The sequence below is a fragment of the Lytechinus variegatus genome, chromosome 18 (genome assembly GCF_018143015.1).
Source record: "Lytechinus variegatus isolate NC3 chromosome 18, Lvar_3.0, whole genome shotgun sequence".
Classification (NCBI taxonomy): Eukaryota; Metazoa; Echinodermata; class Echinoidea; order Temnopleuroida; family Toxopneustidae; genus Lytechinus; species Lytechinus variegatus.
In genome coordinates this window covers 4,042,941-4,115,029 of record NC_054757.1, presented here as the reverse complement: position 1 = coordinate 4,115,029, position 72,089 = coordinate 4,042,941, and the positions used below count along the sequence as shown (strand labels likewise).

The window sequence follows — 72,089 nt, the reverse complement described above, 5'->3', positions numbered from 1 at the left end:
TTATTCATTCATTCATTCATTCATTCATTTATTCATTCATTCATATTGTTTGTTAAAGTTGTCCAGAGTTAACTGAACGCTTGCCAGAGGTTTCCAAACATAGCATCGGCTTGTAGACACCAATTCAATCAAAGTAGACGCAGATAGGGGCAGGGGATGGTGCCCCTTTTGGCCCCAATTATTTTGATCGCCATATTTGTTTTTGTTTTTTTAAGGAAATTTAGATTAAATCCCTATTCATTATCATTGATTTGCCTCAAATTTTTCCTCTGTCATGTAAAAATTCAGTTTGAATATTCAAATGATCACAATATGACGGTCAGCCATGCGTTTGGCATTAAGTTCAAGTATACTGTCAGCAAGTTTATCGATATCATGGTCATCAATCTAGGGGGACAGGGGACCTGTCTCTTCACATTATCCATGGGGCAAGTCAGGCATACCCCCCAAAAAAAATCTTCTGTTCAAGTTGTAGAATGAAAATTGACTTTTCAAAATAAATCACAATAATCAAAGCTTATTATTTTGTTCTCGCTCGATTATATTATGCTCACTCGTAAAGTGTAAATCCAGGATATTGCTTCATTTATCATGGTTACCATGGTTACTCTCCAGCTACTTACTTGATGTCGAATATCACAATTTTATAGCAAGATGTTGTTTATTTATAATTGCATCTAAAATACGAGTGATGAAACAAAATTTTGTCATCCGGTTGTTCGGTTGTAGAAAAATATTCTTTGGACATGTCGGATGGTGATATGACGAAGTGCGAGAGCAAAGTAATATTGGGAAGATTTATATTATTTATTACCATGTATCTTTGGATTAAGTATATTTTAATAATGAAATATCATTTCTATCACAGAATAATTTATTTCAGTATATTTGAAGGGTGGAAGAGCCGTGGTGTAGTGGTTCTGATTCTCGCCTTGTAAATAGCGGTTCGTGTGTTCAAATCCCACCGCGGTCTATAGCGTTCTTTGGCAAGGCGTTAATCCACACTTTGCCACTCTCGACCCAGGTGCTAATACCCGGAAGGATGCTTGATTGAAATGAATCCAATGACCGGGGTAATAATATGCTGTAGAGCGCTTGAGCCATTCTGGGAAAAGCGCTGTATAAAAATCGGCTATTATTATTATTATCATTACTTTTTTTTTATTTGACCATGTACATCTCCAGATTAGATTAGGCTGCCGCCCACATTGGAAAAATACGAAGAAAGGTGCTTAGGGAGATGGTTTAAAATGATGCTGCAAAGTCCCGAGACTCGTTGCACCACTAGGTATAGTGTTTGTTTTTGTTTTGTTTTTCTTTAGTGTTGAAAAAATCCCTTAGTCACAAGGTTTCCAATTCAGGGGATTTTTGTCATCGCTCTATGCATTATGATATAGGAGGGCCTTGAGCACTTAAAGGATAAGTCCACCCCAACAAAAACTTGATTTGAATAAAAAATAGAAAAATTCAAAGAGCATAACACTGAAAATTTCATCAAAATCGGATGTAAAAATAAGAAAGTTATGGCATTTTTAAGTTTCGCTTCATTTCACAAAACAGTTATATGCACATCTCGGTCGGTATGCAAATGAGGAACTGATGACATCACTCACTCATTATTTCTTTTGTATTATAAGAAATATGAAATATTTTTATTTTCTCGTCATTGTCATGTGAAATGAAGTTTCATTCCTCCCTGAACACAAGGAATTCCAATATTTTAACATTTTGTGCTTCAGGCAAGGAGGTCCTAATGGTCAAATTCGTAAAAATTGAAATATTGTATAATTCGAACAATAAAAAACAAAAGAAATAGTGAGTGAGCGACATCATCGACTCTCTCATTTGGATGTAACTGGCTCGTTCACATAACTATTTTGTTAAAAATAAGCGAAGCTTTGAAATGTCATAACCTTCTTATTTTACATCCGATTTTGATGAAATTTTCGGCAGTGTACTTGTCTATTTTCTATATTGATTCAAATCAACATTTTTCTGAGGTGGACTTGACCTTTAACAAGGTGGATACGTGCGCTATGCCAATCCTACTTGTCACCTAATTGTTCGTTTAAGTTCCGTTTATAATTATGCTCCAAAAGCGGCAAGTAAGCAATTAAGAATATTTATGGGGTTAGACAGGACAGTGCATGGGCCCAAGTTATGATATCATCTCACACCTGATAGGAAACAGGGACCTCGGGGCAGGGGCGTAGATAGCGGGGGGGATGGGGGGATGCATCCCCCCAGAATTTTAGGTGGGGGGGATGGTGTGTACAATCATCCCCCCAGGTTTCTGTGGGGGAAGAAGCAAAACTATACAGTAATAAAGCAATGAATGCTAGTTAAAATCAATCAATAATAATAGCAGTAATAATCATAATGTACAGCAATGACAAACATGATCAAAATTGGACTTTTATTCAGAGTCAATCATCTTATATGCATTTACAACTTGCAAGTTTTAAGAAATAACAACTGTCTTGCGTCGTCATATACATTTAAGGATCGTTATTCAGAGTTTCACCAAGTACATTTCCTTATAATAATTATGTATTTGCAAAGGAGATAAGTTCAAAATATTTCATTACAGATTTAAGAATGTGTCGCTTAATCACTCCCTTTCAGAGCAATTGCTTTCATAACACATTAACACTGTTCAAACGAATTAATAAGAAATTACCTATACACATACACTGACCCTTTTCCCTGCTGGCCATGTCCTCAACCCCTACTTTGCAAAGGAAAGGTGAAAATTTTCAGTCTCTAAGGAGCGAATTAGTAAATGAATGATTTTGGAATGAAAGTGCAAATTTTGGATGGCCTCAGTGATATCCGAGGGTTTTTTTCACTCAATATTCACTCTTTCATATATTCACTCCTTAAAGAGTGAACTATTTCACTAATTTTTTCAGAGTACTTTGCGCTTTTCAAAGAAGGTAGAATCATCCAATATATAGACATGCCTTAATTCACGAAGGCAGATTGAATCAATCCATGGATAAGATTAATTTATGGTCTAAGTTAGCGTTACATGTACTGATTATTGAATCGTTCAAGAGAATAGGAACTTAGCAAGTATGTTCCTTTCGAGCGTGTTACCTGATACTGCCATATGAAGCATTAGTATGCCTGTTTTTCCTTCATGTTGGGCATTATAATCCTTTACTGTTAAGGACTGTTTTGCATAACTATATTGGGTGAAAATAAACGTCTTCCAGTTTCAAGAAGAAGTAAGTCGAGGCGCAATGTATTTTGGAATTACTTATACCAGTGATTTCTGTACGTGCGCAGTCTTCTAGGTTTGAAGGTTATAAACTGTTACATTTCCTTACCTATGTTTTTATCATAATCATCATAATAATAATAAGAAATGAATCGAAATTATAACAAGTTACTATCTATACAGTTTACTTCCGACAACCCAGTGAGGTTTATTTCATTTCCATACTTAATTCAATCAAGCCTTTGTAATCATGGTAATTTTAAACAGAGTGTGCTTATCATTTTAGTGTCCGCATATCTGCACGTGGATAAGAAATATAATGTTGAGCTTTTTTTATTTTACCCCTATTACTATAATTGTAATTGATATTTTTTTGTTATTTGGCTGTTTATTTGTTTATTCCTTTAGTTGTTGATTCATTCGTTTGATCATTAACAATATCGCTACTTTTAAAAGAGTAAAATAAGGAATACTAGTTATTCTAGATCATGTTTAGCAGGACTGTCATGACCAAAATGATAACTAGACATCCGACAAATGACATTTCTCTTATGATCATCTTTACTCATTGTCATTAATCAAACAAAAGATTACTGCCATGAAAAATGTGCAAGGAAGTTTGTTTATTACTGGATGCCCTGTTTATTGCTGAAAGCAAAGTGATTAAAAGACACACGAGATAATCCATGAGGCAGATCGTGTTATTTTGTTATCTTTAACTCGTCTGCTTTGGCCCATGATATTTTGTTTTTATCGAGTACGTTATCTCCTTCATTCTTTATATATATATATATATATATATATATATATATATATATATATATATATATATATATACATATATATATATAAATAAATATATAAATACATATATGTATATATAAATATATATATATATAAATATATAAAGATAAAGTTTCACACATAATATATATATATATATATATATATATATATATATATATATATATATATATATATATATATATAAAGTATGACCCAGCTAGGGATCATCCCCCCCAGGTCTAAGGACCTGTCTACGCCACTGCCTCGGGGAAGAACAGATGGGCTATAGCCCTTCTGCAACGAGTCATCCCTACGATATGTTTAAGTCTTATATGTTGTATTATGGTCATTATTTATGTTATGATTCTGTTATTATAATCTGATCTTACAATGTACGTTTTGTTTATATTTATATATTTTTATCGTGAATAAACCAAACCAAAACCAAACCAAACAGTGTATTCCTACACAGGTAAAGCAATAGCCACCCCCAGCATCTCCATTTTCACGGTTTTATTGACGCCATGATCGCACGCAGGGGAGGGGGGGGGTGGTCTCCCGAAATTTTGAAACTTTCATTTTTTACTGGAATTATTCACAAACTTCACCAAAAGTGTGCACGAATTCCTTTAATTTCACTTTAGAAAATGCAAAAGCGCGCAGGTCTATGACTAGCTCCGACACTTTTCTTTCGAGCTCGTTCTCGAGTTTCTTCGAATAGTTTTGTGCGTCTAGCCCGTAGGAATACTACTAATAATATAAATTAACAAAAGATAAAAACTACTGCAGCAGCAGCTGCATTAAAAGCAACAATAGAAGCAGCAGTAACAACAACAATAATGAATATAATAATGAGGTTGATTATAATAACAACGATAATAGAAATAATGAAAATGATAATAAAATATCTTAGATTCGCACGCCAGTTTTATATATTTGTATCAGGTGTTTGGGCTCTCAAGGGCGTCTACATCCGGGATATCAATCAGGTGATCTTATGACAGAGAAGTAGACTGAACATGCATGTGACCCCCAAAATTTTGAAAATTAATTTGTACCGAAATGTTTACAAACTTCACCAAATGTGTACACGAAAAGATTCAATTTCGCTTTAGAAAATGCAAAAGCGCACTTGTGGCTAGCTCCGTCACTATTCTTCTTAGCTCACCCTCGAGTTTTTTCAAAAGCTTGCGTCTAGCCCCAGGAAAAATAAAAATTATTATAAAATAGCAATAAATAACGACAATTAATAATGATATAGCAGCAGCAACAGCATCTGTAGTAGTAGTAGTAGTATACTACTACTACTACTACTACTACTACTACTACTACTACTACTACTACTACTACTACTACTACTACTACTACTACTACTACTACTACTACTACTACTACTACTACTACTACTACTACTACTACTACTACTAATACTACAACTACTACTACTACTACTACTACTACTACTACTACTACTACTACTGCTACTACTACTACTACACTACTACTACTACTACTACTACTACTACTACTACTACTACTACTAATGATAATAATAATAATAATAAATAATGATAATAATAATTGTAATAATAATAATAATAATAAATATTGATAATAATAATAATAATAAAATAATAATAATGATAACAATAATAGTGAAAATGATAATAAAATGTCTTTGATTCGCACGCCAGTGTTTTAGATTTGAATCAGGTGTTTAGGTTCTCAAGGGCGTCTACATCCGGGATATCGATCAGGTGATCATGTGACAGAGAAGCAGACTGAACATGTGACCCTGGAAATCATAATGGAAATCGAGGTATCATCAGATAGCACCTGACAAAAATTATTATTATTATTATTATTGTCATTGTTATTATTATTATCATTATTATGATCATTATCATCATTATCATTATTATTAACATTATCAGTATTATCATTATTATTATTATCATTTTCTTATCTTATATTTAATCAGGATATATAGAATCTGAAGAAAGGAAAAAAACCACATACCTATTTTTTTTCATCTTGAACCTAAAAAAAAACGGTGTAAAATAAAGGAGTTGTCAGAATCAGCAAAGCCCACATAATTAAGTAATATACAATAATTGTTACATCGATAAGCATTATTAGATTACAATAAAAAAAGATGAACAGCGAATTCAATCATTCAAATCAAAATAGGGGAAAGATAAAATAATGTGTTAAAAGCTGGAGCAGGAGAAAAAATATCAACAAACACATGGTTGGACGCAGCAAGATGAGGAATGACCGAGGGGGGGGGGGGCAGGGAAGGGTCGGTCGACCCTGCCCCCCCCAAAAAAAAAAAAAAATCATATATAACTCAGAATATATGAAGTAATATTCAAATGTATTTTTTTTTCATAAAGTCGGTAATAAAGATGATGAAACTTAATGAAACAGCAAAACGAAAAATCCTTGTTACAAAAAAAAAAAATAAAAAATGAATGGAATCCCCGTTGAGTACCCCTTTTCAAGAATTTATTATCTTCGCAGCAATTGCAGAATGGTAATTTTGAAGGAAAATGAAAAACCTGGTAATTCGCATTTTCTGTAACCACAATGACGTGCACTTCCTACAGAGGAAGACAGCTACCGTAGTTTTATCAGGCTGAGTTTGAAGTTCATATTTTGCAGTCATGTTAAAATAGAACGATTATGGGCGATTTATTTTTATGACATTATGACACAAAGGAAAACTCAATTGGTTCTCTAACTTTGAGAAGGAAGGAAAGATGTTTAAAAAAAATGAATATCATTAGCAACGATACGCAATAAAAGTTTAAAGAAATCTGACTCTTCCTCTGCGAAAGTGATCCCCCTAAAGTATTCAATTTGGTCAAATGCATGAATCCATCTTAATGCATGAATCAATATAATTACCCCTCGTTCGAGGTACTTTACATAAGCCATTATTAATGTTTACAAAATAATTTGCACACGGTACACTCTTAAAATGTCGAGCAACATATACACACAATAATTGACTTTTTTAAAATCAAACTCTTTCCACCCAATACTGTGTGGTTTTCACCCAAAGCACATTACCCATAATTGGATAAAGTTTAACCAATCGTGGACAGTATGTCGCCCAACATTTTTAAGAGTGCAGTTTATCAAAAAATAAAAGATAGAGAGAGAGAGAGAGAATTGGAAGAATTATTGTGAGAAAAGTGTACACGAGAATGATTGTAGTCATGGGCGGAAATCCCAGGGGGGACGTGTCCCCCCTACTCAAAATAGTAGGGGGGGGACACAATATCAAATGTCCCCCCTACTATTTTGGGTCTTTGGTGATGCTAAGAAAAATTATATAACTGAAAATGGGAATAAAACGTGCGTTTTGGGATGAGATGACCTTTTTTTTTCTTGTCAAATATCGAAATTACCTTAAAGTTTAGGTAATAGCCTCAAATTTCCCAGACCCTTGTCCCACCCTACCTTTTGGGAAAGATTTCCGCCCCTAATTGTAGTAAGAGAAACTTGAAAGAGAGAGGGGCGGGGGTGGAAGGATTGGAAGGTGGTGGATTTGAATTATTCTTTACGTTCTATTGGAAATAAATCTGAATCTGAAAATCAATCGGCTGTTTTCTAGTTCTAGCCTTGAAATAGAAAGTGGACAATCTTCACACACCTCTTAAGCTACAATAATTCAGTTATTTAGACAAAACAGTGCCTGTTTTTTGTATTTGTTTTTTAAACAAGTGCACACCAAGTTACCAATAATGCATATAGCATTTTACTATTCATTTGAAAGCAGGATAAAAGAGCATTGTACATTAAATGCCTTGCTCAAGGGCATAGGTGCCGCGGCGGGGATCGAACCCCGGGCTTTCTATGTATAGCCAGGCGCCTGAGACCACTCGGCCACGGCACCTTTACATGGTAATTGATATGGATCCCCATCAAGCGATTGGCTGGAGTCTATCACGTAATCAATTTTATTTCAGCTATTTAGATATTTTGCTAATGACTGGTAATGATGACTAGGGGCCCGTTTCATAAAGGACTTGAAACTGCTGTAACTTTGCCATTATGGCAACTACCATGGCAACAGGGCTCAGCAGCCAATCAAAATCAAGGTTACCATGGTAGTGGCCATAAGTAGTCGTAACTCTTTAAAGGACAAGTCCACCCCAACAAAAACTTGATTTGAATAAAAAGAGAAAAATTCAACAAGCATAACACTGAAAATTTCATCAAAATCGGATGTAAAATAAGAAAGTTATGGCATTTTAAAGTTTCGCTTATTTTCAAAAAAATAGTTATATGAACGAGCCAGTTACATCCAAATGAGAGAGTTGATGACATCACCACTCACTATTTCTTTTGTATTTTATTATATGAAATATGAAATATTTTTATTTTCTCGTCATTGTCATGTGAAATGAAGTTTTATTCTTCCCTGAACACGTGGAATTCCATTATTTTAACATTTTGTGCTTCAGGCAAGGAGGTCCTAATCGTCAAATTCGTAAAAAATGAAATATTGTATAATTCAAACAATAAAAAACAAAAGAAATAGTGAGTGGGTGACATCATCGACTCTCTCATTTGGATGTAACTGGCTCGTTCATATAACTGTTTTGTTGAAAATAAGCGAAACTTTGAAATGTCATAACTTTCTTATTTTACATCCAATTTTGATGAAATTTTCAGCATTGTGCTTATCTGATTTTTCTCTATTAAATTAATTCAACATTTTTCTGAGGTGGACTTGACCTTTAATGAAACGGGCCCCAGATCTATTGACCAATCTTGATTGTGAGATGTGGATGGTTTATCAAAGAAGGATCCACATGGATTATGTAGACATCATTTTGCTTGGTCATTAGACTGTTATGATGATGGAAATCTTACAAATTGTAAAATTTCGCAATGCTTATGGCAATTCGATAACAAAAACAAGTAATATTCCGCATTTCTCCCCTTTATACTTTCACAAAACAAAAACTTTCCACATTATCATTCTCTGCACGCTGATCACATATTGCGCTCGCGTGGAGTCGACCAATCAGCGTCAACCATACAATATCCTGTTTTAGCAATGTCAGAATCTTCATTTTGATTGGCTGCTTGAAGTCACGTGTTGTACCTGACGAGTCATGTGTTGCACCTGACAAGCCATGTGACGGGATAAATGAAGTATACAATATAAATATGTATAGGCCTAAACGGAGAAAGTGCATGGTGATCTAGATAAACATTTAACGTCACGTTCATAATAAATAAGCAATATATATATATTGGTAAATAGAGCATTTTAACGAGCTAGCCAATCATTTTGGCATACCATCTGATCAACAGCTTGCTGCCCCTGTTTTGACTTCAAATCGGGATTTCAAATCAATAGGAAATTATCACTCTTTTTACATTGGTATTAACAAAACGGCATAAAATGCAATAATTACTTATTTTCATTATTTTTGGTAATGAAATGTTTATAATTTGACGTCCATAAGACTGACATTTCTCAATTTTTTACCACAGAAGTAAAAAAGGAACCATCACATTTTGAAAAAAAATCATAGTTAAACGGAAAGGGGAAATCATTTATATAAATTCTTTATTACAAAATTAACCCTCAACAACTGGAGAGTGAAATCATAAAATATTCAGAAAATAAAATATGTGGAAAGATCAAGATGCATTTACTCGGAGTCAAGTTTACGAGACGGGGCTCGATGATCTCGTAAAATTCTTCATCGACACAGGAGTATATTTGATGGACGATGTCGTCGACAACGAAACTAAACAGGCGATTAAACACGACTTCCATTCTGACCAGAACACAAGATCCGATCTCCAGAAAGTCATAATCGCTTCTTGCATCGACGAAAGTTTCGGCAACTGGTAAGCTGCGTGCTATTTCAAACAGTAATTTATTAGAATATGATGACACTGGAGTTAAAAAAAAAACAAACTTATATACATGTACAGGGGCCGCGGAAGGGGGGGGGGCTTCAGTCCCCTTTTTTCAAAATACGTGTACAAAAACGTAAATAATTTTACATACAGTGAAAAGTTACGATATTCATAAAAATATTATTTGAAAAGGGACATCATAGACCCCAGGTCGCTAACCCCCCTTCTTTCCTGACAAGGTATTCGAAAATCACGGCACCGGGTCTAAAATAAAATTTTGGTTCGAATTTTCATTCTGTGGTCGCATTAACTCGGCAGGGATATCCAAATTGCCTCTCTAGAATTGGAGCGTGAGGGGGGGGGGGAGAGGTGGGAGGGCGGGGTGAAGAAACAGACAGAGAGGGAGAGAAAGGATAATAATTCAGAAAGAGGGGGGGGGGGGGGTAGAGGGGGATTGAAGAGGGGTGGGCGCTTGGGAGAGAGCATGAATATAGATACGGATCTCTTTATTGAATAAAGGCACATGATAAATCGTTAACACAAGGAAAGCAGAATAAAAATAGTTTGAATAGAAATGAATAGAAAAGACCTGGAGTAGTTGAACACACACAAACTGATCTTTAACCCGGAACTTTATTAAAGGGCCAATCTTGTCTATCCGTTATTCCTAACTCTTGAATCATCGAATTGGAAAGTTATAATTAAGAAAAAAAAGGTTATGCATTTTACAGTATTTTGACACTGAAACGTACGATAGGTTATCTCCGCATACTGCAGTATGGTCAAAATCTTAGCCCCCCATAGGATAACGTCCTCACCCTACGCACTGAAAGTTTCCATGTCGTCTCTATTTTATTACTCAAAGCTCCACCCGAGTGTATAGATCTAACTTTGCGCTTGTTTACGACTTCAATCCATTTATTAATTATCCGTTCTTCATATTCGTATAAGTATAATCTATCGTTTACATATACTATGTGTATAAAATTTCGCTGAATGCCTATATTTTTTGGGTGTCCCTTTAAAATCTAACCTAATAACGCTCACCCTTATACTTGCCATAAAGACACCATAGAGAACAAGTTGCGCTCGAGTTCACAAAATTAATTTGCTATTATCCAAAACGATGTCCCGCATGGGTAGATAGATCAACGCACTGCAGTCGAAATGCGGGAATTTGCATCTCAATAAAGATAAAAATGTCTCCATGTATCGCTTCCGCTTTTTCTACTTCAAACTATCATAAATGAAAATAATAGTAATAAAAAATACACCCGGACTTGCAAGGTGGTTTTATCAAATTGTCTTTCCCAAAATTTCCGGTTTACCTCGATGCGGCTTTGGAAAAAGGCCACGTGGCCATCATTATTCTAATGAATTAATTGGCTATATACTTTGTGTGTAACAAATCTGCCCCGTTCTATCCCCGCCTTTTATCCCCTCTTGTATTTCATTAATTTTTTAAAATAAATCATTATTATTATTTTTTATTAAATGCATTCTATATACTTTAGTTGCGTTTTAACACAACTATTATTGTTTTAAAGTCAGATCATTAAAAATTAACTGCCTATGATAGGACACATGTCAATTTAATCAACGTCAATATAATCTAAAACCTGAGATATGTTGTTTAGTCATCAGAAAAGAGATCTTTGCCCCCGCCGACCCCTTACCAAAGTCTGAGTAGAAAGAAAATGACTCTGAATTCGTTAACTATACATAAACTGAGCCTAGTCATTTGCAAGTACCTTTGTGAGAACGTGAGGAGATTTTTTTTTAGGAATTGCTATTTTAACCGTGGACGACGTTCATTTTGTAATAGGTTCTGGTAGGCCTGATATAATTTATTATTTTTTATGAGTGGCAAATATCATAAACTTGGTAGGCCTTATATTATGGACTGAATATTTCAAAATTTCCCTCATTTTGTCCAGAATGAATATGATTGTGTCTGCCTCCCGATATTTTACTTAATTCAAAATGTCTATTACGAGAACAAATATCTCACAAAACATATGTATTTCCATGGCCTATCAAGAAAACCCCATGAAATATAATTCATGAAAAACAATCACAAAACACGTCAGTTGGAATCAAACATTATCGTTATCAGAAGTAAACTATTGACTCCACTCTGTATTTTGTGTAATTACCATTAAATCTTACTGGGGTAAATTTCAAACAGAATTTGTAGGCCGACGTACATGAAGAATCCCATTCATTATGTCACCAAGTACAACTAGATCAAAATTCCTTACGGTATTTCCGATTTTTGAAAGAAAGAAGCTTGATCTATATATATATTTAGTCTTTCATTGCAACTACAATTCTTCATTTGACAGCTATTATGACGTTTCACAATAGTTGAATAAGTATTATTGATCTGCCGACTTCAAAAGGCTTCGTTAAATAGAGTTTATTCATGCATGCGAGTTCTTTGCGAGTGAAGAACTCGCGTGGAAAACTGTTCGCTCCCGACACAGCTGGGAAGGCCGGTGGGAGAATCTGCAGCGGAAAAGTTCATTCATAATTTCGCAACCCCAAATATGGCACAATGCTATTTGCATAACAAGCCGTAAGCCAATAAAGTGTATGCACCCCGCTGAGCGCCTATTATGACGTTTGATCACATGACTAAGTTCATTCATTACGACTTCCTGGTAATCCGGAAGAGCGGAACCGATCAAACACCATATATGGGCAAAGGTTCCGGTCGGCAGCCAATCAGCACGGGCTAAAAATAAATATTCATGTCCTATCGCCAGCCTCACGGAAATCCTGCGCGGTGATTGGGGGTTTATATTTAGCAGCGGGTTTTACCAAGGATAGGGGCGAGGCGTAAGTTTTGACGGACAGCTCTACGTAGGGTGTTTCAAGGACTTTTCAAGTCGCAGCGGCGATGGGCGATATAAAAACCAGCTGAGACCGAGTGAGTCACGTTTGTGGTTTTGGGGAGACAAGCCTGAAAGCTTGCTGGTCGATTCTCTCGCTCGCTACTTGTTGCATCACGTGTGTTACATGCCATAAAGTTTACAAAATTTGGATAGGTTTGGAGAAAACTAGGAACAAACTTGGTAAGTGAGCCAAAAGCCTCTCTATAAACGTATTATCATCTATTGACAATCGTGTTCTGGTACATGTATGTCCGAACGATTTATTTCCAGTAATTATTATAGTCCACTGCTGTCCTCAAGAATTTCATTCATAAAAATGAAGACAGACGTGGGCGGGTCTTTCCAAAGCACAGCTGATCCTCGTAAGCGAGTCATGGGTGGATATGGATGTAGGTAGTTTAGCATCTATGCTAGCTTCCGAAACGAACGAAACTTGGAGTTGTTATTTGAGGTTAACCGCTTGTAATTTCCTCGGTTCCTTGATAGACAGATTGAAACTTAAATCATGTAATAATTGACTTCTTTAAATGTCCATCTCCAACAGATTATTGACTAAGCTGTTAACTAAAATACTAAATAATTATGTTTAACATACACCTGTCACGATATAGGTGGGAGAGCCAGGGGGGGGGGCTACTCCAACTTTGTATATGTTAAGAATAATAGTGATTAAAGGATATCATTTTTATTAAAGGTGACTTTATTGTTTATACAAATCTGAATGTCCATCTAAAAATGATACTTGACTTAGTTGTGAATAAACTTTGTAAATTAATTTTTTTTGATACACCTAGCTGTAACTGTCAGATTTTCTGTGAAATGAGATGATAATCAAAACGAACTGATACATGTTTTGTAATTGGATCTAAAGCATTTACCTTTGGTGGAAGTGACAGGGCATTTTTTGCATTTACTAGTCCAATATTCGAATGTTCACTACGCCCAGAGCTGGGCCTAATCTTACAAAGAGTTACGATAGATCCAATCAATCGTAACTCTATGGAAATCCATCAGTGTCATAACTTTCTCTACAGGAAATTTGTAAAATGTTCTTTGTAAACAAAGGAGAACACACCAAATTGTGAAGAAATTAATTTATGGACATACATTCATCATATCTAGAACAAATTTCGAACAAACATGAATTTTATATTGGCCTTGCTGTCTTTCCATAGTTGCGATTGATCGGATCAATCGTAACTCTTTGTAAGACGAAGCCCTGATCTGAATTTATTTTAAGTCTTGAAATAGAGGAGAGTATTATTATTATCTTTCTAATCTAAGGTGATTGTATTTGATGATTAAAAGAATTACCGTGGCTGCAAATATTTAGTATCATTGATGTCACTGCAATATACTATCATAATAATCAGTGGTAATTATCATTATTTTACAGTTGTTAATGTTACTATTATCCTTATCATCATCATCATCATTATTATTATTATGTATCATCATTTTATCGTTTATTTACTATTGATATGACCGTGCTATAACAAGGAAGGATAATGAGTTCTGATGGTTGTTTACTAGAATATGTGCCTGTCTAACATTATACGCATATACTAGTAGAGAACAATGTAAAAAGAAATGGTAAAACATTTCAAAACGTTATTCAAGAAATATAAAAGAAATGACGATTACGATCTACTGAGTGTATTATATTTTGTATAAAAAAATTATGAAAACTAAAGTTTTCGTAGCTGTTTCATATAGGCCCTATGTATTATAGACACAAAGTATGTGATATTAAAAAAAATGTTTATATCCCGTCTGCATAGGTTAAATTACAAAATGAAGAGGTGGATAGGGAGAAATAATAACTTGAAAGAAGATTTTATTGAAATGAATTGTATTTCGGAAGAATATTTATTGTTAAAAGACCCTTTTTCCACGATACAAAAGTAAATAATATTGGCATTATCTTGCTAATGAAGAGGCAAGGGATGAGAACAATGTTCTTTCGTCATCTTTTTGATGAATAATTTTGTATGGAGTTATTAACACAGGTTTTTAATTATTGTTTTCAATTCTCTTAAAAAAGTACGTCATTATTACACGTAGGCCTATATTTGCAAAATATTTTAGCTCAGAGAGAGAGGGAGAGAGAGAGTAATAATACGGAAGCATCAAATACTAGACAAAAGTTGGTCTACGTGCAAGATCAAATAAATTTATAAACGCACTGCTAAACAAATCACAATGAATTTCTATGCCCTATTAAATCCACTTTAAAAATGCAACGAGTTGCCAGGGTTTTCTTTGAATGCGCAGCGCCCCCTCGTGGTGTAAAAACAAAATGAGCCTGTTCTCGCCGGGTGTCGTGTCTTGTGTACAGTGATATTGAAAGTAAATACATATTTTATCCCCAAGAATGTTTGATAAAGATTCTTCGCGATTAACGGAAAGCCGGTATTATAAAGTTGAACTGGAATTTTCATTTCCATTTTAGTAATTTCTAATTACCTTTAGAAACTTTTATACACATTTCGAAAGTTTTTTTTTCCTTTTCAAAATATTTTGGACAATGTTTCCTAAGAAACTTGCCCAGATCATTTTCATCAAATTCGAGGTTTTAGTCCTGTTGATGAATTTAGATGAAAGCTATTAGGCCAGATTACTTTCATTGCTTGAAAGGCTTTGCCGAATTGAAAACGCTTCCAAAGAAATATAAAAAATGTTATATGCAAATGAGAAGAGCCCCTATGTTTTCGTTTCATAAAGAGCTCATGTTTCCTCAAAGTATTCGATGGATATTTACACCATGTTTTTTTTTTCAATTCAATTCTTTTTTTAAATTTCCATTCAAAACATAATACAAAGTAATATAAAACAATATACAATTTTACAGAAGGGCATTCTTCGTAAAAAAAAACAACAGTATAATATAGAGCATAAATGGAAATGGAATTGAGGGGATCCACTAAAAAGCAAAGCTTGTAAAATTGTGGATCCCCTTGGAAAAGAAGAAATTATAGTCGACTTAATATGCGTACATGCATGTATTACAGGAAAGAAAAAGAGAAAAAGAAATCATATTGACGGAAACATAATTACTGAACAAATGCAAAGCTTTTCACACAAAGAGGTCTTCGTTGTAAAGGATATGTTGCACCGTATATCAAATATTTTTGTTTAACATGAAAACTTGCTCTAGATTAAATAATAAAAATTGATGGATGGCTTGCTTGTGCGACACACTAGAACAAAAATGAAATGAACACTTCTGTTAAAATAAAACAATATATTCAATTATCATTATATATGTTTTGCACCCACTGTTATATTGCTTTGAGTAAAATTCTGCTGTATGATATAGAAACATGATGAATAGCGTTTCAATATCACAGCTCATGTTTATTTTTCAACTTGTAAAAAAACCTGCTGACTGATCACACTTTGAATTATCTATTTTAATTTTAAGGGAAGTGCACTTTTCGCCTTCCAAAAACTCGCAATTTTTTTAGTTTGTATACAACCGAGCTCATCACCCGTTAAAACGACAATGAGATTGAATTCTCTCGAGAATATTTTTGCATTCAAATTGTGCAATTTGTAATATTTCGGCATTGACAACAATAATCCGACTCGCTTTACTGAGCGTAAAGAAGTACAAGGTCAGATATTATTTTGATTTTCGGTTTTCTTTTATATTTTGCATCAATCATAGCAGATAACTCGGGGCAATACATATTCCCTCAAAATTAGGTTGAATTTATACATATACAAATAAAATGTGGAGATATAAAGGGCTATTATAATCTAATTATCAAATTTTAACGATACTTTTCGTTTGATTAAAGATAAACCCTAACCGAATTTTTCAAGTAAAGAGTAAAAGAAGTCACATCTTTTCCAAGTAAAGTGACCCTCATGCTTTATATAATGGCTGTTTGTAACTACATTATACTGCCCCCCTGTTAATAATTATACTTAATATTCTTTGAGAATGTAAGAAACCATTTTGTAGATTAATATCTTTACAATATAGATCACCAAAAAGAGATACATGTATAATAAGATTTGACATCTGTATACATGGTCATACTTTATAAACATTGAATGCTGCGTCGCAAACTGGCGTAGCGCGTTCAATTTGGTCCTTTGCTGTAAGTCTTAATTGTATATCTATGTTAATTTTGTAATATTCATATCCGAATAAAATAATAATCAAGAAATAGGAAACAACGTTCAGGATAATATTATGAATTTCGGTAATGTGTTGTTGAATCGCCATATTTATCTGGATACCGGGTAGGTCTTGTTCTCGGCATCACGCGGCCACGATAAGGATGGGAATACGAATAATACAGAATGTGCGACATTTTAAATATATTTTCATTCAGCGAAACTTACAATCATCAAAATTCAAATGAAAATTAATAAAAAAAGACGTAAGACAATGAACATTTCAAATAACAGCAGGTGAAAATATGTTAAGCAAATAATTGATGATGTGAACATGATAATGTCGCGATTATTATGATTTTCTTTTTGTGATAAAAATGTAGATTATTATGATATCCAATTCCGATTCACAAGAAGTGGGTATTATCTACTTTTAAAATGTCAGATTAAAAAAAATGATCAGTAAGCATAATTCCAACCGAGTATTCGTCTAGTATCAAGTTAAAATACGATATTCTGAATAATGTCCCCTTTCAAATACCCTGCCAAAAGACGGATTATAAAAGAAAATCTTTTGAATATGTTGCTGCCGTCTTATTTAATTCGCTCCCTTGTGATATACAAAAACACACGTCCCTCCATGCATTCGAAAAACGCTGGTAAATCGTTAAAATTCTGACCGTCATACATGTAATTACACTGAATAACTTGATGTAGATGTAATGATTCCATGATAACTGTTGATTCACTCTATATGTATATAATGTATTCTGTTTTTACTTTATTACATGCTATATACATTGAATTGCTATGATGTTGAGTTATTTTGTGAACTGAAGGGCGCTTTTGCATGACAGGCCTACCCTGCAGTAGAAAAAAATAACTAAATAAAGTTCAACTTCAATTTCATTAAAAAAAACAATATGCTAGTAAAATTAACTAATCTTCAATCCAAGCGTGTCCGCGATCAAAATAATTTTTCAGAATCAGCAAATCTTCTTTGGGTATTTGGTCATTTAACAATTTTTATACCAGGTTAAATTCTGTATTAATTGTATATACCGCGGGTGCCAGGACAGAATAATAAAAATTCATAGTTGTAGAAATTATGACGCCATTTTATTTTAAAAAATCGTAGAATGACAGTTATGGTCATCAAAGTTACCATGAAGTTTGATGCGAAATGATATTTCATCGTAGATTTATCTAAAAGACATCACTGCTCTTTTACAAATGAAAAATGCAAAAGTCTGATCTGAATTCATTCTTTTCCTTGAAATTAAAAACAAATACTTACTCAGGTTAAAATCGGTGCAGGCTACTGCCAACTGAATAAAAGAACAATACAGTATATTAAGTATAATAAGACGATTGTATTATATATAATAAGACGATTGTCGTTCCTGCCTCCAACGAATTTTCCATGTAAATTATTGCATATACATGCACATGATATTTCTGATGTCTAATTCCTTCATCTTTTATTGTTAATAGAGAAACGAATAAAATTATGTTGTCATGTGACAAAATGATGAAGTATTAACATCTCATTTTTCGGTAGATTTGATCAAACTTTCGATAAAAAAGCGTGGGTGTTTAAAAAACATCAAAATTTCCACAAAGATTACCCCGGGATTTCCCAAGTGAAGGAGATAGAAAACCCTCGATTCGTGTCTCCAAAAATGAAAGGAGTCCCGGTCTTAAAATCAACCTGTGAAAATTCGTTGGTTTCCCCGGGTGTTATTCACTCACGTCCCCAGTATCACGAGAAAAGATATCGTCAACAAAATAAACAAATAAATAAGAATAAAAATGAAAGGAAAAAAGGTTGATTTACAGTCCATCCGGGTCACAATTTTGATGAGCAATATTAATGAATAATCATTAGATATAAAACATGGATGTCATGAATGAAAGTTGTCTTTTGGTTTGACAAACCGATTAGTGTGACGAGATTTTATCCTCTTGGAATCATTTTGGAGAACTTAAGAGCTGCTCGCGTCTGGATCTCCCAAATTTTACTAGAAGTACGGAGTTTTGATTTGATGTGACTCTCCGATGACCATCATGAATTTTATCGATCATTTTGATAAACTGTATAGTCACCAGGCGGGGGATGGAGTGTTGACGTCACAATTGAAGTTGTAAGTTTCCATTTTTTTTTTCGCAATCCAAGTGTAAGTTATACATAATTCCCCTTTACCATCCAGGGCTCCGTAACACGAAGGTTTGCGATGAATTGCAAATGTGAAAGAACCGCGCTCATTGGCTCCCAGTCAGTATTACAAACAGAATGCGCATACAACGATGATCTTGATTGGTCATTGGTATTTAGCGATTGATTGCAAATCTTTGTGTTACGGAGCCCTGTTCATACGAAATACTCATTTCATATTGCAAGAGGATAACGAATTAGAGATTACTTCAAAATTAAAGTTTAGGTTGTCGGGTAATGGTTCTGTTATCACGGTTACATACATCATCATTTCGATGTTTCTTTTATGTTTATACATTATTTAGCCATACCCAGAAGGGGTGGGTTGGTGGTACAAATATACACAACAGACATTGAAAATAGCAAATTTCACAGTATATAAAATAATTTTTCTTTTCCAAATGTGCACTTGTTCCAAAGTTTTAAAATCGAATACAGTAAGGTATGACTGCGTACACATTTGTTGTACTTTTGGGAGGGAAAGGATGAAGAGGGCCCAGGGTGGGTGTTCTTTCAGATTTCCTCTCAGTTTGGTAAAGAATGTCAGGTATGCGTGGTATTTGTCAGTTTCATTTAGTAAAATGCTAAAATGAGGGTTCATTTGAAATGAGTGTACACATGTGACTATAATCCTCGACCTATCAACAGATACCACTTTTGAAGTGGGTTTGAGATGTGAGCTGGGCTTCAATTATATATCTAGGAAGGTGGTGATTACATTATTGCATAATTACATTACTAGATGATGAAATGACATTGAAACGATTGGATTATGTATGTCATATTATTTAGACAAAAACAAACGCGAAACAAAGGAACTAATTCCCTGTCACACAAAAATCCATACATGGGCATGTGGATTCGAAAAAGAAACAGAGCACATATATCATGACTGTTGTTGTTGTATATGATAGGAAATACACTTTCTATTTCAAGTTCGAATCTGGAGCCCAATCAAACAAAGAGAATCAGAGGGTTTTTTTTGTCCAACACTGAGCAGAATAAAGAAGTCTTTTTTAGCCATGAACACTCGTGATTCTTTCGATTTCGTGACTGATTCGTCATCGCCGTAATTGAGCCGCCATCTTGGATTTTGGTCACTTCGAGCATGACAAAGCCAATGGTTGGTTTTTCTAGTGATTCATTAGTCGTCGGGCTGCTAACACGTGTAGTTTTCTTCTCTCGACTTTCCTTTCTACATGTATGTCTTTATGAGGTCTGCATTTCTCTGATTCAAACGAAAAGTAACATTTTCGTGTCGACAATCGCGCATCAGGACATGATTTTTGAGCGACGAAAAGTTAATTCGCCTTTTTCGTCAACCTCGCAAATTGCTTTCGCCGTCAAATGATAAAACAGTTCTACTTGTCTTCATCCACGAAATGTCTTTGGATTATTATTGGTGTCGTTGATTTTAAACTTCAAACAAAGCTTCGGGATTTAATCATTTTTACCTCACCTTTTGAATCTAAAATGGGGGTCTTACTCTTCTACGCGTTGTTCGAGTGGTCACGTGACTCGCTGACCGCCGAATAATTTTCACGTCTTCGTCGGCTAATGTATGAACATTTCTGACAGAAGTTTCCTACTCTGATTTGTTTGGGGGGTTGCAATTCCAATGCATGATAAGAACAATATGGCCGCTTTCTCTTCTGAAGAAGAGTTTTGTTGTGGATATCACTGTCTAATGACAAAAAGAGTGTCGAACGAGCCGGTTTTCGATTCGTCATTTTACGAACACCGTTACGAGGATTATCTCTTTCTGGAATATCAGACATTGTTTATCAGCCTGTAATGATATAACATTTTCAATCTTCTACTTCACATTTTTGATTGAAGATAAAGTTATATCCGAAGTGAAAGGTGAATTTTCGTTGAGCGAAGTTGATGGCCGGTGAAGATCGGCGTCCTTCGAGACTCTTCGTCACCCTTCGGCAACTGCTGTAATATCGTCTGCTTTTCCATCTACACTCCAGATCAGCAACAAAATACACAATCCTCTCTCGGATATTTCTTTTCTTGCGTTCAAATCCCTTCCAAAGTTTTGTTTCTAAATGGATATGTGGACTTAGGGCAAGACGGATGAATATTTTCACTTTGTTGGTTGACCGGTTCGGATCTTTGAAGCGCCGTTCGATCCACAAATTTCATCTTTTAGTTGAAAGGCTTGGTGACTGTGGTCGCTTTTCAAAACGACAGTATTTTGTCCCTTGCTGTGTGAGGCAAAATGCAGGAGCAATACACAACGAGGTACGTATAAAACCACAACCACAAGGGCCGCCATTTTGAGACGTTTGCTTTGAATAATGCCTTTATATAGAGTCTCTTCATGTACATCAGTTATCAAATGATTCCTCTGAAGAATGAATGTTATTTTATGTCGGCTCGACTTCAAATAAGGTGTTATTTTGTACACCAAACATCTGCCGATTACTCGATTCTTTGAGGCTTTGTTCACTACCTTAACCATGTTAACGAATCCTCTTGGATTAGTAATAATAACAATTCATGATAACTTTGTTCTGATAATGATTCCTTTTATTGTTGAATGGTGAATATCTATCTTGAATATAACTCTATAAAAAACTATAAAAATATATTGATTACAAACTTACTATGCAAAGCTTATAACATGTTTCAATGATGCTTTTCTTTTTTTTATTGCACATATTTTTTATGCTTCTAAAATTACTTAAAATTAATTATGGCTGTGAATTAATTACAGGTATTTTACTTGACAATCCATTTTGAGCTACGTGTAGGTCCTATAATGCATTTTTTGGTTCAGTTTTAGTTAAATTATTAATATTTAATTTCAAATTTCAAATGATGATAAACTCAATAATAATAGACCAATTTGGGCACTGCATCCAAATGCACATTTATTTTGCGGTAGTAAAATTACAGTAAAAGTGCTGCTCCTCAATTATGATTAATCCTGTGTGAACTGAATCTTGTAAGTTTTCGAGAAATACCTGTAATGGGAATGTTAGGCTGCCATTCGCTTATGTCGATTTTGAGTGGACGTGTACATAAATTTAACAAATATGTTATATTGCAAAATAGTCCTGAAAATTATTTTACATGAAATACATATGATAATTGCAACAGTGTATTACATATAGACTGGTTTTGAATGAAAGTGGGATAAACATTATTGCTGTTACATAATGATAACAACAATACCGGACTGAAAATATTGAAAAAAAACCAGAATCTAGATAAATTAGAAGGATGAAGATATCTAACTTAGACAACCTTCCTACAGGTAAGATGATAGTCATACTCAAATATGAATTCATATGCACAATATTACAAGTAAACAATATTCGTGTGAACAGTGATCTTTCAAACTTAAATGAATGTTATTATGAAATAATTTGTATCAGACACGGATTCGGGTTTATCAAATATCGTATTTCAAAATGGCCACATCATACATTGTAATATAACACCAACACAATGAACATAATATCCGGATTCTGGTGGTTTCTTGAAATTATGCTTTAAAAATAAATTCAAACATTGATTTATTAATTTGTAATGGTTTGCGCAAGTTATGAACCCATCAACGAAATACATGACTTAATTTTGTCAAACTTTTAGTCCTTAATATATTATGGTGGAGGTAATGATTTTTTTTTTTCAGTAAAGGTTTTTTTTTTTCAGTAAAGGTGATTCATTGAAATCAGACTTTGACCAGAACTAATTCGTCAAAGGAGGGGACAGATCTAAATTACAAAAACACAAGGTGGTATTTTTTCGATTGCGTTTCGCAATCTACAGTACATATAGGCGTTCCCTAAATCTTCTCAAATTTCTTGTAGATTAACCACAAGTATGTGAACTTGGCGGCCTCTTAAAGTTTATACAGCTTCCAACCGCTCTCTGTTCTCTTTAAAAAAATATGCTGCGTTTCTTTTTCTCACAAACCTTTAGCTCCACTGGCAACATACCACTACCTACACACATTTCTGTCCTCCAATTCTAAATATTTCATGTTTTAATATTTAACCTACTTTCACTTGTATTGGAGATGGCACGAGCCCACCAACTATGTGTTTAAAAAGCGCATGCGGAGCAACATTTTGGCCAATCGCCAACAAGCTTTCGAACTAATGACTCGCAAGGCGTGTTATAGCTTTAATATTGCATGTCCTATTGGATGATCGCACGGCGTTAACTTTCTTGTTGGGGGAATACGACAACGATTAAATGGTTCTGATATAGGAGAGATAGAGGAAGAGAGAGAGAGAGTGATCGAGTGGGATGTGGGAGGTAATGGTGATGAGCTAATGATGTCACCAGTGAGTATGTAGGCTGTTATGGTTCAGCGTTCGTGTCTCAAGAAAAACTTTCCATCCATAGAGGATGACGTCTGTCTTCGGATTGTGTTTTGTGAATCAAACTTGAAGATGGTGTCAAGGTCGCGTACATGGGACTTGATTCAGATATTGAATCATTCTAATAAAGCCTCAAAACTTTCCACTGTGGCTCGGGTATTACATTAATGATTAGTACGGGAAGAATCTGAATTTGATGACCGAGTCATATTGAAGTCAAACACTGAGTAAGTTTGAAGTGACTCGGACTGCCCATCAGCAGTTCGCCTAGTTGACTTGGGGCAATTGTACCAATGTGCAATTTTTACACCCAGCTGGATGTGTTTTTATTGAGAAATAGCTTAGGATTATGTTTCACATTTCCGTTTACTGCAGGACCGATCGTTATCCGGCGATTCCCGACGAAATGCCTGGATTGATTATGACACATGTACCGTCAGAATTGTCTCGCCGAACTGCCCCGAATTTCTCCGAAACACCAAACACCCAAACCGCCACCGGCACCTCGATCAACTGCAGCTCTGCACGCCAGCACTTCAGCACACCACAGATGACCATCTCCACGGCTTCTCACCCGACGTCATCGGCGTCAGCCCAGTACCACGGCGGTGCCGCATCAACGATGATGTCGGCATCGTCGTCGAGTCGAATTGCTCGACCTGCAGAACGTCTTCGACTTCGTGAATGGCTGAAAAAGATGATTGAAACTCAGGCTATCCAGGGCTTGTATTGGATTGACAAGGAGCGACAGATTGTGAAGATACCGTGGAAGCACGCGGCCAGGCACGGGTGGAGCCGGGACAAAGACGCTTGCCTTTTCAGGGCATGGGCGATTCATACAAGTAAGTTCTTTAAATCATTTTATGGTGATGTTATGTTGTGATTGAACGAATATTCGTTGTAAAGTAGCAAAGGAAAATAATTTGTGAATGCTGGTGGGATTGTATTTTTATTCACTTAGAAAAATGGCTAACAATCGCAAGTACACGATTCAAATTCATTGTGTACGAGCCCGGGCATGCCGGGTGTACGAGTCGGGTAAATCTTTACTGTGCCATGTTTGCGTAGAACACAACTTACACAAGAAGTGATATATTTTTATTTCCGAATGTGTCTTGTAATTTTGTATCTGGAGAAAAATAGAAAACGAATGCCAGGTAAACTGAAATGATAATGAAACTAAATAGTTAATGATTATAAATAGATCCGGGAGAAATTTTTCCTAGTTCTGTATAGAAAGTAATAATTCAAAATATATATGCCGAAGAGCGTGTTATTATTGCCAACTCATCAATCTAAATCGATATACAATCGACATATCGTGACAAATTTATATCACAGACATTTATGTGAAACTAGTTTGTAATAGACCCAAAACAAAATTAATTAAATATAGGAAGAAAATAATATGTTGAGTAGGAAAATTATGTGATAAAAAGACATCGTATAAAGAAAATCAATCATCTTCTAGTTTGAGCAATCCTGAAATCATTCTTCGGTTTATTAATATTATCATTAATGATATTGTTAATATCGTTGTATTATCATTTATTATTGTCATCATTATACTATCATTATTATTGTTATCATCATCATGCATTGTTTTCGTGTCATCATTATTGGTATACACTTTAAAAACAAATCAGTCAAAAATGACTAGTTAATAGTGTCAGCTGGGTGCAACTGTTATTTTAGTCATATTTGACTGTCTTCTAGTCGCATTTTACTAGAACAGAGTTATTTCTGACTAGAATATGTGTCAGAAATGTGACTAGACATGTCAGTTGCACCAGCTGACTACTGGTCTGGTCAATGTGACTGATTTGTTTTAAGAGTGTAGTACAATTATTTCATTATTATTCTTATCGTTACTATTATTATTATAATCATCAATATCATTATCGTAAATAAATTGTATTGTTAAACATGTTAAAGAAAGTAGTTGAAATTTCAATGAAATATTCAAGAGAGTGAATAATTGAAATTTAATTGAAATCTGCACACTATTTTCATCCATCTGTTTACTGGTTTTGTAAACAGATGAACCGCAGACCAGGTAAATCACCCGAAGTGAAACTTGACAGGAAATATTTATATCAATTAATTACAAAAAATATGCTGGGATAAAAATCAATACTTCCTCTCCAAAAATTGGGAAAATAAAAAGAAAAAATCAGATCTTTGACTTTCACCTGAACCTGATGCAAAGCCAGCAGACAGAACTGGAGTAATTAAAAATAAGTCAGATATCCCCACCCGCCTTTGAACCGGAAGTAAACAGTGGCAGTACACTTCCTCTTTTGGCCCAGATCCTCTTCATTTTCCATAATTCATATATTTGGCTTTTGTCTTTCATATTTTTGGGGTAAATATATAGTTTTATAGTTGTTTTTGGAATCACATGTTACGCGAGCTTATGACCACGTGACACGACATCCCATTCCTGTTTATAGAAAGTTGGAAAGTTTTGACTTCTAGTTTTTTTAACAAATCAAAACTTCTTTCATTTTCATGGATACAAATAAATTAAAATAGATAAAAAAATACGAGAGCTTACAGTAATATAAAACAAAATACAAGGATATTATCGATAACAAAGAAAACGGAAATTTTTGCTTTTTAGGTTATTTGCCTGTTTAAAGTTGAAGCCCTGTGGATTCGTGGTTTTGCAAAGGAAATTCTCCAAAGTTAGTTAGTTTAGAAAGTTGTTTAATAATCTGTTTGTTTACGGGCAAGATAACTTTGATTTCACTTTTATTGTCTGATTAATGACTTAACAAAATACACTTGTATCGTATTTGTGATGTATTAAAAAAAATTAATTAGTCCTTGTAGAAAGCAAGTGAATAAGCGCGATTCAAGTTGAAACTAAAAGGGATGTTTACTTTTTGGAGGAAAGGGGAGGGGCCTTTTGGTGTTTCATTTTCCTTCATTTCTGATCCATTAATCTTATATTTTATTGGAATTAGACATTTTACAAATTTGATTTCGAAAATACATTGAATCTTATTATCCATGCATGTTATCCATGTGTGTGTTTTTAAGTGTCGCGATCATATAGATCAATTCAATCATTATTCATCATCGCAACTGTTAAGTTTTGTTATACCATGATTTTTCAAAAGGATTAAAATACAAAGGAATATAATTATTATACAGTATGGACTTAAAATTTATAGGAAAAAGCAAAAGGTACACATGTTTGTGTATGGATATTTTTAGGGTTATCATCATTTTTTAATAATTATTTTTGCTTGATTTAGTCGTGTATCGTGCAGCATGGTCAGATATCGGTAATTTTACTGGAGTTTTTTCCAGTACGGATAATTTCAGTCCATTCCTATGCAATTTTAGTGACACTACGTTTGAAGTCAATTCATTCTCGCGTATGCATGTATAGTAACCAATTACTGCAGACTGAGTCAAAGAACTTCAACGTACATTGTGTTAGCTACTCCGGGGATTTAGCCCGCCCGGCGTTTCCCAGAAATCGGCCGAATGAATGAGGGCACCAGGAATAAGCAAAAGGTACACATGTTTGTGTATGGATATTTTTAGGGTTATCATCATTTTTTAGATAATTATTTTTGCTTGATTTAGTCGTGTATCGTGCGGCATGGTCAGATATCGGTAATTTTACTGGAGTTTTTTCCAGTACGGATAATTTCAGTCCATTCCTATGCAATTTTAGTGACACTACGTTTGAAGTCAATTCATTCTCGCGTATGCATGTATAGTAACCAATTACTGCAGACTGAATCAAAGAACTTCAACGTACATTGTGTTAGCTACTCCGGGGATTTAGCCCGCCCGGCGTTTCCCAGAAATCGGCCGAATGAATGAGGGCACCAGACTTACTACGAGTACAGTCACCAGTTCGGAATGGCCTTATTCGATCTTTTTATTCTCTCTCCCTTTTCTTCCTTATTTCATGAATGGAAAGAGTGTTTGATCCGTTGCAAGATGACGCGTGCTCCATGCAATATAATGCCTGTAAAATTGATATTATGTTCTGATCAATAGAATCATATGATAATGAATTAGGCCTCAATGGCATACCTCTATCTCACATCACAAGAAGAAAATAGTACTATCGGTACTCCCTCCATGACCATCTCCTAAAGTTCCTGACAAATCTAGATAAATTATAAATTTTCTTTTGTCGCACACAAGAAAACATGTCGATAAAATACAATTTCTACACCGAATGCTTCCTTGATATTCGTTTGAGGAAAGAAAAAAAAATGAATTCAAGTTTCAAGGGAAGCCCTTCCGAATGTTGGCACACAGAATTAAGAACAAGGCGATAAAATGGTCACGGTTGAACACTCTGTTGGTATTCTCTTTCTTCTTCTGCTATTCAATATCAACAATAGAACTTCTTTTGTTGCAGTTCTAATAGATTTTCTGCGTGTGTGTTCCTACTTAAAACATTGGTTAGATTTTTGAAAAAAAAAATCAGCATACCGCAGGCTACAACAAACCCGTGCACTAAGGACAAACTGATAAAATAACATAATACTCCACTATAGTTTCCCCAAAGCAACTTCAAGTATTTTAAACATAATTCATTCCAATTCTGGAGCAAACATGGTCTGTATTAGTATTACGAATATTTGCATATTATTCACCCCAAAAGTTATCGTTGCAAGTTGATTATGATATTTCAAACTATTATACTTATCATAATAGGATTGTTAGAATAATCAGCTGTATTTTGATTGACATAATGTGTCTAAAAAAACTTCTTTTAGAATGTAAATGATTTCGGGACCCTTTCTACTCTGTTATTGCCTCGATCTCCAAATGTTGCAGATACCAAAATTAAATTAATATCCGCAATATTCGTTATTTTTTTTCGTTAAGAAGAATAGACCGAAACTTCCTTTCTCGTTCGCAAGTTGATATAAAGATTTTACAGTTCACTATATCTCATTTGTCTAAAAATAATGATGTAAAAAAATATGTGAGAATGTACAAATTCGGGACCTATTCTACTCAATAACTACCGTTACAATGGTGCATACCCCCCCAAAAGAAATAATAATAGTAATCGGCAATGTTGGTTTCTTTATAATTATTTTTGTAAAGAAGCATCAAAACGGGCCTCTTTTTCGTCCTCAAGTTGATAAAAAAACAGTTCATTATCTCTCATTTGCATTTTTGACAACCTTGGGCTACGGATGCGCCCCGTGTTCATCTTCAAGTCGTTATGACCCAAAACAGTAGTTGGTCTCATCAAGATGGTCGCGGGACACCCTTGGTCTTGGACCAGACTCGGTAGTTGGTCCCAAAACATTGGTCTACCACTAGTCCTGCCACGCGTGGCGTTGTTGGTTGTCACTCAAATTGTGGTTAATTATGAAACAGAGCATATCGCGACAGGAGACCACGGGCAAAAAAAATATTTAATCACCTAAAATATACCTAGTTACTATTAGGATATCGCAAAAAAAGTGAAATTAAACTATAACGATTGCTATCACACAAGTTAAAGATTGAATGACACTATTCTATAAAAGTACGGTAGAATAGAACGAAAATAAATCACCCAATCGTAAAAAATAAGTTTGTTGCACAAGAGCAAATGTTTCAATGTATCGGTGGTATACTTATAATTAATCAGAAAATATTTATTAACAATGGGCAGTTCCAAATTCAGGATGTCATCGGTGTTGTTGTGACCGTATTTACGATATGAGCTAAGAGGATATTTTTACAATAAAGAATTGGTTTTTGACTTGCTTTCCGTGCTATTATAGGATCATTGCATGTTATTTTACCTGTATCACAGGAAGAAATTGAATATCGTATCCACAAATACATTTGTTTGTATAAAAGAGCGGTTACAATGTAATGTAGGTGTCTGATCTTTGACCGTTGTTCTCGTCGATGACAATCTAACCAGAGAACTTATCTATTACGTGTACATAAATGTATGGTGAAATCATCAGGAATATGTCGAAAGTCAGGGATTTCTGGAATCTTATAAATGATAATGTTTATGTTTATAGGACCGACTCGTTTTGTTTTTGAAAATTAATGATAGATCATTTAGGCCAACCATATTGACGGAGTTAACAAAATCCCAGAGATACACATTGCGCTGAGACTAGAGCAAGAAAGACCAAGTTAGTTCGCCTCAAGTGTAGTAAAATAAGAATACGTGTATTTGTACCCATAGAAGATGAATAGTGGCTTAAAGCTAATGTGCGATGAAGACATACAATCAATTGATTCTTCGAAAGTAGTAATCAATAAATGTTCTTCCCCTCTTGATGTACCGCGTATCAATACACCTCTATGTGGGTACATTGTTTCGGAAGCGATTGGGGGCACTGGCCGGAAAAGGGTGGGGGGGGGGGGGGGGGGGCAAGGCCCTGATGGTGTTGCAACATTCTATTAAGATGTTGGCAAGATGTTGCCTGGTACACGTGGTGTTTAAAGGTCTGCTATTGGCAACGCTGATCAATTATGAATGAGACATATTAAAAAGCATAGCATAACAATCGAATGCGTTGTTCCAACTTCCAACCCATGTCACAATGGTAGGAGGAGGGGGTCATCCGATCGTCCATTGTCATCGGTGATGACTCAAATGCCTCAAAGACGTTCTTGAATACCGTTGCCAGCATCTCGCCATTGCGGATATCAGGGATAAGGAAAGTAGAAGATGACAACAATGGCAATAGGCACATCAGATGGGTTGCAAATGTTTAAGACAACGATTAATTATGACAGAAACAGGGGATGGATACATCCACGGATGCCTTATAGTGTTTCTTGTGTCTTATGCTCCACATGGTGTAACTTGGTGACTGTTCTAAAAAGCACGTGCTAGACGCCCACGCAATTTTCGTCACATGACTGTCAGAAAATCCCCTTGGGAAGTGAAGGACGGAGCGATATGGATGAAAGAATTCGAGAACAAAAAAATGTAGATGGCATCGGGGTCAGCAAACTTTCCCGTCTTGCTTGGCTTGAGGAGTTCGGGAGAGGAGATGTTGGAGAGATGCGTGGGCGACCCTAATTTCGCTGCGGTCGCACCCCCATCGCATCGCGGTATTGTCATTACTGTAATTAGATCTGCTGGAAGTGGGGAGCATCGAAGTGGGTTACCAAATGTCGCACTGAGTATACACCACGTGCCTTGTTGAAATTGAACTTGAAATTCCTTGCTTATTTTATTCGAAGGTGGAGGCCTCGATGAATCTGAGGTTAAGAATTTGAAGCATAAATAAGTGACACCCTCTTAGATAAGCACGTGCAACGCAGCAGCCTATAAAAATGAACATACTTGCTATAATTCTGTGCCTTACAGTTCGAAGCAGGGAATGGTGGTCCTTTTTATATGCAGATATAGAACGAAATTGTTGGAGACCTCTTTAAAAAACACACACAAAAACGTTATTCCTGACTAAAACGAACAACTTCCGGACCTTGCCTATTTCCCTGCGCACGGTTGGCGATCCATAGATTTTGCCATAATTTCGACATTTGGGCCTAAATATACAGAGTGCAAACAGTCATCCTCGAATGTATTTCTACGGACTTGCACAAAGACATATACCAACAGAATCTTAAAAGAAATGTTTTATTTTATAATTTGAACGTATTGTCTTGTCTACTATATACCGTGATATTAATACTAATTTGCAGATACCGTGTATTTTTCTGAATTGCAACATAGAAGTTGTTTTCCAGTTCTAAAATAATGTTATTATCGTATAAAGCACCAAATACATGATGTACAGACCTTCTGGTTTTCCAGAAAAAAACTCTATCACAATGACAAGGACAACGTTACACAGAAAATGAAACTTGCCTGAAATGGTCCAAGGTATTACTTTACCAGCAAAATTATTTATTTTTAATTATGCATGTCCTTCCCTATTAAACCAAAGACCTACTAGAATATTTTGAAACATTGATCAGCTGAGCCTGAAATCACGGGATTGAAAGTATGTCATTTCTGTTCAACCAGTTAATGTTTTATTTTGGGTGAGCGGGAAGGAAGGAGATATGTCGGCTACCACTACGGTATCTTCAAATTATTTGTCAAATCGAAAGGAATAGTAGCGACGCTCATAAGAGGAACAGGACATAGGAAAATATCGGCAAAATATACATTTTTATCAATAATTTGATAATCACGACTTTCAATATCTCATCTTGATTTTTTTTTCAAAATCCATCGGAGTAAAACCTGAGCTATTTTAGGGGTATTCTACTGATTATTTCGCCGACTGGCGGATCCGGGTGGGGGGGGCATAACCGACCCTTCCCCCTTTTGAGAGGCACAATTAAAATCAGCAATGTATAATGCCGTTAAAATACAAGTGTGCCCCCTTATGTTTACTTGTCAAATTTTCCTCGGGGAAAATGTGCCCCCCTTTTGAAAAATGCTAGATTCGCCCCCGATTTTGCCCTCTCACCTACATTGTGACTTCGATGATTTCACCTCCAAATAATTTTGGACAGGTGTATCACTTTTATCGAAATTGTCGATTATGTCTACTTATTTTTATATGAATGAACATTGGTACAAATGCCTATAATGCTTTCATACAAATCTTACATTCTTTTATATTATGTTTGGTTCAAATTCATAATTGGTTAATTTTCAAAAGTAACGACCAATCTTAAAAATCTATACGCATTATCAATTTAAGGCTAATTCCAATGATATCGATAGGCCTATTCGCTTTAAAGTCCTGTATAGGATGATACCGGAAAGTTGTTGAACCATGATGGTGGTATTACACACTTCTAATGTTCAGATAAGATGATCATTTTGATGAAAAAAAGGAGTCAGGTGTGGCAGGCAAGTCAATTATTACCGAACATCAGAGAAACTACCGTGTTAACGACATTGATCGTTTTGATTGTTTCCAGTTTACACAGTTAACATTATTAATCGTCCTTACATTCCATTTGTACAACTGTACTTCGCTGCGTGGGCGTGTAATCTTTGTCGCTGTGGTTTCTCAAGTAGTCTGCTCAAACAGACCCTTGTATAGGAAAACACGAGCACTGCGATCGATTCGGTCTGACACGGATACATTTCAGTCAAGCCTCGTTGAATATTATTCGAATCATGTCACCCTATATGGTCCACATAATGTTATTTTAACTTGCTATTTGTACACAGTTCCTCAATGCCGAGTTATTATCACAAGTCATGTCCACGGAGTTATAATCGAATGGAGTATTTTGTTAACGGGGTTCCCAATCCGGGTGTGTTACATACTCCCAGCCCTAACCCTATGTATTTCAACAAATTTTAATGAGACTATAAACGAGATTAATGGACATCTTTCTATTTTGCCTAATTTGAATTATTTATTTCAAAATAGAAGTACCTCAATGATGAGTTTAAACCTATAAATATGACCACACTCGCACGCGTCTCGACCCCAAAGATATATGCCTCAATAGCCAGTTGCAAAATGTAGTACCATCTTTATGACAAATCCTCCTTGAAATAGAGGGAAGAATAAAGATCATCACCCTGTACGGTTAAGCATCATAAATTATTATCATTGTTCTCTGGGGGGTATAGGATTGTCTAGGGTGAGCTGGGGGGGGGGGGGGGCTCAGTCTTTAAAACCTATGGAAAATAAAATAAACAATTGCTATAATCAACAAAAAGACCGATGTTATGTTCATATGCATTGAAGATGACCCCCTCCCCCGGAGAGGTGACACTCTTTTCGGGGATTAGGGGGGGGGCGGTTACGAGATGGGGGCCCACTGCCCCGTTCCCCAATCTCAATGGCCGGCGTGGCGATTTAACATACTTTACCTTGGAAGAAAACGCGAACAACGGAGCGCTGAACCACACAAAGTAAAAAGATCATAAAAGAGAAAGGTATATAAAGAAGGACTCGCAGCTGGTATAATTCACCCAGAGTTTGTGGTTAAGGTGGAAAATAAAGCCCTTTTCTTCTTTGACATTCCAGTGCTTGGCCCGTGCTTGTTTAAGCGTTGACAGAAAAGGAGAATGGTGATAGAAAAGCCCTAACACAATTATTGTGCCATAAACCATTTACCATCGTTGTGGAAATTCTGAAAAGAAATCATAAAAATGGGACAAAGAGGGACAAGACAAAGAGTGACAGTTACAGAAAATGACTTTGTGTAAAACGCGAATCCGTGATATTACAGTATTAAAGCCCTTTTCTTCTTTCGCAAAGTCATGTACACGTCGTGATGACTATTTCTCTTCGCACATTGTCCAACACCAAAGACTTTCCATTTTTATTCAAAAATAGACAACACTTATTTCTGCTCGTTTGATTAAAATATATATTTTGTGCCCTATTATCCATTCATTTATCCATAAGTTATGGAATGACAATATTGAATTTGAATCGAAATTATTTTTTTTTTGCATTTTATGTGTATTTACTTCTTCATTTATTAGGTGATATCATGTCTATTAAATTGCATTCACCTCTTCATATTTTACTTTTGTCCATTAGTTTACCATCTACGTTCCTATATATTTACTATTTCATCAGTCTTAAAGCAGCTTTATTTCTGTGAGAAGCCCGTAAAAGGGCTCAAAGCAAAGACTACGTTTACAGGCGAAATTTCTTTTGAATGAATGTGACTGTGAGTAAAACGGCGCGAATGTAGCGTTTTATTGACCTTTCCTCTCCCTGGAGAGCCAACGTCTTGGAAATCAAGTGCAAGATCACATCTAATCTTTCATCATGTCCACCAACTCTTACGCCATGATATATGATTCATATTATATTCGACATTTAAATATACTTTTATATGACAAGCGACAATCTGTTTTCATCGTAACTCGATAACGTTTTGCGAAGAAATTTCTGACTCGTGGTTGCAAAGTCTGCTAAAATTAAAATACAACTTTGAGTTTTAAGAAAGAGAGATTTTGCTTGTTGCTAGTATAATTTTGTTCTTCTTTTTTCAGGAGGGGTGGGTTTACCAGCTCTAAATTAGAAAATTTAAAAGTGGGGGAACACTAATGGTGTATGTAGATAGGGCAGAATCACTCAAAGATGCCAGTCATCATGATCGTGATGATGGCTTTGCTATTTTGAATCAATGTATAGGGTTCTTAGGATTCTTCTTTGTTTTATATATTAATGCAATATTTTTTATGGAAGAATGCACCGCGATCTTTTGTTACTTTGCAAAAAAAGAACACGTATACCATTTTTGTTGGGAGTTATGTTCAGGAATCGAACGAACTTGTTCTTTATTAATAATGCAACAAATCATGCATGATACAAGATGACAAAAGTGCCACGCGTATATTTGAGTCATCCTTACATCGTTTTGCTGATGCCAATCATTCATCCCCAATCAATTATCACCTTATTAAGGCGACGTCGACTTCAAAAGCGTGCGGGAGCAGCGAAAATCCATCATGACCCAAATGTTGGAAATCAACTTAACCCGGGTGACTTTATTTTTCCAAGATTTTTACCAATGGTGGCCGACACCCAATGAGCAGCGCAGCTGGGTTCGACAGCGCAAAGTCAGGATCAAGTGCCCCGCCGCCCCGGCCCGGTATGCGGATAACTGGTCGTTGAATCATTCTATTTGAATAAAGTATGTCGGGGAATGATTCAAAGTGAGGCGATTTTTCCAACATCTGTTGGAGGGGCGCAGGGGCGTCTATTTATTATGATGATGATGGAAGTGGGATGAGTTGATGGGGTGGAGTGGGGTTGGGGTTGGCCGAATTGTGTTCTTAAAGGACAAATCCACCCCAACAAAATCTTGATTTTAATAAAAAGAGAAAAATTCAACAAGCATAACACTGAAAATTTCATCAAAATCGGATGTAAAATAAGAATGTTATGACATTTTAAAGGTTCGCTTCATTTCACAAAACAGTTATATGAACGAGCCAGTTACATCCAAATGAGAATGTCGATGATGTCACTCGCTCACTATTTCTTTTGTTTTTTATTGTTTAAAATATGAAATATTTTGATTTTCTCTTCATTGTCATGTGAAATGAAGTTTCATTCCTCCCCGAACACGTGGAATTCCATTATTTTAACATTTTGTGCTTCAGGCAAGGAGGACCTAATCATCAAATTCGTAAAAATTGAAATATTGTATAACTCAAACAATAAAAAACAAAAGAAATAGTGAGTGAGTGACATCATCGACTCTCTCATTTGGATGTAACTGGCTCGTTCAAATAACTATTTTTGTTAAAAATAAGCGAAACTTTGAAATGTCATAACTGTCTTATTTTACATCCGATTTTGATGAAATCTTCAGCATTGTGCTTGTCTGATTTTTCTCTATTTATTCAAATCAACATTTTTCTGAGGTGGACTTGACCTTTAAATCGTTTTACTGGAACCAGACACTCATGCAACAGTATATGTTAGCAATGTAAGCACTAGTGATTAACACCATAAGTATTATTCAATCCTTGTGCAATATATTGATTATTAGGTCAGTTAAGAAGATTGAGACTTGCAGGTATTATCAAGGTACCTTGGCAGGATACCTAACGAATGCCGAGATGGTTATTTCCAAGGGAGTCCAAGCAGATAAAGTAACTGATGATAAATACCACACTTAATATTGTTGTTCGATCAACATTATATAGCCTCAAAGTTCATGGCAAACCATAATCATCGATGTATTTTCCATTTCTCCTTCACGAGTTTGATCATTTTTGAAACCGCAGAAAAGTACGACCCAACGACGGACAGTCCGAAGGCGAACCCGAAGGTATGGAAGGCCAACTTCCGGTGCGCCATCAACTCCCTACCGGACATCGAGGAACTGAGGGAGAAGGGGAAGACGAAAGGCAACGATGCCTACAAGGTCTACCGTCTTCATCCGAAGAAGACAAGGAGACAGAGGGAGGAATCGGAAGGTATGTTTGCTTTAAAATGTTCTCTGACAACAACAACAACAACAACAAAAACAGCAATATCATTAACGACAACAACAGCAGTAGTAGTTGCAGCAGCAGCACACGGTAAAAAGTGGGGCGTTGAAATTGACACCACGTGGGTCGTTTCATAAAACTTGTTTTAATTACAAATTTGAAATAACCGTTAAAAGTAACTGAAATCCTTCAATCTGACTGGCTGATAATAAATTTGTTATAGAAGTTGTACATGAAACGGGACCAATTTTTTTAAAATTAAAGTTTCAAAAGCATTTTAATATTATGTTAATGATTTACTTTAGTTCAGTAACATATCGACTCCGACGGCTAGTGATAATAATGAGATGATCGATTACTTGTTTATCGCCAGAGCCGACTCAAGAGTTATTCAAATTTATTTTCAACACCTTAAGGGGTATTATGATAACAGTGATGAATTATTATGGTTATATATATATTATTATGATGCATTTTATTTTGTTAATTAGGAGGATGTAAAGTGGTTAAGAGACAAAGAAGTTCATCTAAGAACAGGGCGAACAAAACCGACAAGAAACATCGGAAAAGAAACAGTCTTATCATTCCTTCCTCTGAGGTAAGAATATAGTTTTTAATCAAGTAAGTCATGTATTGTTTAAAGTTTTAAACATGATTTTTAAAGTTCTAAACAAGCTGTAAAAAGTTCAAACAATTTAAAAAGAGTTTTTCCCAATTGTTCAAAAGTAAAAAACAACAACAACAACAACACAAACTTGTCGTTAAAGCGACGGGCCTAACATGCCTGAACAGCGTGTTATTTTTTTGTTACTGTGTGTAGGTTTAATGTAATTCTGTTCTCCAGTGAAATATGAACGAATATAACGGCTTTGCCAAAACGTAATTCGCTTTAACGAAGAATAAGAGTGAATACGATTTACTTTAATTATCAATGTTAGCTGCTCATTTTTAAAATTTTTATTAAGAAGTTCTTATTAAGAATTCAAGATACCACAATAGCTTATGGTTTTACCGTTTTAATCATGTTCATTTCTGTAGATTTTCCTCAATCACCGCAAGAGCAAATTATAATGTTTGCGCTGTTCGATATTTTTTTAGTGATGTTCTGAACAGTTCCATACCCATTTTTTGTGAATCACATCATTGAAACGAAAATCTTAATTTTACATGACATCTTTTTTTTTTACATCCAAAGAATCTTAAAATGGATCCTTCTTCGATGACCAAACTCCCAAATACGAGCAATGAATTAAAAGAGGACCTTTTGAAGCAGAGGATGGCTGAAATACGGGCTGCAAAATCAGGTAAAAAAATACTCATGCAATCGCAATCTATAACTTCTTGTATTAAAAATGTTCAACAATGCTATATTCGACCAATGGGCATTCGCTTTTAAAACATCTATAATAATTAATGATGGAAAATGATAAAACGACTTCCTGTAGGTCTATGCATTTCCCGATCGACAATAATTTGCGGTAAAACAATGGTCGTTAATTAAAATGAATGACATTTATTCTGCATTTGAATACAAATCAAATGTAAGCATTACTAGATTAACAATGGCAAAGTGTACGTGCTCTTGGTATCAATCGATTGGACCTCTGTTCTATATTCGGTGACTTTCGTGGAAAAACGACGAGTAATGTGGATGACTTCCTCTCGAAAGTAGAATATCGGAACGATTTAGGTCAAATACAGTGCGTTATAGGATGGACATAACTATCAATATTTCTGAGAATATCCGCTTATATTTTTTTGTCGGATAGCGTATGCAGAATGCCGAAGGTGATGATTGTGTGTGTAGGAAATCCTACTGTGATATTCAAAAGCATGTTTTTACTTTTGAAGTGTTCTGTATCTCGGGTGCATTATTGAGAAAGAGGAAACAATGGGTTATTCCCTCGGGGCAGTCCAAGGCGTCAATTTTGTGGAATTGCTCTGACCTTAGAATTCCTGGAAGTCTACTTGGGTTTTTAGTTTTACGGTCCTTCTTCATATTAATGTGTATAGATTTTTTGTTATTTGTATTTTGTATACTAGTATTGTAGGGATGATAAAACAGAGAAATATAACAAAAAATAACACCCTTTACCAGCAGACAAGGTGTTTTGATTATAATTGCCCATGAGATACCATTTAGAGTACTGGTGTGCAGCATTCGAAAAATCATTAAATCCACTCATTTCTTTCTCAATGAAATTAAAGTAGTAGGCTCTGAGAATTCATCACTTTTGATTCTTTTGGAATCCGTGGTGTGAAATTCTTGTCATTTTATATTCCATATTCCTAAAAAGTGGTGTTAAGAACAGTCAATGCTAATAATCATGATTATGTTCCCAAAGGAGTATACCAAACCCTCACCATTCAATAATATAAGTAATACAATGAAATAGTTTAAGGAATATAATACCTCTTAATACAACTAGAACTCCCATGAACATTGTGAATAAGAACAGCATTGTGGTCCTGTCGTGGTCTAGTGGTTCTGACTCTCGCCTTTCAAACAGGGTCGTGGGTTCGAATCCTAGCCATGGCGTGTTTTCCTTCCGCACGAAATTTATCTACACTGTGCTGCACTCGACCCAGGTGAGGTAAATGGGTACCGGCTGGAAGTAATTCCTCAAAAATAGCTGTGCGCACCAGAATCGGTAGATTGGCTTAGCCGGGATAATATAGAAGCGCCTTGAGCACCTAGCAAGGTGGATTCGTGCGCTATACGTATATACGTAGTGGAGCGTTGTGGCCCAGTGGATTAGTCTCCGGACTTTGAAACAGAGGGTCGTGGGTTCAAATCCCAGCCATGGCGTAGTTTCCTTCAGCAAGAAATTCATCCACATTGTGCTGCACTCAACCCAGGTGAGGTGAATGGGTACCTGACAGGAATTTATTCCTTGAAATGCCCCAGCGCTGTAAAGGTTGCGGGGCTAAAGCCAGGGTAATAATATCCAAGTCCTTTGGAAGCGCATAGAGACGTTATTTATAATGTGTTATGCGCTATACAAGAACTGTCTATTATTATTATACAAATCCTATATTATATTATTTATCATTTTATTCTAAGAAATGCTATTTTGTGTTTTTTTTAGATCACATGAGCCTGAACTTCAAGTGTGTTTTCAAACCAAACGGCTTGTCGTCGACATCGGTCTCATCAAATAACTTACTGTCACCGATGTCGCCCCCGTCCACCCTCCAGTCACCGATGACCCCGTACTCGACCACATCAAACGGTGTCCACTTCGCATCACCGAATGCGTACTCGTCCGGCATGACGCACGGTACCTGCGTTTCACCGTGCAGCACCGTAGCGTCGACGCCAGCGAGCACGCCGCAGTCGCCGCCGCCGCCGTACCAGGTCGTCATGAACAGTCGACATGAGACGCAATACCGGATTAACATGGATGCGACGTTTGAAGTGAGCCATCAAAATCAAATAGGATACGAAGGCTACCACGGTAAGTGGATGAAATCATAACGCATTTAAAAATACCATAGGAAACCCAATGATATGCAGCCACTTTAACTGAACTAAAAAAAAGGAGAAAAAATAAGCGAGATTCTTCGACCGAAATTGTTTTGACATTTTTGTTTTCGGTTTCGAAAAAATTGTCATCAGAAATTGCTTCAGTTACAGTATATAGGCTTTGCCATCGAACAATAACGACTGACGTGACTCTCAGTTGAACCATTGTCATGCAGAACATAAGCACTCCTTACATTAATTACCAGAGTCGTCATGAATTAACCAAAACACTGGTTTTGTTAAATGTTTCTAACTACACTCGGGTTGATTATGCATTGTTGTTATTAAGCGGTTAATAGTTTATACCATCCTCAAATTTCCGCCACTTTGACCGTGATCCGGCATAGACAAACAAGTGCAGAGGAAATATTCTTCGCTGCTGCCTCCAACGCAGAACTTACCCGAAACGGAATAGGCAGGCTTGTACTTTGGAGTCGGCAATTGGAATCAGCTAAAAATACATATAAAAATAACATGGGAATGGAGCATACGGTGACTGCGGAAACTGTGGCGGTGATCGCAGTTCCCCAGTGCCACTTGAAGCTCCATATTTTCCCACGAGATCAGTTTAACCGGCTGAATTGTTTATTTATTGCCGATTTATAAATCAACCCTTGTATTTTATCCATTTTAATCTTTCATCTTTGTCCGTATTTTTTTTTTCGTCTAGATGATCTGAGTGACAGCGATTCATGCGGGACGATGTCGGAAAAAGAAGTAGCAGATGTAAGCAAACACTTCAACACTTAATTTTAAAGTGTCATAAACATAAAATCATGGCTGTGAACGATCCAATGCATTAGTATTTTCTAAACCATTCATAAATCAAATGTAGGATGTTGTTCGTATAAAGTTTGATCAATTCTACAGCAAAGTTATGCATGAACAACGATAATAAAGCACAGAAATCAAATCCCATAACGAGCTAGCATAATGTCAACGGCAATTAAGTAAAATAATGAAAACGCACACGTCTATCGCTTAAACTAAAAGTTTTTTTTTCAATAGTACTTCATATGTTTATAACATATGCACGAAGAATAAACCATTTTCTCATATTTCTATTATTTTCATTGTTCATTATTTACGAGTATGCTTTGTGTAGGCGATTCACATCGTTCATTCGTCTGTAATTGGTCATTTGCACTGATAATGAAGGGACATACATGGACATAAGGAACTTCCAAAACTTACTCTACATAAGGAGTCGTTAAAACGTTACAATATCATGATATTTATTTCTTATCGCTATTCTATGGATATAATCAAGAAATTTCTCTAATAACATATCGCGAAGCACAATATTGTTCGAAATTATTTCACAGCGGTAGCCAAAACAGCGCATGCATTTGCATCTCTGCGTCGAACCTGTCTGGTGTTCTTTTGATTACCTTTAATTAATTTTTAATCAGCAATCCACTCTTCCTTTCCCGGTGGGGTACCTTTTCACAGGTGTATGTATGATCATGAGAATTTAAACCCAAATCATTGTAAAAAAAGAATCAGGTTGTTTTTAATGAAGCGTTACGCTCCAAAGCCGACTTCCGAAGGAATATAGACTTTAGCACGGAGCTGTGGCTTGCCGCAGGGCGCGGCAAAGTTAATTATCCAAGTGATTAGTTTACAATGTCAGGTGATTAAATCGAATAGATGGATTTTGATGAGAAAATCGCGTGATTGGGTCTTGAGAGCCGGTAATAAAGTCGAATTTGATTTGTTTTGGTTAGGGGGATTCATGTTTGGATAGTACTTGTGTTCTGTTCTTTAGGTGGGAAAATGGTAGCGCATCCGATCGTTGCGTTGTTTATGTTGAAGGAGGATAGGTCTACGAAAAGTGATTACTTCATCAGAATTTATGTAAAGACTATATGATTTTCGACTGACTTTTGTTTGATTGTATATACACCGTAGCGCGAGCTACAACATAGAAAGAATTGCTGATGTAATTCACATCATAAGTGCGTTATCTTTTGGTACTCGGAGCTGTCAACCCAAATGGCTGACGAGCGATGCCGAATAATTTTCATACAAAAGGTGCAAAGTCACTTCCTCTATTTTTCCCGAGAATTAAATACTTCAGACCCCTCTCTAAATACTCATTATCCGCATTTAAATGAAAGTTAGAAACTTGACTCGATTTAAAATTTGAAATACTTAACGCCCACTTAAAGCTAAAACGTATTTATTGCTTCCAAATGGACGCCGTATATTTCATCTTCGCTATCAATCCCAAAGATTGTTTAATCGTCGCCGTCGCGTCATGTTTTTCCTGTTCGAACGGTAGAATAACGCTGCCCCAAAATGAAAAATGTATTACTGATCCAACTGATCAATCAAACAATGAATGAATCAATGAATTTATAAATGAATCAATCGATCTTTCTTTCAGCTGGTGATTCAGTTGAAGGAGCACAGTCCAGGGTATAGCTCCGGGAGCAGTTCGCCGCTGGACGGCAACAACAACCTGGACACCTCCATGGATTATAGCTCATGTTGGACCAATCACAGACATCCAGACGAAAGAGTGTTCTTCGGCGACGCGATGGCCATGGCAAATAACAGTGAGTCTTCGAAAATAAGATCTTTAAGAAACTTTAAATGTCCAATCAGACAGTCCACATTCCCTGTTCTCAGAGAAAATGGAGAACTTGATAAACTATAATTTATGGATGCCAAGATTCAATATGAAACGGTGAATTGTTTTAGATAAATGCGCTTTTGGCGTGAGACTGTTTAGAAGTGTCGTTTATGATAAAGGTTTACAAAAATAAGAATGGAAATAAAGAAGTAAAGGATACAACTTAAAGGAAATTGTATTTTATAGATGCGTACTTTTCAATCTGTCGTTGATGTAAGAAATAAATAGAAATTATTTTATGAACATCTATATTTTTTATTTTTTTCTCTCACTAGGAGTAATGGCGGGAGATTTACCAGGGTATGAACAAGCCCCTTTAATGACCCAGATCAAAGTCGAACCCGAGACCCAACACCCCATGCAGGCACACCACCACAACTCCATGATCAACGGTTACGCTTCGGCAGCTTCCCTCGCGGGCCTCAACACGCAACATCAAGGTACATCCCAAGTTTACACATTTTCAAAGTAATGATAATAAATAAATAATAGTAATATAGAATTTGTATAGTTCACGTACCCACCTTGCTAGGTGCTCAAGGCGCTAATTTAAGCTAGTCTACCGATTCTGGTGCGCATAGCTTTTTGAGAAATTACTTCTAGCCCGGTACCCATTCACTTCACCTGCGTCAAGTGAGGATAAATTTCTTGCTGAAGGAAAACACGCCATGGCTAGGATTCGAACCCACGACCCTCGGTTTGAAGGCGAGAATCAGAACCACTAGACCACGACGCGCCCACAATAATAGTAATGGCCTTATTATTATTATTATTATTTTTTGGCACAATCATCAAACATAACCGACATGTACAAGCTCTAGGATGAAGAGAGTGTCATGAATGCCGAGAACGCAAAAAGATTATATAAATTTAAATGGTGATTTTCATTTCATAACAACTGTTATGATTAGGGCAACATTATTGTTAGATTATATTGCAAGGAGTGTGAAATTCATATTGATACATGTAAGCCTAAAAAATCTTTTGTTCTAGTGGTGCCTTGACATTTGCTACTTTCATCCCAATTAAGTAATAATAATAATAACATTGCTCTATAAAAAACACATCACACAAGCAGATGATAAAATGTTCTACTTAATGATCATTAGGGTATGGCTGATTCTGTAGTCATTTAGCAAATTAGCCATGGAAGAATGTGTCGCCTGGGCGAAATGTCATTGAATTATCAAATTTGAACAGGCATATGTATTTAATTACGGAAATGGAATATTGATGTTGAAATTTGTGCCCCGTTTTTGATCGGTGTATTTTTCTAAGAAATTGATTGGATTGAAATTCATCAGAGAAGAATCAAAACAAAATTTCAGAGGCCTACTTGAAAATCTTTGTTCCGTTATGAAATTTTCTCAATGCCCCCCCCCGATGTTTGAAAACTGTAAATGTCTATAGTAGTTGAATGGTGTGCTTTGTGATCTAAAGACTCAATTTCTAAAGACTCAATTGTGCGAAGTAAGCAGACAGAATTGTTTAATAGATAAACATGATACCACTACTGCGATGAGGAAGGATAGATTGTCTTGTTTATAATAATTGAGACAATTGATTGGAAACTGAGAGAAAGTGAAATTTTAGATTCTTGTTATGAAGATAAATGTCGTTGAATATACATTTCTTACAAAGTGAATAATTTCACCCGGAAAAAAATGCATCAATTAAAATTATTCACGTAAAAGTGGCCAATGTTTGAAGTCACTATTTAAGGGACATGGCTCGGTTTTAAACTAACTTTGAATGACTAATTTTTATCAAGAATTAGAGTCAAATTCCTTGGTTAAAGGGATGCCTTTTGAGACATCGCTGTTTTACTGAAATTAAATTTCCTCCTTTCCGATTTCATTTCATGTTACAGATCCGTATGTTGACTCGAACTATCTCCTCCATCAACTCTGAGTCTTCATGGGTGAGAAATCTGGATGCAGCCGCTTTGTAAACCAGTTTGAACCAGTCGTGGGCGGTTTAAACCGAATCGAACTGGAAATACTTGGACTGTGGCACTAAACATTGCTGAAAACTGACCATATGACTTCGGAGGAAATCACATTTGAAAACATGAAAGAACGTGGTATATTTGTGATGTACTTGGAGATGATTTGTGGGACATGTTTGTGAAATATCATCATGTCAGCGTTGAAGGATGTGTGATTTTGCTAACTCCGAAACATTTCATACTTCCGAAGCGGTGCCTGCATGGATTGGCGGTCATGAACAACGTGGTGAAAGTGCACTTAGCTTGGACTTGCTATGCATCAAACAAAACTATTTCGAGAGTTCTTCCAAACCTGTAGGAGGTCCTTGACGACAGCACGTACTTGAGAGACTAATCACTGTTTGAAGTGGTTCATGTTTGAAGGCGAGGGACCTTGTGATAATTGTCTTCGGTTTCGAGGGATACTCGGCAGATACCCGAAGACCGACGCTTCATGAAAGGGGCCGAAGCTACTTCCTTCTTCCTCCAGCTGAACAAAAATCAATCGCTACTTCCGACGAAAGCAAAATAAAAATGCTTCAATTCGTATTATCATAGATTGCTGTGGATTAAAAAGGACAAGTTGAGCAGAATTGTGCCTATTTTTTTAAACATGTGGTTTGAAAAATTTAAATTGTTGACCATTTCTTTTTCATTTTTTAAGGCAAGATTTTTGTACGTGATACACGTCTTCCATCATTATCACAAAAATATGATCTGTTTTTATTCATCCATTGAGATACCCTTTTTTACAAGTCTCGGTTTTGCTTTGATATTAATTTTGAATGTTTTCTTGACTGAAATTCGATCTCGTACGATTCGTTTATTTAGATTACAGTATTGAAAAGTTATGCTGATAGTTGTTTGATGATATTAGACAATGACAAACGGATACAAAACCGTTTCGAATGATTACACATCGAAGTAGAAAAAAGGGCATGAACTGAAATAACTCTGAATAGACATCAACGTACATAGCGAATGCAGCAGTCTTTAGTAGTGGATTTTGATTTTTATGACTTGTGATTATAATGATCAACCCAATTTTCGTAGAAATAAGTTGAAGTGAGTGCGTCTGTGTAGATGTTTGCAGACTTAGATATGAAAATGAATTACGAATGTATATGACGTCTGCATGATTTTCGTGTAGAATAGAGTAGAATCTTCGAGCGCATTCCTTTCTTTAAAAAAAAAGTGTTGTATGGAAACCATTCTTTCGGGCAATTCCGTAAAATATTCATTTTCGTCACGTCCAACATCCGTTTTCTTTATTTATATTTCAATTTTGTACTACTTTGTACTACTACCAATGGTAGCTTAACAAATTGCACTTTTTTTTTCAAGAATTCGAAATTAGAGATAAGTCAATTTCCGTATGGTCCAATGAGGGGGGGGGGGTAAAGTATATTTCATGGAATTGCCCATTTTGTAAACCTATGCAAATAATTATCTTTGAATCCACCGAAGACGAACAATATGTAAGTATATAGCTTATTCACTCTAAAGCGACCCAGTGAAAACGACTTAGATTAGATTGATCCAACTTATTGTATTATTCTTGTCAGAAATGACTGTGTTCGAGACAAATAGAAAATTATGACTAAAATAATTGCACGTATTCGATCCTTTCATTCTAGTCATTTTGACCAAGCCAAGTAGCCCTGAACATATTTCTTGCAGTTGATTAAGGTTCTTTAAGAAGTCATTGTGAAGTATTACGTCATTTTGTATGCAAAATCATTTCGAATGTTTGTTTTTGTTGTGAATCGTTCCATGGTGAACCACATGCTCTTATTTTAAACATCTCATTGTGTATTGTTCCTAACCATGTTTGACATGGACTGTAAAATATTGTAAATAGAATTATAGATGTTCCTATATAGCGTCATGGTTTCGTGTATATACATTTTTATCTGTTGTGCGCTCTAAATTGCCTTAATTGGTCGTCGCATATAACAGGCTGTCAGAATTCGAGTCATGTAAGGATAGAGTCGTATTGATATAAGTCCATTTCCGTTTTTCGTTTCCCTTTCTTTCAACTCCCCCAGTTTCATGTCTCTTAACCTCTCCAAACCTCCTCAAGGGCCTAACATTCATTTAAGTGACGACGCCCTCTTATTATTTATTAACCAATGGGTTAGTTATCGGTGTCATATCGAAATAAAACTGCTAAAATTAGTCTAGCGATGCTCTATAATGGCAGCACTTCTTCTCTTGTATTATCAATCAATTACTTTTAAATCATCATCACCGCCCGTATGACATGTATTTAAGAGAGTGAGTCGGCGAGAGAAGGGGAAATAATCCATCTTTTATGTCAATCGAAAGTCAGACATCCGGGTCTTAAATAGAATGACATGCATAATAATAAAATACCTGTCGATATAAGACGAAGTTTATTACGATGTTCTATTACGGAAGCGAAACAGATCACCGAAACAATGATGCAATAGTAATATTCATAGTTTTCCGGACAACACCCAACACCGACAACTTCCATTCGAATTAATTAGCATGATCATAATAGCATTTAATTAAGGAAAACAGTGTTTGTAGGTGGCTTAAAGTTAGTACCGGCACCATAATACATCGCTCTTTGAATTACGAAATCAAGCACGCCTTTGCTCTTATTCCGCACGGCCACCGTAACGCAGGGACGACACTAAAAGCTCACATTAAGCCTTTATTTTGTAGCAATATTATTGATGACATAATGAAGGCAATTTTTTTTTCTGACCAACATTCCATACCACTTCGAATCATGTCAGATACTATATGAAATGCCATCGATCCCTCTAAAGATATAGTAACTTTGTCCATAATTTATAATGTAATTCACTGATTTAGCTAAATATTTCCAATATTTCGGTCAGACAGAAAGGCTAGAGCTTCAGAATTCAAGTGGTCGGTTATTAATCAAGTTGTCTATATATGATTATGTGATAACGGTACCACCAATAACAAGAATAAGTGTTGTAATAACACCTATAGGTGTAAAACTAACACCACCAATTTAACACCGGTGTAAAATAACTGGTGTGGTCCTCTATGTACACCGGTTAACACCACAGTTTTTGCTGTGCACGCGGTTTGTCCGCTGTGTGCTCTCATCAGGCATGATAACCACCTCGAATACTTGATTTGGCGCCTTTTAGATAGTTAATGACTTCCATTTCGTATAAATTAGTTTATGAATCGTTGAATATACATTAGAAGGAGTTGTTGTATACCTCCCATTCCGTCGGAAGCCATTTTCCACCCTGGACAAAATTCATCCCTTTAAAATCTAAACATTGTTCGTTAAAATTAACCGCTTTCAAAATAGTTTCATAATTCATAATGAATATTTTTTTCTACTGCCAAGTGTCCCGTCGTGTGTGTCTGGCATAATGTAACAAACAGAACTTCATATACTTTTATTTCTTTGTTGTAAAAATCTATATGTACTTAAATGACGTACTTAACCCTGAATACTTTCTTTAGAGGTATAGATAGAACTGAGTGTGGAAATTAAAAAGACTGGCCATACAGTGTATGGTACGCGTTTAAAGTAACCTTTAAAAGGTCTATATTGATAATTTCATTTTACTTCTTTTGATGTATATTAATTCATATTTTGATAGCTGTGATAGGTTTGCTCGAAAAAATTAATGCTTTCGTTAATCAAATGGCATGGCTTTTTTCATGCAAGTTTGTGAATCGTCACTTTATCAATTTCAGTGCACGCTTCGAATCATAAAAAAGTGTAAATTGTACCACAATCAATGAATTATTATATTTTCTCTAAAAAAGACATTTCTGTAGGATTTTTGTGCTGTATAATTGCGAATTGCTTTGAATGCAGTTTGAATGGCGTAGTGATTAACTGATTCCGTAGGATTAACTGTATAATGAAAAGGATCTACTTCGAAGTTCATGTATTGAAAAAGTATTTTGCGGTACAAGGTATTGAATATGAATCTGATGTTGTTATTGTATTGCTTTCGTGTTGTACTGTATGATCGTGTAATGTCTGTTTGTGTTTTCTGTTCGCATCTGTAAGTTTGCAGTACTTTTTTCATGTACTTTTTAAGGTACTTTTTTCTCGAATAATACAATGTGTGTATAACATACCTATTGACTAGATTTTGTGATAAAACCTTTTGATACCTTTGCAAATACATATGTTTTCTGTTTCTTTTCTTATCTGCCTTTGTGGAAACATGGATTGGGCACTAGGGAAAACATGGAAAAAAAAGTGTGTGTGTGTGTATGTGCGAGAGAGAGAAATAGAGATAGGAAAAAGAGAAGGAAGAGACGGGAAGAGAGAGAGAGAGGGGGGAGAGAGAAATAGATGGTTAGAGAGCGAGTAGAGAGGGAAAAATAATGAAGAAATAGAGCAAAATGGTATATGTTGGAAGAGAGAGAGAAAGAGGGGAAGTGGGCAGAAGAAAGAGAAAATTGGAGAGAGAAGTAAAGTAGAGGGAAAAAAATCATGAAAAAGCGAGAGAGAAGAAGGGAGGGATTGAGGAGGAGGATGGATAGATAGATAGAAATGGATGAAGCTAGTGTAGAAAATGTTGATTTTTTTATGCTATCATGCTCCACAATTGAAATATGAATGAAAATGGTAGGTCTACAAAGAGACGCTAACGCGCTTTTTTACGTTCTCTGACGTTTATATCAACTACGATATATATATATTATATATATAGGGATTGGAACAATTTTGAAGGGACTATAATATACGGCGATGACAATAAAATCCACCCGCAACAGTTAACCTAAACACTTTTCAAATCATTTTCAGATGTTGGCAGAAAGGGTTGATATTAAATGATGGAAAAGAAAAATGAGAGAAATTGCAATATGCAACTAGGCCTATATCCATGAATAAAATAAAAGAAATAAAAGAAAGAAGACATAATCCGTGTATTTTATATGACATCGGTTTAAGCTTGTAATAAAATTCCGTGGTTAATCCCAGTCACAGCACTAATGCCCGTGAACGACAAGGCATTTAATAAACAATGCCCCTTTCTCCTATATATATTCAAATAAATGGAAATGCTATGCATTCCTGGGGCCCGTTGCATAAAACTTTTTACCTGAGAAAACCTGTGTTAAAGTCAATGTCAGAAATCAGACTAACCTTAGTTTTCAGTTTTTACCAGAGTTTTCTCAGGTAAAAAGTTTTATGCAACAGGCCCCTGGTATGTTATGCATTAGTTTTTTTTTCTATAAAAAAATGCTGGTGTTAACAACAATTTAAAGGGATTTAACATGAATACGCAACATTTTGTTGGGTGATTATAAATAACAGGGGAGTTTGTAACTTCATATTTTTCTGTGTATATTACGTAACACCAGGTATCAAAATGAAATAGGTGTTTTGAACCAATATTACTCAAAACAATTAAAAAAAACCAACTTATGAAGCAATGAAAACAGTGCGGGTTATAAATTGACGAAAGTATTTAGCATTTGTTTCACCAAAACAAGGAAACATCTTTACTGAAAAATAACATAATCATTAAAAATGTTTAAACAACATTGTTTAAAGACCGAATTCTTAGCAATACGTTCAGGCATGGCAGGTTGCCGACAGAATCCTGTCTCATTTAGAGATTAGTTAAAGAATAAAAAGACAACAACAACAACAACCAAAAGCAACCTAAAATAAGAATATAAAAGAAATGCTATTCAAGGATCAAGCCCTTAACCCTAGAGGACGGGGGGGGGGGGGGCATGATGGGCCCCCCTCGACGCTTAATTCGTGCGATATTTCTGAAAGGCAAAAAGATAGCACTTCAAAATTTTATGACTTTTTCTTTTAAGTCTCGCGTAATTTTTGAGACGAAATTCGGGTATAACATCGCGACGCCATGACTTTTTACGAGACAATGTCATGCAGAAAATGGCTCATTTTTGTGTAACAAGTCTATGGGAGATGAAATTCATAAAAGGGCGACTATTTTTTTGTTCTAATCGGCCTGCTTAATTAATTTAGGGTTCACTTTAGTTATCCAATGGTCTGTAATAATTTCCATTAAAAAACAGTGAAAAACAAAAGATGAAAAAACAAAGAAATACATAAGAAATTCAAAAAACAAAAAATACATAAAGAAAAAATTGACTTTCGCAATTTTTATTTGTTGAAACCTTTCAATTGGTTTACAAAGATGACATCTGGAAAAAGAGAGGCAAATTTGAAGTGACATTGGGTGTTAAACTTGCAAATAATGTTTTTAAGAATAAATTTGAATATTTTATTCATAATAAATATGTGGTAAAGATTGTGCGTGCCGAATTTCGGCGCGATCGCGCTCACGATGGCCGAGATCAAAAAGGGGGGGGGGGGGGGGGGGGGCATCATGGCCCCAAATCCTCAATACATCTCAAATAGTCCAATCCTTTAGGGTTAACAGCCCTTAGCTCATTTTCTGCTCAATTTGGTTTTGACATTGGAATTTCAAACTCTCATTGCTCATTTTGTGCGTCAGCATGATATATCATTATTATGTATCAAAATGAAGAGTAAAATCTAAATATGATGATGTAAATGAATAACCATAATTCATTTGCTAATTTCGGAAAAATCTAACCGCGGGTATCACGTTTTCTTTATTCTGGCCGCACTTCCACAGTGAAGCGGCAACTGAAGAAAAAAGGGGTCACCATATTTGGATATTAATGCAAATGCTGCAAGAATAGTCCAACATCACTCAAGCAATTTCCTTCGCATCTTCATTATCTTCCGGAATATGATCCAGACATTATCACTTTTAGTAGGATTACTCATGCCATTGAGTCACGTTGTCTTCTTAAAGTTCTTTGCTAGAATACGTCAATCTTTAACAACCACGTACTACATGTAGTAGTTCTTATAAGGAAATGGTTTTATAAATGCACCAGCCCACACATTTTCATTATTTTTGTTCTACCGGCCTCTCGGATCTCTTTTCTTAACATGCCTAATTACCACATTATACAGACACAAAGACTAACATTTCGGCAATGTTCATCACAATGGGCGCTAGAGAGGAGGGGGCAGGGGGACTGAGACCGCTCCTATGGATTCTCAGGTAGCGGACAAATTGTTGAAGGGGAGAGGGGGAGGGGAGAAGGATGAGGGGAGGAGGGGAGTAAGAATAGTATATGAAAACTCTGTATCACCCATTTTAAACGCAGCTGCCAACCTTAATTGTGAAATAAAATAAGTTTATACTTTTTCAATCCTATTTTCAAGCCTAAAATCCTATTTTTCTTAAAATTTTTGAAAAGCTTAACCCCATAAACCATCATTTTTACAAGTTTCAATAATTCTATTTCTTGGGGGGGAAAATTCAACTTAGTGTCACCTCCCCCTTAAAAATCCTACTAACTGGTATGTCTGTAAACGAGGAATATATTGACGTCTCCTTGGCAACTCAGTATCAAACTACCTTGGCCCCGCCCCGGTATCATAATACAGGACTAGACTGATGATGATAATGATCGTAATTATGGTAATTATACGTGGTAAAATTCAGTTTGTATTGCTCCCACACACACAATCACAAGCCAACAAAGGAACTCTGCAAGGTACTCAACTACTTGATGAATATTACTTTTTATTATAGCTCTGAGGAAAAAATAGAAATGACGATAATCGCGATAATTCTCATTGCCTTCTAAACCTCTTACGTTCTTATGTCATTCGTCTTATTTGTGGAATGTCTGTTTGGTATTTATAGTAAATGGAGTTATCCAGTCCTACGAATTTCGCTATTTAAAAATCATATGAAAAATATGCAGATCTAATTATTCCATCATCAGTTATATTGCTATTCCCAAAACTACTTAAATCTTGACTGATTTTTTGCAATAAATTCTAACGTGCGAGTGCTCTAATTTCAAGTATGTGAGGGGGGGGGGCATCTGACTAGTAAACTTAGCAAAACAAAATACAAGAAGAGGAGAATGTTCACCAGATGTGATGAAAATTAATGGAAATTACATTATTCAAATGATGAAATATCGTAAAAAACGTAAGCGTAGCAAATGGCATTATCAACTCCGTTTTTCTGTTAAGTAATTTTAATTATTTGAAAGTGCGTTTTCTTTCCAACTGTTCAATATAACTTTGTACTAATCATTGGGTATAAACGAATGTTATTTGTTTGTGATGACCCCACTAATAATTGTTGTCATACTGTATATTTCGAAGTGTCACGCTTTGAAAGCAGGGGCGGCACAAATATATTTTGAAGAGGGAGGGAAAGGAGGCGGGGTACAGGGGGGGGGGGGAGTCCTGAATGTGACGTTTTTCTTTTGTCAATTGGTAATATTTACCAAGATCTCTGATTATACTCTTCTTGTATTTTTATTTATTCAAATTAGGAACGTTTCATGATTGGGCGTGTTATCTTTGAGCGAGCGGGGCGAAGCCAATCTTCTTTGTATCGTTCCAATTTTAGTGTGTTTCGACTGTGTCTTCTTTTATTTTTCTTTCTATTTTCCTTCGGTTTTTTTTTTTAATCTCTAGTTAAAAAAAGTTCACCTCTTTATATAATCTATGTGGTATTTTCGGGTCATACCATTCATTCAAAGCGGAAAATACAGTAACAGAATATAAAAAAATTAATTAAAGTTCCGGGGGGGGGGGGGTAGTGTATCTAAGTTTATGTGTGCATAATTGACGTGAGCTAATCAAATTGCAAGTACTGAAAAAAATAGTTACAATGAAGTCAAAGTAAAGCGTTCACATGGCAACTAAACATCACATGTTTTCCTTAATTAGCCGACATGGTATCCATCACAATCCTAGACTGATGGAATATCCAACGCAAATGTACTTCTTGTAATTGGGAAAAGACAACACCAATTTGTTGGGCGTACCTAAAAAAAAAGGAAATATTGGAAATTTAGTAAAATAACTAGTCTGCTGTGCAAACCCTTCACTCGAGTTCAGGGTCTGAATTGCAGCCTGTTCATGCCCTGTGTATTGAAGGCCCTCAAACAGCAAGTTTTGTATGTGCTAGTCTTTGCATGGAGACACACTTGTCGATGAAAGTTTCAATCAGGGTCTGTGCCAGCAGACGGGGGGGGGGGGGGGGGGGGGGGGGGGGGGGAGAACGTATCAAGTATACGAATAAACTTCCTGACTGATAGCAACACCACCCCAACAGCATCTATAACAGTAACCAAAACCACCATAACAATCCCATCTACCAAAAAACTCACAGTAACCATAACAACCACAAAACTCACAGTAACCCTAGCAACCAAATTTAACACAATGGCAACGACCACACCACTAACTACAGCTATCACAACAATAACAACGGCAACAATATCAACAGATACAACAACACAACATTCATCAGTCAAAAAATTGACATAATGAGCTTTGATGAACGATATCTGTATCACGGAAAAGAAGCATCAATTCTCCTACACTTTCTTCTTTATCAATCATCTCTCTCTCTCTGTCATTAGTTTATATCAATTATTGTCACATTAAATCGAAATCAAACAAATAAACATGTTTGAAAGCTGTATTTACAGTATGATTTTTAATTCAATTGAATTACAGGTATGCCTGTATATGCACAATAAAGGATTCATCATGAATACGACTTCACACCTTGACAATAAAGAGTATACATAACATGAATATAAAAAAGTAATATTTTTTTGTCACTAATATTATATTACATTACATAATTAAGAGTGCTACATTAAAATGTCTGAGTCTTAATTTGTCTTCATTACATGAAATACATGAAAATATGACGGCGAGTGCTAATAAATGCATTCATAAAAAATCTTTTTAAGAAAAGTGCATGTTAATTAGGGAAATATACAAAAGTAGTAATTATTCAAATTCATTGAGTACCGGTACCCTAAATAGTACACAATAATAAATGTAAAAAGGACTTGAAATAAAAATAGTATACATAGCAGCTTGTATGAAATGAATAATGCCTTTACAACTTAAAAATGAGTATTTATTATCTGGTTAAATATGGTAGATGTGAGTCATAAAGCAGTTCCTTGAGGTCTACCCGGAACAGCCCTTCCCCCCAGGGGGGGGGGGGAGTTATTCATTGCAATATCTTAACAGGGAAAATTTAAGTTTTATTTACTATATAAATCTTCAGTTCCAATATTGGCACTTTACATTTAAAGCATTGTGAAGTCAATCATAATTAGAGAACATCTTCATGAAATAGCCCCAAGGCTAACCTAAATAGGTCTAAAAAAATGTGTGATCTAATCAGTGATATAAATCTGGGTAATCTTGCCCTAGCTGGTCAGCACTGGGAATGCTGTCTAGCATTCCCATTCTGGAACAAATTCATAAGCCACTCTACTCTGTGAATTCCGAATACAATATAAATCTTCAGTTCCAATATTGGCACTTTACATTTAAAGCATCTGTGAAGTCAATCATAACTTAGAGAACATCTTCATGAAATAGCCCCCAAGGCTAACCTAAATAGGTCTAAAAAAATGTGTGATCATAATCAGTGATATAAATCTGGGTAATCTTGCCCTAGCTGGTCAGCACTGGGAATGCTGGTCTAGCATTCCCATTCTGGAACAAATTCATAAGCCACTCTACTCTGTGAATTCCGAATACAATATAAATCTTCAGTTCCAATATTGGCACTTACATTCAAGTCATTTGCAAAGTCAATCATAACTTCAAGAACTTCTTCATGAAATAGCCCCCAAGGCTAACCTAAATATGTCTCTATAAAAACATGTGTGCAGAGCTGCCAACCTGAACAAGAACATTTCAGTATTTCTAAAGCTGAAAATCAGTATTTTGGTGATGAAATCAGTATTTTGAAAAAAATATCATAGGACAACACATAAAACTAAAACTTTAGAATTCAGTATTTTGCATGAAACCATCAGTATTCTTCTTATTTTCCAGTACTAAATACTGAAAATCTGTACTACTTGGCAGCTCTGTTTGTGATCATAATTAAAGTTATATAAATCTGGGTAATCTTGCCCTAGCTGGTCTGCAGCATTCCCATTCTGAAACAAATTCATAAGCCACTCTACTCTGTGAATTCTGATTGGTGTTCGCACCATTACATCATGATCACCAGGGTCGCTTGGTACAGGTAACTGGCTTTTCGGAGAATCTGAGATTTGGCAAAAGCTGCAAATATCACTAGCATTATCTTTTCCTGGGCAGAACTTTTGCATGTTTAATATTCTATTGAGCATGCCCAGTTCTGCACCACTTAATCATTCATTTTGAATACTCATGAATATAATAGAAGGGACACTACTGTATCGTTTGCAGGTCTATGTTACCCTTATTAGACATGCCAAGTCTAACACATCTGGTATGAGACTCCTGCATTCTGGGAAGCAGTTCATTTCACTGACTATTGTTATAAGCTATCAAAATCCTGGCTTCTGATTGGCTCTGGACAAATTGGTCAGTGAGAATCGCCTACAAAATGATCGGCGAGTGCTCTTTAAACACTCCCAGACTCTTGCTCATCTTCCAGAATCTATGTCTGAAATCACCATGACTTTGTTTCAACGTGCAATTCAGACAATGTATGGTGATCTCAAGCAAAGTCTTGGTTCCGACTTAAAATCTCACGCGAGGCTGATCAATGATCTTGGTGTCTCTGTCTTATTCAGTGCAAAATAGAAAATGGGGAATGTCTAAAAAACATTTGTTCAATGATGACATACTGCTTTAAAATATAGATCATACATATCCAACCATTCATGGCTGTTACCTTAAAAGGCAAAGTGGAATATTCTGGTACATAGGCCAAGCAGTTCATCTGAAACGTCTGCGATAATGATACAGCTTGGTCCAGAATTACCTCCTAGTGAAGCCTCCGCCCGGCCCTCCCCTTCCACGACCACCAAACCCACCTCCTCGACCTCTTCCACCACCGCCGCCTCCACTCCTATTACCCCACCCTCCTCCTCTCCTGAAGCCACCACCACCTCCACCTCTCCTATAACCACCTCCTCTTCCCCCTCCGTAGTAACCGCCTCCGCTGCCTCTCCGGTCGTCGAAGGAACCTGACCCAGCCGGGGCAAGTATTTCTGGGAGCTCCGTTGCGACAGTGAGTTGAGCTTCGGGCGTGTCCTTCCATAGAGACTGAAAAAAGAGAAAAAATAATTTCCTTCAAATTACGCTGCTTGTTTTGAGATTACAATATATAGTGGTCTAGTGGTTCTGACTCTTGCCTTTCAAACAGAGGGTCGCAAGTTCAAATCATGGCAGGTTTTCCATCAGCAAGAAATTTATCCACACTGTGCTGCACTCGACCCAGGTGAGGTGAATGGGTACCCGGCAGGATTATTTCCTTGAATGCACTGGTGATGGTAGCTCAAGCTAAAGTCAGGGTAATAATAGCAGCGCTCTGTATCCTCAGGCAAAAAGCGCTTTATAAATCCAACTATGATTATTATTAATATGGATATATCAGTCAAAATGACATAAGCAAGACTTAAACGAAAACTTGCAATTGGCATTTCAAACATTGATTTTTTGTTTTCCCTATACTGACTATGGAAAGCCAGCACCGTCAACATCTATTATGTATGTTTGTTCAAAATATTTTCTATGATGTATATTCATGCATTCATTGTTTCCTGAAAATTCACTATGCTTCTCTGTGTTACAAAAGACATTGTGCAAATTTTCTGTAGAAAAATTACGACACTGATGGATTTCCATATAGTTACGAATGGATCAATCTTAACTCTTTGTAAGACGGGACACAGATGATCAGATTTATTTCTATGTGTTTTTTGTCTTTCTTCCTGGTACCACACAAAATGATATAAATACAGCTAACTTTACATTAGTGGAATCTCATGTGAACTAAAGCAAGATGTTCAATTCTTTTTTTAGAAATTTGATTTATTGGTAAAAATAGCATTTAACAACATCTGCTCCAAAAATGGTTCAAATTTGTGAATTATTTGACCATAGGAAATTCAACTTAACCCTATCTAGGCCGGGGTATTTTGGGAGTTTCTATGGCCGGGGGGGGGGGGGGGGGGGCCTCCCAGGCCCCCCTAAGATCTTGGCCGTCGACCGCGCAATCGCGCCGAAAATTGGCACGCGGGTCGCCTGGGACATAATCTACAAGATCGTATAGTAATTTATTTCATGGGAATTGTTATTAAGTGATTATGCTAATTTATGCGTTTTACAATTAGTATGCGAAATCATACTTTTTCCTCTAACTCCCAAAATAAAGCTCCAAATGTACTAATTTTTGGTATAGAAACTCTTTGTGGTGTCTTTAGCAAGTGTACATGAAAAAAATTGTGATATCATATCGTTTTCTTATGTATTATATTGTTTTTTGCAATTTCTTATGTATTTCTTTGTTTTTTGACCTTTTATTTTTCATTGTTTTTTTCAATGAAATTTGTTGGGGACTCTTTTGTGATCATAAAAGCATAAAATGAATACATTTAGACAAGCAAAACTAAAAATAATCGTACATTTATGAATTTTGGTTGAAAACACAATTTGCATTGACTTTGTACACGAAATCACGTTTTTGAGCACAATTTTCGGTCTGACATGCACTTACATAATGTTGCGTAATTTCGGAACCACATACCCAGGTGACGCAAAATTGGTCTCAAAAGTTGAAAGTAAAAAGTCGGCGAGCGGCGCGGTCAAAAAATTTCGCACGGCGAAAATATCACGCAATTTGTTGAGGGGGGGCCTCTGAGGCCCCCCCCTGGCCTAGATAGGGTTAAATAGATGAAACTCTGCCAAGAATTCTGATGTTTCATTTCATGAATAGCATTCAAGGACAGTTCGTTCGTTCGTTCAATAAAGACAACTCAATAAAAATATCTCAAAATATAGTACAGTTAACTCAATTTCAATTTCATATCATCTAATATAACCACAATCTGTACTATTTTTTTTTGACAAATGAAATGATTACATTAGACCTATCATAAAATTACATTACAATTCCGATTTTCTGATTTATTTCCTCAAATCTGAAACATGCTAAAATATTTCACTTCAAGCAGCAGCATATAAATGTTTTTACAGTCACTACATGCTATTTACTTTGACAGTCCGTGTTCAAGTGTCTGAAGTGGCTTTTCAAGGAAGTGTTATATTTTTCTTATATATTTCATTCTTTTAATCTACCTTTATTTGTAGAGTTTGGAGTGTGAAGGACAACATTTAATGGTATGAAATATCCCCCGTTTCTAAATCAAATCCTTTTTATTTTTAGCATAATGGCCTGTACTTTTGAATGGTAAATTGCCAATTTGTATCCTGCCAACTCGTCCACTCACCAGATGGTCTACCTTCATTTAGTCTAATGCCATTCCGTCCATCAACATTTCGTCCAATAACCATTTGATCCAATCATCATTTCTTCTAATCACCATTTCATCTCATAACCAGTTGGTCTAATATCCATTTCATTTTCATTCATTTTGCACAATTAATACTTAGTCCAATTAGACCAAATGGTATATGCACTGAATGGCTACTGGACCAACTGGATATTATACGACATGGTGAGTGGACGAAATGGCAGTAAGACCACGTGGATAGTAGATGAACTGATGGTAGGCCAAATTGTAGTCGACGAGCTGGCAATTGGATGAATTGGCATTAGACGAAATGGAAATAAACAAGTCCAGGTACATGTTCATAAAGCTGTTTGTAATGTTACTCACATACTTGGCTCAATCGGAACACGTTTGTAGGTGTGAAGTCGGCTACATTCACATATCATTTAATAATAATAATAATTGTACATTTATATTGTATGATTTCTGTATGTATATACTCAACTGCACATTACCATAATGTTATCATTATCACCCCGGCTATAGCCGCGCTGCCTACAGGCACTCTGGCATTCGTGGAATTCTTCCTGCCGGGTATCCATTCACCTCACCTGGGTTGAGTGCAGCACAATGTGGGTATATTTGTTGCTGGAGGAAAACATGCCATGGCTGGGAATCAAACCCACATCCTTCAGACTGAAAGACGAGTCATAACCACTAGACCACGACACACCCCAAGAAAGTACAAGACAGTGTCACAAGTCTTGCATAATTCTTTTAGCGTTACAGATTGAAAGGGTTAAAATCCTCACCAGTAAATGGTCCTTCTGATCATCAGTCACATCAAAGACGGCCGAGGTCTGATCAGCACACAGACGGATGCCTTTGATGGCACTTCTCGCGTCACGGTCAATGTAGCGTCCAAGGGTCCGGAAGACATCCCCAACGTCCAGGAGCTGTGACTGAGTCTCCAGGAAGAATGTGGTCTTGCCCTGTCATAAAATGGCAATATATTTGATAAAAATTATTAATAGGTCAATTCATATGCTGCAGCTACCATATGCATCTTCATCAATGGTATTAAAGTGTTTCCTTGGCTGTAGCTGAGCTGACTTAAGTGTTAAAGCATTCAAGCAATTACTCCTAGATCAGGAAGCGTTTCATGGAAGGAGTTGTCACACGTTCTATCCGACAAGTCCCACGTTGTCACACGTTCTATCCGACAAGTCATCCGACAGTTGCCATGGTAACTGTGCTTCTTAGCCAATGAACATCAAGGAAAGTCCTCAGATCTCACAACTTGTGGGACAAAAATGTTGATGAAGCGTTCCCCAGGTACCCATCCACCTTACCGGGGTCGAGTGCAGCATAATTTGGATAAATTTCTTGTTGAGGAAAACAACTGCCAGGAGTTCAGGTTGGAATTTGTGACTCTCTCGATTGAAAAGTGAGTCAGAAGCCGCACACCATGATTACTCCACAAGGTTTAGGTTTTGAAACGGTGCTCAAATGCACCAGTGTTTATAACAAGGCAGCGTTAGTAACTACCTTCTCAGCACCAAAGTAAATGGATTTAACAGAGATGGGGCCAAGGAAAACCATTACAGAAACTTTACACAGGTCCCCCTTCACAAACATTGAAAACTCTGAACCATTACAGCTCCACAAATAACCCCTTCTTTTAAATTTCTTTGTCAGTTCTTGAATCATCCATGTCTTCTACAACTTTGTTTCTAATACTACATTCATACTTCAACAGCTGCTAAAGCCTCACCTCTTCTGCTGTGAGTAGTGATCTCGTCTTCATGGCTTTCGAGCCTGTAATGTGAGCCAGAGCTGCGGCAAGGGCTGCCACCGCTCCCTTCTCGGCGATGATATCCTCCGCTGCACCCTTGAACAATGCAATCATATCAGCAGGTACAGCATCCAGAAAACTAGGATTTTAAAAATAAAATGGAAGTAATATTCATTGTCGGAGCTTCACAAATTATTGATTTATAAGATATTTTGGCCTGTTGCGGGAAGCTAAAATAATTCAAGAAATCAAGATATGCATTTTACATTGGTTGAAATCAAGTTGCGTATGATCTTTTTTAGTTGCATTTGATTGCAACTCTTTCTGCAATAGGGACCATGAGGTGTAAAAGCAAGATATATGCTCAATAGTTACAACTGAGATTTTCTTACTTCCACAATTTGGTGGAATCACGAAACGGCGCCATCTATCGGTTGCAGCGAAAAGGTCAATATCTGACTTCGCGGGTCGACATCGTGCGCAAGCGCAGGCAGCGCACAGTTTGCTAGTGTATGTAATGTGACTGTAATGCTTAAAAGCGGAGAAAGTATTCACCGACAATGGTCTAAATTTCAAAAATAAATATGTATATATATATATATATATATATAAATAATTTTCTCCGAACTCCTGGACCACAGTCCAATGGCAATAATGAATTGCAAATTTCGTCATGTCCGCTGCAACAATAAGTGGCGCACCGTCACATGAAAGTAATTAAATTTAGTTAATTAAACTGAGTAGTTGGGTGTTGTAATGTAAAGTGCTTAGAGAAATTTTAATACGAGCAATATAAATACTGAATTAATAGCAATATCAATATCACCATCACCATCATCATCATCATCAACCATCATCATCATCACCACCACCAACACCGCCCCCACCACCACCACCAGCAGCAGCAGCAGCAGCAGCAGCAATAATATCATATTTGTGACTTACTCTGTAACATCTTTGACGGAGGACTTGATGATGTCACTAGGTTGAGGAGCAGAAACTCGTTTGAACTTGATGCCCTGGGAAGGTTTAGAAGATTGAAAGGGGGAAAAAAACTCAAACAATATTTAATTTTGTCAAAACATTTGAAATGGTCATATATTTTTACAAGGTTAGTAGTTTCATTGGCTGGGCCGGAAAAGTGATTTTTCAGGCACTGTTTTTAAGAGGAAAAGCCCCTCAAAATAAGTGTTTGATTGAGAAGAGATGCCAGGCAACTCTGCTGGAAAGTGACAGCGGAGCAGAAAGCTCATCGACAATGCAGAACTGACCAGAATGATTGCAGTTTGCGATTGTATGCCAACTTTATGTATGTCTGTATATAGATCAAGCAAAAAGAACGTGCAAACAGGCTTCCATTTTTCAATTTGTGTCTCAGAAAGCTGGTAAAATGTGTGCAAAATCCCCAAAACAAATGCATATCTTGAGACACTTCGTTGCCCGGGTTCAGGATACCCAAAACAAAGCCTTTTTCAATTATGGTTGTTTACGAGGCAACCACATGAGTTTACAAAAGCTCAAAGTCAACTTTTAAAATAAATAATAACAGCAAATCTTGCTTTTAATTTCATTACCTACATGTATGCAATGCACACTGGAATGTACAAATCATGATGATTACGAAAAAATACTGTTTTACCTAGTGAAAATGGGACCTTCTTGCTAGGCGCTCAGCATTTAGATTGGAGAAGGGTTATAATGGCATTATGCAAGGCCTACTGGTAGAGCAGTTTCATAACTGAAGTGGCTACCCGGGGTAAATAAAATGTTACTATTATTAATCAATTAATCATAAAGATGACAAATTGCAATACCAAATGAGATGGGCAGATGAACAATAAGTGCACTTACTGCTTTGTATTCCACTTTCTGTAGATCTCTCTCTTCTGCTCTCTTATAGAAACAGACACAGACTCCATTACGACCAGCTCTCCCAGTCCTCCCGGATCGATGGATGTAAGAATCAACATCCTGAAAGATGGAGAAAAATGATTAAGACATTGACAGCATTGGATTTTAGCAAATGTTCACTGATTTCAATAATGAAACGTAATAAAGATCTGCTGCTGCTGCTACTACTACTACTACTACTACTTCTACTACTTCTACTACGACTATTACTGCTACTACTGCTACTACTACTACAGCTACTACTGCTACTACTGCTACTTCTGCTACTACTACTACTACTGCTGCTGCTACTACTTCTTCTTCTACTACTACTACTACTACTACTACTACTACTACTACTACTACTACTACTATTACTATTACTACTACTACTGCTGCTGCTACTACTTATACTACTACTGCTACTACTGCTACTGCTACTTCTACTTCTACTACTACTACTACTACTACTCCTACTACTACTACTACTTCTAATACTACTACTACTACAGAGATGCCAACCTCTTGACACAAAAAATCAGACTGAATATCCTCAAAAATAATATTTTTTAGTGAAAATCAGATTTTCACGAAAACTCAACATGACCAGTGCAGGCCGGGGGCAGTTTTTTTTTAAACTGCCCCGGCTCGCTGGCTTTATACAGGAACCGGGGGCAATTTTCTGGAACCAGGGGCAATTAAAAAAAAGAATATAACTGTGAACCACACTCCAAATTTGTTTATAGTAAGCGCAGCTCCTGCAATTTTTTTAATTAGTACAGAAATAGCATGCTAAGTAATAGGCTTATTCAAACAACTAAGAAATCAGATTTAAATGTTTAAGTGTGTTTTGACACCCTCACTCCACATCCCCTTTACATGGGCTTATTTACTTTTCATCTTTAATGAACCACAAACAATGAACCCCCCCCCAAAAAAAAAATCTAAATAAATGAATAAAATAAACATATAAAAAAGAGAGAATTCAGATCAAATAATAAATTTAGAAAAAAAAATTTTAAGGTTTTTTTTTCATGGTTAGAATCACGGTTGTGGGTGAGTGTTTGTGTATGATTGTGACTGTGAGGTGCACTTGGATTGCATATAAATTATGTTAAAGAAATGAAGAAATTAAATCAATATCTAACTCAGTCTATTCAAATTCCAGCACATAGCCACAGGCTACATGTAAATTTTTAAATGTACATGTATTGTAGGTTCATGTACCTTAAAGGTCAAGTCCACCCCAGAAAATGTTGATTTGAATCAATAGAGAAAAATCAGACAAGCACAATGCAGAAAATTTCATCAAAATCGGATGTAAAATAAGAAAGTTATGGCATTTTAAAGTTTCGCTTATTTTCAACAAAATAGTTATATGAACAAGCCAGTTACATCCAAAAGAGAGTTGATGACATCACTCACTCACTATTTCTTTTGTATTTTATTATATGAAATATGAAATATTTTCATTTTCTCGCCATTATCGTGTGGAATGAAGTTTCATTCCTCCCTGAACACGCAGAATTCCATTATTTTAAAATTTTGTGCTTCAGGCAAGGAGGTCCTAATTGTCAAATTCGTAAAAATTGAAATATTGTATAATTCAAACAATAAAAAACAAAAGAAATAGTGAGTGAGTGACATCATCGACTCTCTCATTTGGATGTAACTGGCTCGTTCATATAACTATTTTGTTGAAAATAAGCGAAACTTTGAAATGTCATAACTTTCTTATTTTACATCCGATTTTGATGAAATTTTCAGCATTGTGCTTGTCTGATTTTTCTCTATTGATTCAAATCAACATTTTTCTGGGGTGGACTTGACCTTTAAGTTTTTCACAAGTTATTTGAAAATGCAGATCTTCAGAGAAAATGCCTTTCATTCTGGGAGAGTCTAAATTCTGTGAAAATGTATTCATTAATAACTTAAATATTCATCACAATGAAGAAATCATGAAGTTTTTTGGCAGTTCTCAAAAATTAACATGAAATCTAAACTCTATCTGAAACAGAAAATCACCATCACTTAGGCCATTACTGATAGAATTCTCACCCAGAGCTCTGGCAGAGAACATGAGCTCAAACTGGCTAGCTAACAGCATACAAGTACCACACTCAAGCGCACGGCGTCCTCCTATTATTTTTTTTTTAGATGGAGCCTTGTTTGATGATTTATTGTCTGATATTTACCCCTCACCAAGAAAGAAATCAAAAAGCTATAATTCACAACTATTGATTTTGGATTAATAAGGCTCCGTTTTGACAAGCAAAGTCGGCGACTGTGAGGATAAAAGACTCGCACATCTATGTGCTGTGAACGGGGATTTATCTCCTGTGCAATTCAAATTACTATATCACAGAATTGTGATATCCCGACTGGAAATGTGTGCATTAGAAATTGCACATGGTGAAGTAGGGAAAAACTGTTGCCGCTACTGGAAGCACGCGCGTACATGTATTACAGGGAAAAAAAAAGACGGACGTAGCTCACTTTTTATGGTACTGAAAAAAAGACGTACTTGGCAATTTGAAACTGTGCTTATACATACATGTACACAGCACACATGGGACAAAAACAGGACAATGACAGAAAGTCGGGAAATCGTATTTTTGATGGCCAAAATCATACTGTCGTATTTTACTTGTTTTATCGTACTAAATACGATAAAATCGTACTGGTTGGCATCTCTGCTACTACTACTACTACTACACTACTACTGCTGCTGCTGCTGCTGCTGCTACTACTTCTACTACTACTAATTCTACTACTACTACTACTACTACTACTATACTACTACTACTACTACTACTACTACTACTACCATTACTACTACTACTACTACTACTACTACTACTACTACTACTTCTGCTACTACTACTACTTCCACCACCACCACTGCTTTTACTACCACCACCAATACCACCATACAATATACCACTACTACTACATGTACTACGACTACAAATGCAATCTAATAAGAATTCACTGTCATATTAACTATGCAGGTTACACAATTCGGAAAGAAATACCATGTATCGTCTTGTGAGATCTATAATAATAATAATAATATGTCCATTTATATAGCGCATTTACTATGTGCATATACTCAACTGCACTTTGATACTTGGTATCATATTATTACCCTGGCTGTAGCTGAGCTGCCATATTAATAGGCGCTGAAGCGTTCAAGGAATAAATCCTACCGGGTACCCATTCACCTCACCTGGGACGAGTGCAGCACAATGTGAATAAATTTCTTGCTGAAGGAAATTACGCCATGGCTGGGATTTGAACCCACGACCCTGTTTCAAAGTCCGGAGACCAATCCACTGGGCCACAATGCTCCACAATAAACAAATCTGTAACAAATACACACATAAGTCCTATTGGACTATCATTATTGCCCCAAATTAAGACGAGATGACTCACCCTAGGTGGGTTACACTGGATGACCAGATCAACTTCAGGGATGTCCAATCCTCTCGCTGCTACGTCAGTGGTGACCAGGCATTGGAATTTACCCTCTCGGAAACCCTTCGGCAAAGAAAAAAAAATTATCATGAATACCCACAAAATATACAATCACAACTTTCTTTATCATTGACAAAGCAGTCACTGTGATCACTCATTAGAACGGGAAAGTGGTCACAGATAGAGTAACTTATTTCTAGTGTAGTGTAAAGAGGAATGTAAAGAATAAAGGGTTTGTTGGTTAGCTGTCATATTTTTGGAAGAGAGGAACCATCAAATTCAAACAAACACACAAAATTCTTACTCTCACTCAAATGATCCTGATCATTTATGGTCATGATTAAGATGATCAGCAGAATCATCACCACCGACATCATCATCCACCATCATCATCAACATCATCATCATCAACATCATCATCATCATCATCATCTTCATCATCATCATCATCCATGTCTTTCTATGTATATTATTACACGACTGAAAAATAATTTTTCAGTTCGTTTGTTGCTGAATTTTACAGATCAAATCCAGTGATAATGCATCATTATGCAAAAATACTGTCCTATATGAAGTGGCCAACTAATTAATCCCTTAATAGCATTTCAATCGATTATTTAAAACCAGATTATATTTCCTTCAAAGTTGAATGCACTTTCAATGACCTCTCACCTTCAGTGTAACCTCTCGCTGTGTCTGGGGGATATCCCCGTGCATGACCTGCGTCTCCTGCTTCATAGCAGAGCTCATGGCCAGCTCGTTAGCATCCTTCTTGGTCTCGCAGAAGACCATGCAGCGGCCGTCCAGGCCTCCGTAGACCTTGATGACATCGCTGATGACCTCGGGTCGGTCAAAGTAGCTACAGTTGATGGCCAAATGCTGGAGAGGAAGACAAGATGGAGAGTGGAATTTCGGCCTTCAAAGACACCGATGATATAAACTGTAATCTCAAGGGAGTATTTCATGAGTTGTATTGTCAGTGGTTCCCAATGATTTGCAAGCATTTCAGAAGCTTATATAGAGCTGTTGTAATTGAAAATCACTGACTGCTCACTTCATGAAACATCTTCCAACTTGATGTACAATTCTGAGAGGGAAAGATGGGGTGGGATAAGAAAGAACACAACATGAATGATTTCATGTATTACTTTTCTTGTACGCTATATGCTGGAAAGATTGCTCCCTGATAAAGTCTGTTAACCTCCACTGATATCTTACCGGACATCAGAAAATAAAAATACCACATTGCATCACGGACGAACATGAAGCATAACTTCAGGCCTTCAAAAACACTGATGATACCAAGTTGATATCTTACGTGAACCATTGTACCTGTCATGACCTTCTCCATGCCTTTCCAGATGGTGACACAACATTTCCTCCGGTGACAACACCTATGTGTGTTTCTTTGTTACGATATAGAGTGAGGGGAGCATTCGTTGTTAAAGGGTTTTAGGTTTATTTTTTAGGATAGGGTATAGCGTTAAATTCAGGGTTGAAGTTGGTAATTCCATTAATGTTTGGAAACATCAGCGGAGCAATGGTTGCCAGAGCACATTTCATAGAACCTTCTAGGCATCTTTGAGAAGGCTATAGCATTGGAATGAGAGAAAAAAATTGCATCACAGAATATCATGAAGCATGTCTTCGGGCCTCCAAAGACACTGATGATATCAGTTACCTGAACTATTGTGACTGTCCCGACCCTCCCCTATCCAAAAAATCTACTCATCTCGACATCTCTGAGAAGGGTAAGACAGTGGAATAGAAACAAAGAATAGTGCCATAGAAGAACATGAAGCATGTCTTCAGGCCTTCAGAGACACTGATGATATCAATTACCTGAACTGTTGTGGCTGTCCTGACCCTCTCCCTACCCACAAGATCCACCTTCTTGACATCCTTGCGCATGTATTTCAATGCTGTCTGGTAGACCCAGGGAGGAACCGTAGCAGAGAAGAGGAGTGTCTGCGGATTCACAGGGGTTTCCTCAGAATCACTTGATTCACCTTGAAAAGGGACAGATGAGAAGATGGATATTTACAGCATTTTTTCACTTTTCATACAGGAAGCATGCAACAAATATACTTCACATACAACTGAAATGTCCTAAACATACAACTGAAACATACCATTGAAATATATAACTTTTTTAACAGCTGAGATGAATGAGTATTTATAACTATTTCCTATGTATAAATGAAATATATACAATTCATATCATAAAGAAACAGAAAGAACTAAAATGTACAACTCTAGTTACGTACTAGTATTAAAACATACTTTATATAATATAGAAATGAAATACACATCTCCTATCACATAACTGAAACATACAGCTGATAAATACAACTCTTAACACATAACTGAACCACATGAATGAAATATACAACTCTTATCACATAACTGAAACATACAACTGCTAAATACAACTCATCATATACATGTAACTGAAAACATACAACTGCTAAATACAACTCTTATCATATAACTGAAACATGACCTGAAAAATATACACCTCTTTTCACACAACTGAAACATAATACAACTATTAACAATACAACTCTTGTCACATAACTGAATCATATGACTGAAATAAACATTTTTTTTGGGGTCACATACCTGTCTTGTAGGCAGCGCCAAGAATCTCCTCCACCGATTCCGCAAACCCCATATCCAGCATCCGATCCACTTCGTCCAGTACAACATGCTTCAGCTTGGACAGGTCAAGGGTGTTCTTACGGATGTAATCCAAGATACGTCCAGGCGTTCCCACGACAACGTCCAGACCACGCCGGATGGCGGACTCCTGCGGCCAATAGGCGGTGCCCCCGTAGATGCACGTGGTGCTGAGATGTGGACCGATCTTTTCAAAGTACTCAGAAATCTGTTCGGATAAGAGCGCACATGAGAACGATGAAAAATACTACGATCATCAAAATATCATAGAAAAAGCCTCAATAACACATATACATGTATGTTGTTGGATTGTCTTCTCACTTTGTCTTTGCTACAAGCCCCCATTCTTTAATGGTAAATGCCAGTTGTGGTAACAATATCAAAATGAGTTCGTACAGAATCCAATGAAATGACCACCAAAGTGTCTGTTTGTATAAATAAAAAATATGTGCCAAAGGATTCTGGAAGAAATTGTGTAATTGCTGAGAAATTAGCAAATAAGCACAGGATTCGAGTCAAGCATCGGGCCGACATTCAGAGCAATAACATTACACTCTCCCACGTGCGCCTATCTGTGTTGGTGATCTTCAGTGTGAACATTTTTCAGCGTAGATTTCAAGATTTCACAAAGTTCAGTTTATGTAACTGTACCAGATCTAGATCCTCGATGATATACTGACAATTAAGCCTGGTTTTACAGACTTTCTCATGAAATCAGTGTTTACTGTAACTACTGGTATTTCTCTAGATACTGATATTCAGATCTTTATTTGAAAAATTCATTGAGTTGAAAGCACAATTGCAGATGAATACGTTAGCATTTAGCTTACCAAGTCAGATTACTTTTAATGTGAATCAAACTTATTTTAGGACAATATAACACAACTTTACTACATGCAATATCAAGAATAGGCAACAAGATGCTTAATACAAATGTTTCTGAAGGCTGAATATTATCATCCCAGTTTTAGCATAGCTGGCAATAAGGCAGTTTTTAGCATTTTTAGGAATAAATTCCTGCCAGGTACCCATTTACCTCAAAACATTTGGGTGTGGCAAATATAGATCACCACCTTGCCAAAGGGCGTTAGTGCAGAGACAAGAATCGAAGCTCAAACCTTGCATTCTATAGTATGGAGACATATTAACTATCCTACAACACCTTGAAGATGTGAAATATCAAGTTGATGTACACACTGTAATTCTCTTCAGGAGTTCAAATGTCAACTATCAAACACACCATAACTCTTTGTCATCATGAAAAAGAACAGTCTGGATGATTAACCAGTTAATAGAAGGAGGCCTAAAATGAGTTTCAAGTACACATTTCAGCCAATGCCAGGGACAGTGATTTTCTGTTTCACCAGTAAATAAAAAGGAAATTCTGTTTGGTTCTTATACTTTTCATTAAAAATTCATGGAATTCCCCTTTTCAAAATGGAATTCAGGTTTTTTGCTGTGTACATTTTCAGTGACAAAACAGAATTTCCATTTTTAGATCAAATTGAAATGGAATTACAGATTTTCGGAACAGAAAAAACCATCTTTTGAAACCGAAAATCACTGTCTACAAAGGAAGAGAAGAGGATTGTTTTAATCACCTGTTTAGCAAGTTCTCTGGTAGGAGCCAAGGCAAGGATGATGGGCTGCCGGCCACTCTTCTGAGGAAAGTGCTGCCACTTTTCCACCAGAGGCAAGACAAAGGACAATGTCTTACCCGTTCCAGTTCCTGACAGAGGACAAAAGGGATCGTAGAGGGGTCTGATAATCATTCACAAGATATTTTTTACACAAAAAAGGACATTTTACAAATTTCCTGTATAAAAAATTATGATACTGAAGGATTTCCATAGAGTTATGATTGATTGGATCAATTGTAACTCTTTGTAAGGCGGGGCCCTGCTGTACCAACAACCTATTTCTGGGATTAACAACTTTAGATGCAATTTGAATTTGAATTAAAATATGTTTTTAAATTTATATTTGCACATCAACATGCTACATAGTGACATCATTTTCATAGCATCATGTTCTTTCGCTTGTCCAATATCAAAATTGGGAAAGCGAAAACCGTGATGTTCATGTCATCCATATTCTAGGAAGAAGTTTAAAACTCCCTTATGCTATTCCAATTCTAACATTATACAGGAATCAACTTGAAATAAACTTACGTGCTTGGGCTATGACATCAAATCCATCAGCGATCGGCCTGAACGTTTTTGCTTGGATGGGAAATAAGTAGTTGATTCCTTTGGCTGTATCAAAATATTAAACAGAAACAAATCAGCAGGTTATTTTAAAGATTCTCTGAAAAATATTAACATTTATACTTTATTCGGTTGCATGAAAAATTATAAAAAAAAAAATCAGTGTGTCATTTTTGAGATTCTAGGAAATAAATTCTGAAATATACACTTTTTAAGAAAAACTTATCATTCAATATACCTTGGCTCACATGTTCTTGTATTTTTAAAGCAAGATATTATGATGGAAAGTTTTTGGTATGTGAATAAGCCATGTACCGGTAGTCTGTACTAATACTAACAAAAGAGAATCAAACTTATTCAGGTAAATAGGAGAAATCTTCAGCACTAAGAGGCAAAGTACAAATCAAATGTGATTTGAGAAAGGTCATCTCAATATTCTGGTTGTCTTTGTCACTATTTCGTCGCACGCACCACGAACTGTCCTCTCTGCGCACTACGATGTGAAAGTTAGTTTTGCAGAAAATGCATTTAAAGAAAGCTTTTTTAAAACCAGCAATAAGTGCTCCTACAAGGAGAGCCAATTATTTACCGGTGTCTTCGTTCAAAAGTTCAGGTTCTAAGGTTTCATCCCGTATCTTTATAGTTTCTTGAAATTAATTATTTACGCCACAGTGGGCATCGTAACAGAGAGGATGGTTCGTGGAATAGATACAGTGCGCTATCGCGCATCGAAGTGCGCAGAGAGGACGGTTCGTGGTGCGTGCGACGATTTGTTGACTCTCTGTAATAAATTTTGGAGGAACCAACCAAAGTAAACATCCCTGTGTGGTGTTCCATTTTAAGCCAGTGACGTTCACTTCATCGAGAGTGGAATATTTTTTCATTTAACTGAAACCAGTGGAACATTGTTCATCACCATTATGGAGCAAACAATAACAAGTCCCCTTACCTTTCAGTTTCTCTATGGTATGAGCTCCAATACCAAAGTTTGAGAAGGCTCCCAACTGTTCTTGGGTCTCCTCATCTACGGATGACTGCAGAATTAAAAAAAAGAGATTAAAAATTACATAAAACTGAATATAAAACACATGCTAAGATACTTGTATTTCAGGTGAATTTGACACTATTCTTCTATTGCCAATATTAATGGTCACATAGACATTTTGGAAGAAAAGTGCTGATAACACAGATTCAGGGTGTAAAAATT

General features: G+C 36.2%; 2 protein-coding genes across 5 annotated transcripts in view; one reads left to right on the top strand and one right to left on the bottom strand.

The window, feature by feature from the left end:
* The first annotated feature begins 12,809 nt into the window (after positions 1 to 12,809).
* On the top strand, positions 12,810 to 47,270 carry LOC121431622. 4 transcript variants are annotated; one of them, XM_041629206.1, is made up of 10 exons: positions 12,810 to 12,978; positions 23,860 to 24,326; positions 36,176 to 36,367; positions 36,874 to 36,980; positions 37,578 to 37,686; positions 39,472 to 39,840; positions 40,579 to 40,634; positions 42,298 to 42,469; positions 42,822 to 42,986; positions 44,417 to 47,270. In XM_041629206.1, exons 2-10 carry the CDS (start codon positions 23,891 to 23,893, stop codon positions 44,455 to 44,457), a joined length of 1,647 nt encoding a protein of 548 aa, XP_041485140.1. In that variant the 5' UTR covers positions 12,810 to 12,978; positions 23,860 to 23,890; the 3' UTR covers positions 44,458 to 47,270. The 4 variants fall into 4 exon arrangements, with proteins under 4 accessions (XP_041485140.1, XP_041485139.1, XP_041485141.1 ...); XM_041629205.1 differs by lacking the exon at positions 12,810 to 12,978 and adding an exon at positions 19,847 to 21,391; XM_041629207.1 differs by lacking the exon at positions 12,810 to 12,978 and adding an exon at positions 23,385 to 23,711.
* Positions 47,271 to 55,391: 8,121 nt separating this feature from the next.
* The window catches only part of LOC121431788 (nucleolar RNA helicase 2-like), a 20,025-nt gene continuing 3,327 nt past the window's right edge, over positions 55,392 to 72,089 (bottom strand). Inside the window, exons 3-14 of the mRNA XM_041629489.1 lie at positions 71,832 to 71,916; positions 70,847 to 70,930; positions 70,277 to 70,404; positions 68,619 to 68,883; positions 67,839 to 68,005; positions 66,669 to 66,875; positions 65,955 to 66,059; positions 62,481 to 62,600; positions 61,575 to 61,648; positions 60,609 to 60,768; positions 59,647 to 59,826; positions 55,392 to 56,645 (exon numbers count right to left, since the gene is read on the bottom strand). Of these exons, the coding sequence (XP_041485423.1) occupies positions 56,358 to 56,645; positions 59,647 to 59,826; positions 60,609 to 60,768; positions 61,575 to 61,648; positions 62,481 to 62,600; positions 65,955 to 66,059; positions 66,669 to 66,875; positions 67,839 to 68,005; positions 68,619 to 68,883; positions 70,277 to 70,404; positions 70,847 to 70,930; positions 71,832 to 71,916 (1,863 nt within the window). The 3' untranslated portion in view covers positions 55,392 to 56,357. The remainder of the gene's footprint in view (positions 56,646 to 59,646; positions 59,827 to 60,608; positions 60,769 to 61,574; positions 61,649 to 62,480; positions 62,601 to 65,954; positions 66,060 to 66,668; positions 66,876 to 67,838; positions 68,006 to 68,618; positions 68,884 to 70,276; positions 70,405 to 70,846; positions 70,931 to 71,831; positions 71,917 to 72,089) is intronic.

Bases quoted from the DNA above. Each gene is read 5' to 3' on its own strand.
- LOC121431622 (XM_041629204.1), top strand. From the start codon at position 23,834: ATGTTTCACATTTCCGTTTACTGCAGGACCGATCGTTATCCGGCGATT. The intron at 24,327-36,175 runs GTAAGTTCTTTA...TTGAAACCGCAG, and splicing joins GGCATGGGCGATTCATACAA to AAAAGTACGACCCAACGACG. The intron at 36,368-36,873 runs GTATGTTTGCTT...TTTGTTAATTAG, and splicing joins ACAGAGGGAGGAATCGGAAG to GAGGATGTAAAGTGGTTAAG.